Source organism: Aedes albopictus, chromosome 2, assembly GCF_035046485.1.
Source record: "Aedes albopictus strain Foshan chromosome 2, AalbF5, whole genome shotgun sequence".
Lineage (NCBI taxonomy): Eukaryota > Metazoa > Arthropoda > Insecta > Diptera > Culicidae > Aedes > Aedes albopictus.
In genome coordinates, this window is record NC_085137.1 from 183,865,523 (window position 1) to 183,937,611 (window position 72,089).

Consider the following 72,089-nt stretch of genomic DNA (forward strand, 5'->3'; position numbering starts at 1 on the left):
ATTTCCCTACCTGTCCCTATCCCCATCCAAATCCTTTTTCCTTCCTTTTCCCTCAGGTAGATGATGAAATAGGCTGTTATTTTGGCGATGGCACAAATGTCCCAAATGGAGGATAACGTGCCTCTGGAGCCGGCCTTCTGATACCTGATACCTGACTCCAGCAGTCCATTAGAGGGGCCTCATCGAGCTCGCCCTCGTCTGGCAACGCGGCCTCGAGATTCTGCGCGTATGTTGAGGCGACATCCGGTTGTTTCAGTCGCTCTAGGTTTGTATCGTGGCGATCGTCGATACACCGTACATTGATGAGTTTTGGGCGCAGTTTGATCATCACCAGATAGTGGTCGGAGTCAATGTTGGCGCCACGATAGGTCCTGACGTCGATAATGTCGGAGAAGTGCCGTCCGTCAATCAGAACGTGGTCGATTTGAGTCGATTCCGTCTGCTGTGGTGATCTCCAGATGTAACGATAAGGGAAGCTGTGTTGCAAAAAGGTGCTACGTATGGCCATATTTTTGAAGGCGGTGAAATCAATGAGTCGTGGGCAACAGTGTTATTGTTTTGTCCATTTCTTGCAACTTAAACAACACAGTTACCCAAAGTTTTGCTCAAACAGCATAAAATTAGAAACGGAGAATTCACCTTCTCACCATACAAAAATTCAGCTCATTTCATCATCAAATCTAGTACTTCACAGAACGTGTCCCATGAGGCCAAGGATTTTCTCAGGGACACCCTTGCGCCTTAAGGGGTTCCCACAGGTTTTTGTGATTGAGATGGTCAAAAGCTTTTCCGTTATCAATGAACACCAGCTAGAGAGACTCTTGGAATGCATTGGTTTGCTCCTGGAGGATACGGAAATTGGTATATAAGAATGAGACACGGATCTCCGATCCTCGGTTCGAAAGTTGGTTGGAAAGCGATATGTTATGGGTGTTAGAAAGGGCAAAAATAAAGTATTTTCTTTCAAAATAAATAATTAGTCAATAAAACTTACGTTCATCAGCTACCTGTTGAAATACAAACATTTATTACTTTACATCGCTCAGCACGCTACCGACCTACCTGTTAATCTGGTTGCGTGCGATCTCGAAGCAACGACGTCTACAAACGCGACTTACCGCCCTTTACCGTCTTATGGCTGATATGTCGCCACCAGTCGGATCTCCATTAGCTGATCTAACGTGTAGGTTGTCGTTATCAATGCGCCGCCCGGTGACGAGGGAGTGTTGAGCCTCCGAAGCTTCAATTTCATAGACGGACAGTGTTCACTATCGCCATCATCGACACGTTCCACAAACGCCAGATAAGAGAGGCGATCTTCCGCCGTCAGCCGATAAGCGATGATGTCATTTACGCTCGGGATGGTTATGGCGGGAAAATTTATCAACACTTCCTGAAGGTTGTTCCAGAAATCCTCTCCTGTGTAGTTGGAGAGGAAATTTTCCTTTGCCTCGTCTAGCTCAGAGTCCCAGGTCGGGGAGGGAGCGCGGATCGTGTTGGCTTCTATGAGTTCTTGTTTGACCGCTAGGGATTTCTTTTGTTTTCGCTTCGATTGTTTAGTATGGGAATTGACCACAGTTTGGTCCATGTTCAGATCATCCAGGTAATCAGGGATCGGAGGGGGGCAATCATCATTTAGAGGCATTGGTTCCGAAGGTTGAATAACGGCTTTTACTACACGGGCCACAGTACTCTTATTGAGATTACGATAGGGTTCATTTTTTGTTGGAATTTCATCTTCGTCGCCACTCGCAGCATCTTTACTGAACCGGATATGTTGGGAAGCAATCCCGTTTTCTTTGACAATTGCAGGAACCTTACCCTTGCCGTATGTTTTCACGACCACTTTCTGAGGGGTGACTTGTTCTTGCACCTTCTTCGATTTCCGCTTGCGAATACGCTTTCTTTTGGGCTTCGGTATTTCCTCAACGGTTTCATCTTTTTTCATGGATTCTAGTCCAACGAATATTTTGGGCAGTACATCCGTATCATCATCATCCTCATCGTCACTTTCAGATCCAGAACTTGAGGACGTTTCTCTGAGCATAGGTTTAACATTAGGGCTCGGTTCGCGTTTCCGTTTTCCATTCTGATTTACAACGGAAGCACGTGACCCATCTTTTGCCGCCACTCGTTTTGGCGCGTAAATTTCCTGAGTGGCTTTCAAACTGGTCGAAGTGTGTACCCTGTCAAAATGTAGAACAGTTATAAGGGAAATGAGTACTCAATCGTCTGGGCGGCACTCAGTGAGGCGGTAGCTCACAGTGGGCAAAAATGAAAACATTTGAAATGAGTGCCATATTGAAAATTCTCTCAGTTCAAGTCAGTCTTGTCAGAATTTTCTCGACACTGCGTACCGTTGTACAAATAGAGTTATTGCGGTAAAATAGAAAAAATCCAACGGGGTTGCGGTGGTTTCGACCGCCGCAGTCGTTCCGCAAACGTCAAAAGAGCTCGGTTCACGCTAAAAAGCTCTCACTCACTTGGTTGCCATAAAATCCAAAAATAATGAAAATTATTGTTTCATTTATGGTTTATGTAATCGCAATTGCTACCACAACATGTAACTTATTTCTAAACTATATTAGGTGTAGTTTTAGCACTTTAGTATGCAGCTGTACGCCATTAAACATAATTTAGATTTTCAACTATTTATTTTTGTTTCAAAGTTGTGTGCATACTTTTTGATGTGTGCAGCAGTTTGACGTTTGCGGAACAGGTCTTCTTTGTCTTCTTCACTCCGCCAGGTTGGAAGATTTCTCTGGATAAGCAATAATAAACTATAGAGGACGAATGTCGCTGCTGTTCCCTTTGTTCTCGCTCGCAAACATGTCGGGTATCTATCTGTCAAACTGCATACTTTTTCGCTTTGACACTTATAGCCCGGCCTATCTCCGCCAGCAAGAGATGTTTCGGCAGCGACGCCAGCGACATTCTTCCTCTATAGTTTATTACCTCTATTGCTGTACAGGAATCACACTCGTATCACATGTCTGTCCGAGGTATTTCAGGCCAAACATTTCAATAGGTCCTATCTGCATTTGAGAGGCTCTCTTTGTTCACTTTCTCTTTCAATTATTGCAATGTAATGGTACACTTGCAAATCAAAAGACGATTGTTTTGACCATCGTTCAATGCAAGGAGACAATGATAATACAAATAAACAGCTGAGATATTAACGAAAGAGAGGGAAACCAAAGAGAGCCTCTCTTCTGCAGATTGGACCTTTAGACATGTTTGGCCTGATTTATAACAAATTTTGAAAACAACGTATAATCAATGGTGTAGCACTGAGAGAGGAGACAGCTCACTGACAGCCACGATGTTTACATTTCTTCTTCTTGTTTGTACAACTTTGGGCGCCGCACAATGGTTTGAAAATATAAAATTGGTCAAAAATGATTTTCATATTGAGTTCGCTGCTACAAACCATGAACAATTAATGGATTCGTGGCGCTGGTTCGGGAAAACTGACCATCATTATTTTATCTTTTTTAATTACAAAAAAACGGAGCCGTATTTTAAAAAGAAATTTTGGAAATTTGACCACCTTACACCATCAATGTGCGATTTTCAGTTGGGTGCGCGGTGACAGTTTGTGACAGGTCCTCCCCAAGTTACACCTGAGAGAGAGGAGACAGCTGGCTTCGATTGCGTGCTACTTAATGTCAAGGACCCAAGTAACACACTTGTCACCGAAAATTCACGGCGGCGCAGGTTTATGTTGCGCAAAAGTCACTGTGACTTACTTCTAGCAAGTAAGTGTTTATTTGTTAGAAGTAAGTCACGGTGACTTCTGCGCAACAAAAACCTGCGCCGCCGTGAATTTTCGGTGACAAGTGTGTTACTTGGGTCCTTGACCTTAAGTAGCACGCAATCGAAGCCAGCTGTCTCCTCTCTCTCAGGTGTAGCATTGATTATCTGTCGATTTCAAAATTTGTTACTGATTTATTCTTTTTCGCTGTTGGAACATATTCAGGCCAAACATTTCTATAGGTCCTAAGTGCAGATGAGAGGCTCTCTTGAGGCCTCCTCTCTTTCGATTATAACGTGATTGTATTTACAAATTTTGGTTTACTTCTTGCGTCGGAAGGTAGATTAAACAATCCTTTTCCGATCTACACATCACAAATTGTCAAAATGTCCACTGTGACACCGTAATAATTTAAAGAGAATCGGAACAAAGAGCCTCTCTTTTGCAGATTGGACCTTTAGATGTTTGTCGTTTGGCAGCATCCATTTATTACGTAACGCTAAAATCGACATATTTTGACCCCCCCCCCCCCCCCTCCCCCCTCCGTAACGCTTTTTTGTATGAAAATCCTAAAATTATTGTATGGACCGTAACGCTCGGCTATACTCTCCACCGCTCCCCTTAGAGCTTTACGTAATTTGTGGACGGCGCCTTTGACAGTTCATTTATATTGTGGATTTGGAAGAAAACCGAAGAACGAGCATTGCCCAAACTTCAGTGCATTAATGGCCGAGTTAATGGCCCGTTTACATATGTGCTAATTCAGAGCGACAATACATTTTAAAGCAGTATTGGCGTTAAATTAGCGTAATGCCTGATTTACACGGAGAAATTGACTAAGTCAAGTCTTGATTTAAGTCAATGGAAAATGCCCAATTGAATGCGAATTGAACGTGTAAACACCACCGTTCATCTCAGTTGAGCAACTGACTTGACTTGAACGAAAGTTGAACATGTTTAACTTTTTTGTTGAAGTCAAACGAAATCATCTTACTTGCCCCGTCTGAACACGCGATTCATGTGAGTTGAATTCAAGTCATCTTTTAAATGAGCTGAATTCGATTCAGTTTGCTTACGCACTGCACGAGTTGAACAATGTAAACACTTGCCTCAACTGAGATGCATTCAAGAGCATGTAAGTGGACACTCAAGTCATTTGCTCAGTCTAAACACGTCACTCCATTGGATTGAACATGTTTCAGAAGTTTGCAACTCAGATGCTCGTTTCATTTGAACAGTAATGTGAACACTTTTTAGCTTAGGACTGTGTCCGATACACGATACCCCAGTCCGTGCGGGTTGTGGGGACGCAGAGTGCTCTCGGTCTCTAGTAGCAACAACCAGTACACTCTAACATTCCTTTCCCTTCCCAGCTTGGTCGGCGCCGTTATTGATCGAATATGCATGAGCTGCTAAAATTGCACTTTGAGAATAAGTGGAATGTCCAAGCCCTTTATTCAGTTGGATCTTAGTGCAATTGGTACCAGTTCAGATCAATCACGGAGGAGCAACCATTGACATGTATAGTCAGAATTGATCGTTTTGATCGTCGATCGAAAAACTGGCTTGATACTGTAGGGTTTATTGGGTGATTGATGGTTATGGTTTCCTATGGCAAAGAATCGATTCCAGGCTCCAAAGAGAATCACATCGAACCCCCAATTTAACCCTAGTCGTGCATTAATGTCATTATGACCCAGACGGACACGGTGAGCGTGCATTATGTCCGCGTGATGAGTGCCAGCAAATGCACGAAAAAGGTTAAGCCATAGTTTATTTATATCCTTAAACTCTGTGCAAACTATTGTGTGAAATTTTCACTGGAACAAGGGAAAAATGAATTTGGGTTATTGCAATGGTATTTTTTCGTTGACTTGACAGTCAAATAAACAAATTGAAATAAGACGAAGTCAAAGTTTGCTTTGACCAAAATTTCAGTTCAAGTACATTTTTATAGCATCGGAACAAAGCTATAAATTTAAATATATTTAATCGTATGCATACTCATATTAAATATTATTATTGAAGTGATCACCCCCGTGGTCCGATACGTTTCGTCTTCGACTCATCAGTACAAAGCAGTGCCACTTGCACCGCTAAGCAGACGTATTATCTAGCAGAGCCTCGTACTCACTTAGTACTCTCTTAGCTCAAGTAAACGAATATGCGGAAGATGGGTTGCCTTCCAAAATGCACTATGTCGTTCTGATGAGATTGTGAGGTGTATACCAAGCTTGTCCTTTATTATATGGTGCATACCCGCCTCATCCTTGCTGCCTGCCAGGTCAAACAGACAAGTTGATTATGTTTGCAACACAACTCAGTGGTTGGCGGCTTGGCGCCAGTTCGGTAGAAACACTCGACCAGCGCAAACATCAGTTCCAGCGGTGGAGTCGCAAGCGGGTAAGAGTATCAAGGTTCCCCGTTGGGTGATTCCTCCTATTAGTAATTGGATATTTACATTGGCGATCCTGCCAGGAGTATTTTTGACCAGCTGCTGGTCATAAACAAATCAGAAGAAATAGGAGGAATTACTCACTGTGGGAAGCCAACAAAAAGTTTTTTTTTGTGAGGTGCGTAATGAAAACCACCAGTTAGCAAGTATGTAATGAAGACTGCTTGCGGGAAGTGTGTAATGAAAACCGCTTCCCAGAGACGTGTAATGAAAACCGTCTCTGAGTAGTAAAGAAAACTACTCCATGAAGTGTGTAAAGAAGACCACTTCAGAGATGAGTAAAGAAAACCATCTCAATTGAAAATTGAGCTTTCAAAATAACTGAGCAGTAACGAAAACTGCTGGAGCCCGTTGTGAAGGCTCGGTCGGTAGAACGGAAACACAGGGAAGGTAACGAAAACCAACCTAAAATAGCAGCTGCATTTGTGCCGGTAGAGGCCGGTAATCGTAGGAGCAGTGACTGATGTTCGAAATGATGATGATCACAGTGATCGAAGTGATGATGATCACAGACAAACAGATTATGTGATGTTGATCACAGACAAACAGATGATGTGAATATGATCACAGACATGCAGATGATGTGATGGTGATCACAGACAACCAGATGATAATCACAGACAAAAAGATGATGTGATGTTTATCACAGACAAACAGATAATGTGGTGGTGATCACAGACAAACAGATAATGATCGCATACAAACAGATGATATGATGATCGATCAAACGATCACGATCACGATCAATTCTGACTATACATGTCAATGGTTGCTCCTCCGTGATTGATCTGAACTGGTACCAGTTGCACTGTGATCCAACTGAATAAGGGGCTGGGACATTCCACTTATTCTCAAAGTGCAATTTTAGCAGCTCATGCATATTTGATCAATAACGGCGCCGGCCAAGTCCTTATAGTCAGCTGGGAAGGGAAAGGAATGTTAGAGTGTACTGGTTGTTGCTACTAGAGACCGAGAGCACTCTGCGTCCCACAACCCGCACGGACTGGGGTATTTGTTAGACGGAAAGGATGGGAGATCTGGGAGTCACCGTTGGGTCAGTGATGCGATCCATGGATAGGGGTTATTTATAGTTTTCGTGATAGATTGTGTGGTGAATAAGGTGAATAAGGTCAAGCGGCACAGCACGCTTTGGTTGCATAACTTATAGGCGTTATATATACACTGTGCTGTGAGTGGAAGTTGGAAGGGAGGGAAACGACTTTTTTCAATTCGTTTCTGGTTCTAGCGATGGCTATGAACATATGAATATACATGAGTTGTATATGTAGAGAAGAGAGAGTGAGAGCAAGTGGATAGAAAGATACAAAGTAGGATGAAAAGGACGGGCCAGGGATTGAACCCATGAGCTTCTGCATACGAATCAGAAGCGGTAGCCACTAGACCACCAAGCCCGTTACAACAAACAGATGATGATGATGATCACAGACAAACAGATGAGATGGTGATGATCCAGAGAAAAAATGGATGATGCTTAAAATTGTTATTATATGTGTTTTAATGATTACTGTAGATCTGAGCTGATGGCATGACTTCTGAAGATTTATTGAATAAACGAGGGCGTCCGATGAGCATGAAACTCTTTACATACATTTGTGCATGATATTGAACTGTATTTGATTGCTTGATATGCCTATAGATGTCAAGACCTATATGTAGTATCCAGAACTGTCAGAAAATGGTTTAACAGTATATTTAACAGTTCAATTATTGTCGCGCTTATCTTAGATTCTCAACAAGCTGCGTTCGAAACGCGCAGCATCAGATCGCGCCAGACCGCGCCCGTATGATTTACACACGGTGTGCACCTTGGCTAAAACTGTTTTTGCAGCCGCCGGATGGGAGCTGTCATGGATAATCAGCCGCCGTATGGGTCCATTCAAATATTACGTAACGCGAAATTTGTTAATTCTAGACCCCTCCCTCCCCCACGTAACAACTTTTGTATGGAGAATTTTGAAATTTTGTATAAAGCGTAACACAGTGGTAGACCTCCTCCCTCCCCTCTTAGCGTTACGTAATATTTGAACGAACCCTATACAAATCAAACGGGGCGCAATCTTTCCGCGATAAACGACGGCTGGTTGAGATCGTCAACATCTGAGTGATTAAGCTGGGATGCACAATATTTATAGGATTTGATATCAGCGCCGCTTGCAGAATTGTTGGTCATGTGGTGCTCATAGTGGTGCGGTCATATTTTGTCATACTTGATGAGAAAGAAGAAGACACGCGTTTCACAGATTTATCTTGCAAGGCACAATATTCATTCAAGAAAGTTGCCCAAAGTGCAACTCGGTAGAAGTCGTACAATATTCATGCATTGTTATTGACGTCGCCCCACTAAATCGGTGTTCGCTAGTTGGACTAACGAGCGGAATTTTTAGCGAACTGAATATCATTCACTGTTAAAATATTTAAAACTTAAATAATAATTTTTAAAACTAACTCAATTGCATATTGATTTCTACAATACTCATTGAATCCGCCGTCGAGAACATAAACAAAACTCTCAAGTTCCAGCTGCAGCACCAAGCAAGACTTCCTCCTGCAAAAAAGTCAAGTTTCACCAAAAGTTTCCACGAAATCCCATTGATTTCGGGAGCGTATGTTATCTACATGATGTTGGCATTGAAAGTGCCACGCGAGTGGTGGGTTTTCCTAGAAAAGGAAATGACTTTGTAAATTTAATTGGAAAACAAATATCTCCGTACACTGAAAGGAGCCTTGCAGTAATGACAAGCACAAACATGTTTTTAAATTTACCATGGCAAAACATGATCATCGACCCACCAACGTATCTTGTGTGCGTTTTGTTTCTTCTCACATCAACTGGTTCGATAGCTGAGTGGTAGCGTGCGAGCCTGGTGATGTCAAGATTCTTGGTTCGAATCCGGTTGCCAACAGAAACTTTTTTTAATTGAAAATCGAGTCCATGGTAAAATTGAAAACATAATTCTGTTGAATTAAAACGAAACTCAGTCTGCACAAATTTAGTGGCGTTGTGCATTTAAATTGACCCTCAGAATAGTAATTTTCACCGCAAGCCGCCGTTCAGTGTAGGGCCGACCTGCCACAAAAAAAAAATACTAAAACTTTTACATTTATTTCTAACATAACCTGTTAGAAGATGCATGTTTGTTTCAAAAATGGATTGAATTTGCTCCAAATGTGACGTTCGATTTGCTCCAAACAGTTTTATTTTTGTTTTAATGCAAGTTTACCTGAAATATTTTTGATTTTACCATGTTTTTATTCTGCGTGATGCACATTAAAAGACTATTAAACGGACCATAAAATCGAAATTAACGTGGTTTATGGTATTATATGTTGCAGGCAAAATTGTCTAATTTCTACCCTTTTGTAGAAGACACGAATATAATACGATGTACTGGCAACAATCCAAGGGGAATGACATATCCTTTTCTAACCGGAATATCCGCATCTATCCGTTTCTAACCGTCGCTAACCGCGTCTAACTTCTGCTCACTTAGCAGCTCGCTTAGCAACGGTTAGCGACGGTTAGAAACGGATAAATGCGGATATTCCGGTTAGAAAAGGATATGTCATTCCCCTTGCAACAATCTATGGTTTCGTACATTTTTGCATAGAGACGGAAAGATCACAACTTGTTGCAGATGCAAGTATCAACATAGGTATGCTTCCTATGCATAAAAAAAGATAGTTGCAACCATGGTTTGAATGTGTCGGATTTGAAGTAAATTTGGGGAAATAGGATGCAACCGTTTTATTAGATGGATGAGTAGCAAGGGTTGTAGAAGAATAATCGATGCAGCAAAGAGCAAAGACGATGATATTTGAAAGAAATTGAAAAAGTATTATCTGTATTGTATTGTAATTATAATTGCAGAGTAATGGAGCAATAAAATGCGTTTTCTGAAACCAGTACAACACATTGAGATGTTTAGAACAATACTAAATAACTTAGAGCAATTCTGTGTATAGGCAAATCTGACGGAAGCTAACGATTCCTCCGCATCTGGTGGCAGGAATGAGAACCCTACGAAAAACGTGACTCCGCAAAAAAAAAAAATGCCATGGCGCAGCATAGCCAAAGTGCACTTTTTTTTCACTTTTTTCGTATCGAATTCCGCATCGTAGAGAAACAAACGAGCACTTTTTGGAAAGAAAATTTAATTCTCTTTCAGATGCGCTTAGATCTGGTAGCTACTTACGAACAATTTATGTGATTAATTTGAGGAGCTCTTGTTATGTCCCCGGCGGGTGATCTTCCGGATTTTTGTTAGCTGGCCAATCTGGTATCTGCCGGCGTGAATGATGATACAGTGAGGATTCGCTCGTTGGGTCACGACTGCGCCCCGATTAGCGAATCGTGTTCGTTCGTTGGGGCAACTGACAACTGATCAAAATGCTCTAGACACACGCAAGTGATGAGAAATACGTCACGAAACATTCACATACTTGCACAAACGTTCTTTATATAGGAGCTGCGGTGCGACGGCGGTCAGACGTCAAACTCGTTTTGACATCGATTTTGACATTGACAGTGCTTTTTAATTGGGTTTTGCCCCAACCTGGGACGGGACCCGTTAGGTGCTAGTGCAAATACGAAACCATTTGCCTGTCAAAAAAGACCACTTCTGATTGGTCGATTTGACAAAAGCAGCGTTGTGCCGCGTTACATTCGTTTACAAGAGGGCACTCTGTTGTTGAGTTAGCCGTGTTGCTAGTAGTCACGGGTTTTTTAAACCTCGTATGATTCATAATTAAAAACTAACAACATTAATCGTTTTTCTCACTTTCTGTGCTGCTATTATCCGGAACTTGACATGGTGAAATGAAGTGCAAAACGATACATTATGGGCGCAGTGATGTGTATCATTCTGGGCTTCATTTTTACTAATTTTCGAAGAATCCGAAGGTTTGCCGGCAAGGGATGGAAGTCTGTATGTGAGATCCACACGAGGAAGATCAGATTGTTTTCAAACTCATTCTTTAAAGTAGAATGCTAAATAAAACTAGTCAACAAGTTTTGATTGATTTGCATATGAAAAGTGTTGGCAACACTAGAGCAACCCTCGTATGAACAGTAACAGAAAGAATAAGAGGGCTTGTACCAATGAGCTGTCACGTCCCGTCCCAGGCCCCAACCAGTGAACATTTAACTATCGAGGCAGTCCATCTAACGAGCCGCCAACGAACGAATCGGGACTGTAATGGGAGCCATTGAAAAGGGAAAATAGCAACTTCTAGAGCAAAAAAAATGAGTAAAATTTGACGACAAAAAAAAAATTGGCCATTTTATGTAAACAAACGATTTTCTCCTTATCTCAACAAGCGCCTCTACAATTGGGGGTAATCCGAATTAGTCTATCGCAATTCGAAGAAGTCACTTCAGAAACCTCCGAAAAAATCTGATAGGTTTATAGCGTTGTTTAATTTGACAACAGCGTCAGGTATCGTTGTTTTTGATGATTTTTAAGCTGGAAAACTGAGTAAAGATTTACCGAGAAAACCACATTTTAGTGTGGAATGCTTTTTTTAGAGAAGAAGGAGAATGTGAGGTGTACACCAAGCTTGTCCTTTATTATATGGTGCATACCCGCCTCATCCTTGCTGCCTGTCAGGTCAGACAGACAAGTTGATTATGTTTGCAACACAACTCAGTGGTTGGCGGCTTGGCGCCAGTTCGGTAGAAACACTCGACCAGCGCACACATCAGTTCCAGCGGTGGAGTCGCAAGCGGGTAAGAGTATCAAGGTTCCCCGTTGGGTGATTCCTCCTATTAGTAATTGGATATTTACAGAGATCAAACGAGATCGAAACTTGAGGCGGCTTTCTGGCCTACCACAGCATTGTGGTCAACAGAAAATGGTTAAACCAACTGTGCCAAGTGCACATAATCAATTTTACTTAAGACTGTGTCCGATACAATTTTGAAAAGCCAACCATCTGTCGCACAGTTGGTTACTTGAGCTAAGAGAGTACTAAGTGAGTACGAGGCTCTGCTAGACATTACGTCTGCTTAGCGGTGCAAGTGACACTGCTCTGTACTGATGAGTCGAAGACGAAACGTATCGAACACAGTCCTAAGTAAGATTGGTTATGTGCACTTGGCACATTTGGTTTAACCAATTTCTGTTGACCACTTTTTAGCTGCTAATAAAATTGGCATGACAAATTCAGAAGCTGGATTTTTTTATGATGAGATGATCAATTTTCCATTTCTGCAATGAAATGGTGCAAACAGCGTGGATATTATGATTTCTTTAGTAAGAACAAATAGTCTCGACACTCTGTATCTGTTTTTACTCAATAAATCTTTGGAGACGAACCAGCTTCGGGCTGAAAGTCTCGGCAATAAAGACACAAAAATACTGCATACTTTTCCGCTTTGACACTTATATCCCTGCCTATCCCCGCCAGCAAGAGATGTTGCAGCGGCGCCGCCAGCGACATTCTTCCTCTATTGTTTATTACCTTTTATTATTTAAACTATTTTTTTTTATAAAATTCAACACATGTCACAAACAGACGTAATACTGTGGTAATTCCCATCGTACACTGATTTTACTATCTATATGTGGCTAAGATTGAATTCGGAAAATGATCATCGAAGTGTATGTCTGTGAAAATAGGGCTGATAGTAGCTTAAGTAGCAGAACTAGTCACCGGTCCGTCTTACCCCCACCTCCCCTAGAGCAGAGAGTAAAAAATTCGAAGATTGAAAGTGAAGATTGACATTCTCATTTTTTCATTCGTGTTTGGCCACATCCATTGTCAGCTGAATGCCTCTCTTTTTTCATTCAATTCTCTGTCACGAATATTTTTTCGCACGTCGTAAAATGCCCAATTTCTGTTAACAAACGCACAATCCGACTTAATGGACAAACAGAGAACATAATTAATATTCTAATTATCTAACTAAAATTTTAAACTCTGATTGAGAGCTTGCGTGAGTGCAAATTGAGTTCCATACGATAATATTTACAGATTTGCCCACTGTGAATGTTTTAGATCTAATCAAAATTTGAATATGTACCTTAGCAAGTCGCTTTCTCTTATAACATCCAGATTGTCGTCTTCCAGGAACAAAACACCATCGCCGTTGGTAAGATAAATTTCATTTAAATCGAACACAGAACTGACATGTTTCACCAAGCAGGAAATCGATTTCCACTTGTCTCGTTTGCCGACAAACACTTTTTGGCGCTGATCAGCGAAGAAATCACTCAAATCTATCTGGTACCGTTGCATGGTTATTTTGAAGTAAAGCACAAATCACATGGAAAGTCAAAAAACTTACAAAAAGTAGTTATAAAACTGTAAAACTTTTAAATCGCTGCTTTCGAAAGTCTTGTTTATTTTCAACATCGCGAGTGAGTGGCAGCACATGCTTGGAACTCACAAATAACTGAAGATGGATCACCCTAACCCAAGTGACGTTTCTGCAAATCAACTGTGGCATTTGGGTGCGCGGGTGGAGTGTAAACAAAAGTCCACAGTCAGTGCATGTGAGGTTGCGAAATTTTGGTCAAAATTTGTGATCTTCTCCATATCTACATCCGCCGCAGCAATGGATCATCCTCGACCGTGCGGTTGCAAAGGGCGTCGGACCTGCCTCAGCTGCGAGAAGGATTTCGAAATAGAACGAGTGGATTTTCTTAAGCTGTTTAAGGTAAACGTTCCATAATCTGGTGCGTAGAACCCATGACTAACGTTTCCGGTTTCAGCAGGATTGTGAAGCTTATTCCTTCTGTCCCCGGTGCAATAAGATCTACCCAGGATGGGACACGGCTAAAGTAATGGCTGAGCATGATCAGAGTCATGGTGGTGATCCGGGAGAAGACTACCCCGGAGTGTACATTGATCTGGACTTTCTGTCCGAGTCGGAGGAAGCGGAACTGATGAAGGGTATAGATGAGATGCCTTGGGATATGTCCCAGAGCGGCCGTCGGAAGCAAAACTTTGGTCCCAAGACCAATTTCAAGAAAACTAAGATCAGAGCGGGAAACTTTGATGGATTCCCTAAGTTTTCGGAATGTGTGCAGCGGAAGTTCGATCAAGTCCCACTGATGCGAGGATTTCAATCGATAGAGCAGTGCTCGCTGGAGTACACCCCGGAAAGGGGAGCTTCTATCGATCCGCATATTGACGATTGCTGGATCTGGGGCGAAAGGATCGTTACGGTGAACTTTTTAAGCGATTCGGTGTTGACTATGTCCAGGTATCGAAAGGAAGATGGAAAGAATCGATACAATTTAGATTTTGTCGATCGGTACAGAGATAAACTGATCAGTGATCTAGTGGACGAGGCCGCAATGGACCGGTTTGATGACCGGATAGTTAGAATTCCGATGCCGAGGTTTGTATTGTAGCATTAGTATTTAGTTTCGTTAACACTGATTTCTATTTCAATTTGCATTGCAGGCGTTCGCTTCTGATTCTTTATGGACCGCCAAGATACCAGTGGGAACACTCAGTCTTACGTGAGGATATAGTAGATCGTAGGGTTTGTTTGGCTTATCGGGAATTCACTCCCATGTATTTGGAAGATGGCAGCGAGTACAACAAGAGTGAAGAAATTTTCCGATTAGCTAAAAACTTTTGGAACCATTCGGAGGTATACAGTAGTAGTTGAATAAACCATGTTTTGTTATATCTTAACCTTATTGATACCTAGGTCAATTAGAATCTATAAGAAAGAATTACCTTTTGAAATCTGTTTACACAAATTTCAGTCTCTCATCTATCCCGTTTTTGTCTGTGATATTGAATAACGAATAAATTTGGTTTCCCATCGAGATAGTCCGTATTTCTTTATTGATCCATATGTTAACGGTTAAATATGTCCGCAGACAGAGTAAGCTAAACTTAAAACCTAAAACACTCCGATTAGTCGAACACGTAATAATACCTTACATTTGATGTCGGGTGCCACTTAACTACACAATCGGTATTCAGATCAAACAAAAACATTAAACATTAAGGAACAACGTCAGCGGGCAATGGTCACTGCCATAAACTCCCGATCGGATGACATGGTCCACAACTTTTCCGGTGAAACGTTCGGATGTGATGAAGTAATCCAGCCGCCAGCCCACGTTCTTCGACCGTGCATTTCCCATGTACGTCCAGAAGGTATACGCCCCGGTCTGGTCCGGATACAGTTGTCGGAATGTATCAACGAAGCCCAACGAAAGCAATTTGGTCATCCCAGCTCGTTCCTCCGGTGTGAAACCTGCGTTCTTCTTGTTCGACTTCGGATTGGCCAAATCGATCTCCTCGTGAGCCACGTTCATGTCTCCACACAGGACCACGGGCTTCTTGGAATCCAAATCCTTCAGATACTTGTGGAACTTTTCATCCCACCGCATTCTTTTCGGCAAGGTTACCAGCCCTCGTCCAGCATTCGGAACGTACACACAAACCAGGTAGAACTTTTCGTACTCCGCTGTCAGCAGACGCCCATCCGCATCCTGCTCTTCGTCCCCTAATCCGTAAGTAACGTTAATCGGCATTTTCTTCGAATAGATGGCCACTCCGGCATATCCGCCGGGCTTGCACAACCAGTACGGATGGTAGCCCTTGACCTGGCGTGCCTCCTCCGGTAGCTGATCTTCCATGCACTTGGTTTCCTGAACGCATAAAATGTCCGGTTTTTCATGCTCGAAAAAGTCCAGACCCCCCTTACTGACCCAACTGCGCAAGCCGGCCACGTTCCAGCTGGAAATTTTGAAATTGAACTCCTTGCCACCGGGGATGTCGAAGCTCACGGAAGCGTAGTCGGTGGCCGATTTGTTAACTTTGGGAGCGGCAGGTTTCTTTTCGGCTTTTGGCTTCTTCGCCGGTTCCGTTTTAGCCTTTTTACGTTGGGTAACTGAAAGAAAAAAAATCGAGGGAAATAATTAACATTCTTTGAATACACATCCGTTACATATTCAAACAAACTTACAGGAACGCAGTTTTTCGATAAAAGTTCGTTTACGGCTCAACATTATTGCGAAGCTTGATTAGAGAGAAAATTGTTGAAGTAAACTATCACTAGACAATCTTATAAAATGCAATGAAGGTGGAACGAAAATCTCGCATTTTATATGCTTTTGTGTAGGTACACCTTTGTTATAGGTACCGACCTGTACCGACGATGAATGAGGATGAAGATTGTGTACCTCTCTCATCGCAATGATTACCTATGGCTGCAGAATCATACCGGAAAGAAACTATCGGAATAATTTACCTGTTGGTTTGTTGTAGAAGGGTAAGATAAGGTAGTAACTACAGATAGTAGAGTAATGAATAGAGTATGTGATACTATTATACATCTAAGTAGTCTTGGGATTATCGCTAGAAACGAAGGATAATAGGGGGATTCACTAAACAGATTAATTTGCTGCGTAAGCCATGATTTTCTGGTTATTTGAAATGTTTCATGATTTTGCGAATGAAATAATCAAAGATTGCCTTGGTGATCGCGACGTTTAATCAGTTTAATCAGTTTACGCTGTTAAGTGAATCCCCCTAATAAAATATGTATCTGAAGTGTTAAGACGTGTCAAATCTTTTCTCTGGAATTCCTTCTTATCTGGTTGAAAGAATACCAACAGTGAATGAGTTATTAGAAAGCTGTAGTTAAGGAATAACTTTGGATTACCACATCTGGCGACGAGGAGTAATTGGAAAAAATCCCAGGTATTTGCAGAAAGAAAAATGGAAAAATAATACAATGGCCACCTCCAGGCCAGTTTGACCAGATTGAAACAGTAAGTACAGAACAAGTGATAAGTGCTGTGGAAAAGAGGAACAGGGAAAAAGGCACAACTAGTGCAGTAAAATCTGAATAATCGCTGCATTACGCAGGAAAAGGCGATAGCCGCTGCATTTACGCAGAAAAAAGGCGATAGCCGCTGCATTTACGCAGGAAAAAAGGCGATAGCCGCTGCATTTACGCAGAAAAAAGGCGATAGCCGCTGCATTACGCAGAAAAAAAGGCGATAGCCGCTGCATTTACGCAGGAAAAAAGGCGATAGCCGCTGCATTACGCAGAAAAAAAGGCGATAGCCGCTGCATTTACGCAGAAAAAAGGCGATAGCCGCTGCATTTACGCAGAAAAAAGGCGATAGCCGCTGCATGTACGCAGGAAAAAAGGCGATAGCCGCTGCATTTACGCAGAAAAAAGGCGATAGCCGCTGCATTTACGCAGAAAAAAAAAGACGATAGCCGTTGCATTAGGCAAAAAAGGCGATAGCCACTACTTTTGTAGAAACAATATGTAGCTCGAGGTGTACCACGGCGGATTGGCCATGCAGTGGAATCCCTACCGATGACTGAACCAGGGAATCGATCCGGGGATCTTTCAGTATTCGCGTAATCAGTGGAAAACTAACGAACGTACTATTTAGCGATGTGTATTGCACGGAATCTTCAGTGAACTGTATTAAATATGCAAAGGTATTGTCATGTGTCTCTCTCATTGCCGCCCATAGATGGGGAGACAGATGTACATATACGATTTGCAATAAAGGAATGTTCATTACGAATGCAAACAAAATTATTGTAAAATATGCAATCCTAAAAAAAAAACGCTTTGGCTGTGTGATTGGTATTATTCGACAGTTCAAATTGCTAGAATGGTATTGAAAGCAATGTATTCACACCGTCTACTCTTTTGGAGATTTATTTCTAATTTTATATTGTTCCAAGCGGGAATTGAATTTTAAAACAATATAAAAAAATACAAATACGTATACGCAAAACGAATTCGTTCAAAAAAAAAAACGTATGGAACAATTAATAGAAGAAGATTGGAGAACACGTTGGAAAATAGCAATCTCAACAATTAGATAGCACTACCAGCACTCTGTTTAACAAGAACATTTCTGCTTTTTTATGATGCTATTTACCGACAGTTGTGGCACACTATTGAAGACGTGCCTATGCTAAATTAATTAATCAACATTTGAAAAGGCCATACAAGCATTTGTAAACAATGACTTTGCTGTCGCTGCTGAGTTCCCATAAACTTATCCACACAAACTAAAACCGTTATCAATATGAGCAAATAACGATCTTTTGAATAACGGTGTTCGTTTACGTGGGCAGGGTGCTGTTCAGCCCTATGGAGCATTTTCGAAAAAAGGTCTTGAGTTTTTTTTTCAAATGTTGGTCCAATTTAATTCAGTGCTCACTCGTAGCACCTACCAAAGTGCTATGATTATGCGTGCAGAAATGTTCTATCGAACCATTGCGCACCTAAGGATGACTATTGTAATATTCATGATGAAGTGATAATGAATGAACAAGCAAGCTTTTCTACCGTTCCTACAAAGTAATTGAAATAACTCGCATCAAATATAGTAACATTTGATTTGCATCTACAACCAGATAAACTTTACTGTAGTAATGATGCTGCTCTTTAGGTCAAATGTAGATAATTACCTACGTTGTACATATACTAAATGTATTTTTACTGCTACCTGTTTTGAATTTAATAAAACAACATGAGGTACATTACATATATTATGTTATATATTATGTTCAATGAATGGGTGATCATATTTCATTGATCCACTTTTATGAGTATGTTATTGAAAAGGCTCATATACGAAACGACAAACCGCATGGGATCAGCAAAATGATGCTGATGTTGATGGGTGTGGTTCTAGGTTGGTTCACGATCATTTCGTATTAAAGATGTTATTAACTTCATCGGAATAGAGGGTTGAATATATAATGCAATTTTCCGCAATGATCTACTCAAAAGATGCCACATCTTTGTGTGCGGATCAAAACCAGAGGCCTAGAGAGCCGAAATGTAAAAGTAGAATAAACGCTAAATCACTTGTCAAATTATTGAATTTTATTTTTTTGTCATATATATTTTTCACTTTTAGTATGTACTAAAATAAAATTAAAAAAACTAACTTACTAACCGGCTCAGGGCCCATATAGCCGAGGCGGTAAACGCACGGGTATTCAGCATGATCATGCTGAGGGTGACGGGTTCGATTCCCGGTCGGTCCAGGATCTTTTCGTAAAGGAAATTTCCTTGACTTCCTTGGGCATAGAGTATCATCGTGCCTGCCACACGATATACACATGCAAAATGGTCATTGGCAGAGGAAGCTCTCAGTTAATAACTGTGGAAGTGCTCATAGAACACTAAGCTGAGAAGCAGGCTTTGTCCCAGTGAGGACGTTACGCCAAGAAGAAGAACTTACTAACTGCGGTCCTGAATCAAATGTAATAAGATTACTTCTAGTAGGAATTTTACCTCTGATTGTAGTAACTTAAAATGAAGGAAAAACATTACAAATTGACTTAATAGGCATTTAATAGCTAGGTAATGTTTCACTGCGAAATTCGCCATAGACGAGCGCATACTGGCACACTGATGGTATCTCCGTAACTGTTGTAAGACATACGAAAGCAAAATAGTCAATTGAGTAAGAGGGCCCTCAATATTTTTTTTTAAATTTTAATAGGAAATAGGTGATGAAAAGCAACTTCTGTCTAGTAGAGAATTAACAAAAAAAAAGAGTATACTATAACAATAGATCACTAAAATTACTGGAGAGCAAGTCTTTTACAGTTTTCTTTTAAAAAAAAAAAAAACATTGAGAGAGTATACTATAACAATAGATCAAAACGCTTATATTTATGATTTGGCAAATGTATCTCATCTGATCAACAACGTAACTGTAATAAGTTGAATCTCGAACTATGAAAAACGTGTTGCATAGTAAACTGTTCAAATAATGTAAAACAGGAAATATTCTGTATAAACTATTTAAGATTCATAGTGATTCATGCATCTACATTATATTTACTACATAACCTTCAACTTACTCTCGCTAAAGATTTCTGATCACGTTTCTGATTCTTATTGTACAGTTCTTCAATTTAGAACTTAAACGTACAATATTACAATGTGTACATATAACTTCCAGAATTTGATAAATACGATTCAATAGTTTTAAAGATAAGATTGTAAACTCATAAAATCCAATGTACTCACCAATTGCTTCAATAGTGAAACAGTTGATGCAAAATTGAAAAAATCTTATGTTTGATAATTAAAGTTTTGTTTTTTTTTGATAAATTTCAATAATCTGCATCAGCTTCGTCATTCTGAGTCAAGAAAATCTTTTACAGTTTTCTTTAAAGCAGATGTTTCAACCTTAACAGGTATGATTTTATACAACATAAAAAAGGGGTAACTATTTACGTCAAATTGGTATAACTTGCATAACTTGGTATAATATTGGTATAACTTGCAATTAACGCAATATCGGAACATGTGTAAGAAATTAGTCTTTTGTCATTATTCTTAACAGTAGGAATGAAGTCTTATTTCAGAAATCAGCAAACAAGATACCTCAATACTACATGTATCTGTTAAGTCCTTCATGGATCTGGAGAATTCAGAGAATAACAGTGAAGCAGCAGCAAGAATACAGATTGAACACTCGATTCCTATTTGTCAAAACAAAACCAAACATCTAAAAACTAAAATCAGTTGTGAAACATTTGTGGAGTTAGATTAATTAAAAAAATGATAGAAAAGGAGATGTGATACTATTATACATCTAAGTAGTCTTGGGATTATCGCTAGAAACGAAGGATAATAAAATATGTATCTGAAGTGTTAAGACGTGTCAAATCTTTTCTCTGGAATTCCTTCTTATCTGGTTGAAAGAATACCAACAGTGAATGAGTTATTAGAAAGCTGTAGTTAAGGAATAACTTTGGATTACCACAGAGTAAAACAGGGTAATTTGGCCACCCTAATCAAAAATCGATTGAAGATGCAGAAAACAACGTTGAATGTCTCGCACGTCGTATTTATGACCATGATTCAAGCAATCACAGTAACAGTGCTGTTACAAAAGTGTCGATATAGAAACCGCAAAATCCGCGCCAAGCCATTTGAAATCCGCGCCGAGGTCATCAAATCCGCGCCATTCAAAACATATGGTATTGATATGTAGAAAAGTATTAATTCATTGGAAAATGCATGATAAGAGTTTTTGGCCATGCAACACCCTCGGAAATTCGGTGAGGATTTCAGTAAGAATGTCCTCAGTCTTAGGATTTCGAAAGCTTCAATGGTTTCGATGTATTCTACAAAAAAATCCAAAAATTCTACCAAGAAACCCTTTACTCTTTAATAACTATGCCCATAACGCCCCTCTCAACGAGTGCTCAGATTGGAAATCATAGTTTTTAACAAAAAAAAAAATAATTCGAATAATCGATTCAGGAATTTCGTCAATTCCGTCATTCTGAAAGTCATCCATAATGAAACAAAAAAATTTTGCGTATTTAAAAAAATCTTATGATTAATATTCTACCCAGAGTTTTTCAAAAGCTTTTTTTCCATTGAATTCTCTAAAAATAGAATCGTAAAAATCTCCAGAACGTCTTATCTGATCTATCTGTTTTGATTTCTCACGACATACATCAATGATTTTCTTTGCGAGATTCTGTTGAATTTGATTAGAAAATTCAACCAAATGTTTCTCCGAAACATCCGGCAGACGTCTTTTTGCAAATTCCAAAAATTAGCTTGCCATGATTTAGTGTTCTTTCGAACCTCAGGCATTACTCCGTCAGTTCCGTCCAAAATTTAAATTCTATCCAAAAGTTTAGCCAAAAATTGACTTCGGGGTTAAGACAGAAATTCCTTCAAGAGTTTGACTAAGAAATTCAGAAGAGGATCTTCTGATTCGTTTGGAAGTTGACCATCAATGTTAACTTCTTTTCCCAATCAGCCTAGATAGCTGTGTAGTGTCGGTAGCGGTTGTCTCAATTGGCTAAGAATAACACTACGGACCGCCTGATCCAGTGGTAAGAGTCCACTAAACAGGTGACCCCTAATTCATGGTGTTATGCGGCTTTATGCTTACCGTGCCAAAGAATGAATGGTTAGGGGGGTCTAATAAAAACCTAACCACAAACGGAGCCTGTGGAGAATTAGGGCGTCCTCCACAGTATTACGCCCTTACTGCGCTAACCGGAGCAATAGTGCAGCGGACCTTGCGTTTCTCCGAGATAATCAGTTGTCCTTCTTAAGTCTCAAATTTGAGGCTTAATAAGGGCGGGATTATTCAAATGTTGTAAATTTGCTTACATTACTGCCTATATGGGTTCGCTTAATGCGTTTTCGCCATTGGCGTTTTTCAATTGACCACAATTTGGTTCGTCGTTGATGTTTCCTTTTTGTGCTGTGATTGTGAAGTGCGTTATCCTGTCTAGTCTGGGTAGTGGCTACGGCAAGGAAACCTCAGATCAATTTTCAGCGTAAAAAGCGTATGTAGCCCAAGTGGATCTACTTCAAAAAGTTCATTTTCGTAGGGTAAAACTTCTGTTTAGGTTACCTTGTGAACCCAGCTTTGCTTTTTTCATTATAGATGAACTGTCGTGCCTCGAGCATGCTCTATTTTAGAATAACGTTAACAGTATGTTTCAACCTTTCCTTATGGATGCCTTCAAGCAAGCTCTTGTTTTCAGCATCTTTTTGCTGATATTTGGCATCTGAAGTAGCTCAAACATTGATTTGAGATGCTTCAGTTTGATGGAATACTTAGGTAGTACAGTTCATGGTTAACTTAACATAGAATTACACCTAACCCAACTCTGCATGAGCAGAATTTGTCATGAGTTGACTAATTGGCATGTGTCAGATGAGGACTCTCCATTTGACCTTTTTGCACTTTGGAGTGTTCCTTCGCAAACTTTGCGTATTCAGGCGTCCCTGCTCAACAAGCTAGGGAACCTGTAATAATTGATTGCGATCACATTTTATGGATAACTCACTTCCATTGCTACTCCAAGAGAGTTTCATTATGGTTTTGTTATTACAACGCCCTTCATTATGGTATACCATAGCTACTGCTTTGAAAGAAGCTTGTCCTCTGCGGTCTGTGCAGACCGCAAGAGGTATTCCTGAATGGAACTCGGACCTGTTCAAGTTCTAAATATCTTCGGATAAACCAGTCTTTTGTATAGCTACGAATCTTTAGCTTCTACCCCGAGGATTGTAGCTATAGAATCGATTTAGTGAGCACTAAAAAGCTCTGCTTACTTCAAATCTCCTGGAGCAAATGGGGCTTTATCCTGTTTTTCTCCAGAGGGATTTGAGTTTTTCAAACATGTTTTGAACTCTTGTAGTTTTCTATTTGGTATTTTCATGGCTTGAAATTACTCTGTAGTTTTATCCCGAAAGGGTGCGTGCGTTGTAAAAAGAAGGAATAAGTTCTAGATTTATCTGGTTACGTCGTTCTTTCTGAAATGCTCGAAACGCATTGTCGATTATCACATCTGTGATGTTCGTCTGGCTAACATGCCTGTTCATGTGAACTCACATGTCTCCCAATTTGGGATGTCCACAGTGACTCTTTTACATAAAGTTGTATACGTTTTCAAGAAAGCACTCGCTCAAACGTAGTTTTTGCTTGGGTGATTTCTTGAATATTGAGGATGCTTTTGATGACGTGCCTTTCTATGTCATATTGAAAGTCGCATGACGTCGCAAGCTACCTCCAATGAGCTATAGGCTCTTTGTACGCTTATGCGTTTTACAGTGTCCTTTTCAGGGCACTGAATAACCCCGTTGTGGTATGAGCTATGAGCTCTCGTTGCGCTTATGCGTTCATTCCCTCTTCTAGGGCACCCCTTCCTATTTCATCACCTTTCGCTTACCCAATTCCCATCCCTTGTCCCATTCTCCCTCAGGTAAATGATGAAATAGGCTCATATGTATGGCGATGGCACAAATGTCCCAAATGGAGGATAACGTGCCTCTGGAGCCGGCCTTCTGATACCTGATACCTGATTGCCATGATTTAGTGTTCTTTCGAACCTCAGGCATTACTCCGTCAGTTCCGTCCAAAATTTAAATTCTATCCAAAAGTTTAGCCAAAAATTGACTTCGGGGTTAAGACAGAAATTCCTTCAAGAGTTTGACTAAGAAATTCAGAAGAGGATCTTCTCAGTTTTAACGTACGTTTAGTGCAGTGGAGCTTATCTAGGGACTGTTAACATTGTTTTACGCAAGTATAAAATCCCATAACTCTAATTAGAACATGTTATTTTTTCTGATTGCGTTGAGTTCCTAGTCTAAATATTTGATGTAAGTGCCAGAGTTGCGCTCTGTCACTGTCAATGGTAAGCAAATCGCTGATTTTGATAGACCGACTGCGATCCAAGTCAGCGTGCGCTCTATTGAGTTACCGTCACTTTCCTTGTTCCGTCAGAACTGGACTGACTGTGATGGTGTGTGGACATCAGTAATAGGCCATCTTTAAAATTCGTTTGAAAATTCAAATGAAGATTTACCAAGATGATATTTTAATATGTGGTACAAAATAACAAGTTTTGCATGTTGGTCACAAAAAAGTTTGGGTTTTGGCGAAACCCACTAAAATATGATTGTTGATATGATTGTGATCTAGAGTGCGGGTCAATATCAGGCCGTACTCTTTCATTGTCGTTTTGATATTGAACGGCCTGGAGTGATAGTGACGATTGTGCAATATCAGTAGGCACCTGATACACAGTAAAACCGCTCAGCACTAAAATGTGTAAGCCCTACTCTGCCCATATTCGCATAGTCGATGTAACCACCATTTGCAATGCCACCGTACAAAAGCTAATATCTAACGCGTGTGCATATTTGTGACCAGTTTTATTAAAAAGATCACTAGATCTAAACCTTAGTTGGATGTCAACGCGGAAAAAATCTTGAACTTTATATTTATTCATTGGTAAAATTCCAAAAGTATGTTGAAAAGTACAGTGGCGCTTACATCGACTATGCGAATATGGGCAGTAACTCATAAGTGCATAATTTCCAGACCACACAAAAATGTGTTACAGTTACACATTCTCAAAAACAGCTCGTACACTCGTCTAGATGCGAAATGTCGATATTTTTTTGTTTTCCAAGGTCACTAGAAAACCTAGCTAGATTGCTGTATAACAATTTTTGCGAATTTAACGATTTTGCGGATACAGGAGCTGATTTTGTGAATGAGCTAGGATTACACATTTTTGGTGTAGTCTGGAAATTATGCACTTTAGTGCTGAGCGGCGTTAGCGTGTAAGACTGATATTGTGCAACTCTGGTAAGTGCATTTGAAAACCATTTCCGCAAAATCCGCGCGAAACGCAAAAACCGCGAAAAAAGCAAAATCCGCGCCACCTGTAACAGCCCTGAAATTTAAACCATGATGATGGTCAAACGTACTATACTACTTGTCACACACATAGTAAAACGAACTATGGAATCATATTTGAGGGGGTTAGAAGCAAAGGGGTGTAAGTGACAAAAACCCACTTTCGAGTAAATAAGGTTTAAAGTTTTTGACCAATTTTGCATCCCATACAAAATGTATGGAGTTTCAAAATCAACTCAATTTTCTCTGATTTATTGTATTTTTTCTAATCATCGTAGCAACAATCTTAAAAAAGTTCCTGAAAGCTTCAAATCTGAAGAATTGTATGATATGCTCAGCTCAAAATCTACAAAATGATCACTTACACCCCTTTGATTCTGGGCCCCTCATTTGTCATTACCATGAAATATAAATAACGAACGGCATGATAAATTAAACCCTTCACATGGTACAGTCGGAACCCGCTCGTTGAGCCACAACCTCCACCCAACCAACGAATTATTCGATTCGCTACACTGAAAAAAAATTTGTTGTTGTTTCCACCGAATCCATGGTAAAATTAAGAACTGTACCAACAATTTTCAACCGAATGCAAAATTCTGTTAATTGTACTGAAACATTGTCAATATTACCATGCGTAAAGTACCATTGACTAAAAACATTCTTGATGTTACTATTTTGACATTGTATTTTTGACCATGTTTATCTAAGACGCGCAACATTCAAGTCTACATGGACGAAATTACAATGCCCAAATAGTAGAACCAAGAATGTTTTTAGTCAACAGTAATACACGCATGGCAATATTGACAATATTTCAGTACAATTAACAGAATTTTGCATTCGGTTGAAAATTGTTGGTACAGTTCTTAATTCTACCATGGATTCGGTGGAAACGACAACAAAATTTATCTCAGTGTAGTTGGGTGAAGTGACAGCAGCACAAGGGCGTGCGCATTGTTTTTTTTTTTCAAATCATGTTTAGATTGGAAGTAAAAAGTAAAATTTTTCAATTTGTTTTACATTTAGAGCGAAACTGATACGTTTTGCAAGATATGGCCAATGCGAGAAATAATTATTTTCACCCATTTTTAAGTCGGTGAAGTGAAAATATAGATGTTTTTGAAACCACCTGGACCAAAATGCAAGCACAAAACGCTTTCAATGATCGACAAAATAAAGATTGCCGATGTTTTGCATTTGTTTCGAAGTATTTGTACATATTTTTTTTCAAGAAATATGGAATAGAAATTCTTCTCGATTATCAGTAAAGCTTAAGAAACCAAAAACTCATTAGCTCGCCCCTCGGAATTACAAATTGGTTGTCATTTTCAGTTTGACATTGAATTATGACATCCAGGTGCTTTTTAGTTGGCTGACAGCTCAACTAACGGAGACCCAACTAAAAAGCCACCCAACTATTAAGCCCCCAACCAGCAGGTCATGACTTTTGGTCTACGAAAATCTAGTAGTAAATATGTTTTAATTTCGCCCTCGATTTGGTCACCGTTACCATGTCCTTTTTTTCAGTGTATGTATACTAGTGATGTACCGAATATTCGGGCCGAATATCAGTCTTTTTCGATTTTGCCGAATATTCGTTTAGCCGAATATTAAATGTATTATTCGGCCGAATATGCCGAATAGGCCGAATTATGACTAAACATAGCAACAACACGCTGAATCAAGAATTCAATTACCAAGAATCAAGTTACCTTTTCTGTGATGTAAAAACGTTTCTGAAGATCATGGCTGTCAAATTGTACTTCCTTGTAAACGATCTTGCCATCCATAATAATTTCATGAGATTTTTAACAAGAAAATCGGCCGAATATCTGACCAACTATTCGGCCGAATATTCGTTTCGCCGAATATTGCGGAGATTCCACCTGTTTAGACTCCTGCGCGAAAATTAGTTGCGTGGATTTTTCTTGCGTGGGCCCACAGATATAAAACCAGACCGCGTCTTGGTGAAAATTTTACGCTGTGTTGTTAGGTACACATTTGATGATAGTTTTGCATTGTAAACAAACATTTATAACGCACCTACGCTGAAAATGAGCCTAATCATTGATTTGCGTCGGAATCTATAAATCTTCACAACGGGCAATAATAAAATTTGAAATATTCGGTATTCGGCCGAAGGCCGAATAGTACTATTCGGTACATCACTAACAAAACTTACCTCCATCCAATGGTTTTTCGACTTCATCGGTTGTCGCCGTTTCCACTGCCGTAGCAGCCGTCCGCTTTTTCGGTTCTTTTGCCGGTTTCTTCGCAGCGGCCGCAGCTGGAGCTTCCCCGTTGGCTGTATGCGTAGAATACAAATCAACCGTAAATAAAGGTAATCTGAACAAATTGCATGCATGGAAGAAACAACACAAAACTATCTGAGGAGGCAAAGGAACATGCAGTGATTTGTGAGTGAAAGGGAGGTTACAGAGGAATTGCACTAGAACAGTTTGTGAAAAATGCGAAACAGTCTTAACGTATTTCCAATTATTTGTGCAAACTTTACCTTACAAACAGGCTGACTTCTGTTATTGATAAAAGTTTACGTAAACTAACAGAAATACGCATTAGCTGAGGGACACGGCCCTTTTCACAAATTGGTCTAACGAAAGTGGGAAAAGGCAGATTAGTGAAATTTCAAACAAAAGACATTTAAATAAACCTTTCGGTGGGAATAGGGAAAAGTTCAGCTGGGGTAATACATTGGAAACTACATCAAAATACAAACTACGGAGAAGTGGACGCGGACACACATATATTACAAATGGTCAAAATTTCACTAACCTGCACTTGTTTAGTCCATGTTCTGTAATTTCTGAAGACCTGATAATTTTTCGATTTGTTTGTATGTTTGTTAAAAAAATACCGATCAAACCAACTATATTTTTTCTATCAGCGTTCTATGTATTTTGTCAAAAAAAGGGATTACAAAATTCTTCGGAATCTTTTATTTTACAGATGAAAATATTCTTAACGCAGCATGTGGGATGTTAGAAAGGCATGGTTGATGTACAGTACCGACGCTCGCTTTGGTATGAACGGATGTGGGGAACTGCGAGCAGGAAACAATTGTTCCATAGGGATTAGTAAACGTTGGAAATGAATAAATGCATTTTTTTTACAGAATTAAGACTATCTTTATTGAATAAAACTGTTTCAGTTGTGTTAAACCTATCAGAGTTAAAATTTCCAAATGCGCCGTCGTTTGTTTTCGAGTGTATGTTAGTAAGTAACCAATGTGAATTAATGTGATTTTGCTTGTTGGTTCTCTGACTTTGAATAAAAGAATACGTCCAAAAAACTGGTATTCGATCTCTCCTGATTGGATGTGTTCCCTTTTATTTTGGGGCTCTTGTAATGATGCGATAATCATACTGTGTCGTTTGGCACTTGGAAGCGGTACAAAGTTTCTTAAGAATACTGATTAAATAAAACAAACGATACAGAAAAACAAACGCGAAGGGTAACCGTGCTGACTGTCGTGTTACTGAAATTGCTTTGGACAACCTGTTGGCAACTTGACAGAGTAGGTTCATTAGTACAGTAGTAAGAAGGTCCCTAAATAACGTAATTATTTTTAGGTTTGCGATGTCCTAATAGCTAAATTGAGTAAATTCTCATGAAAATGAAAACCTGCGTCGAACTTTCTACTAACTCTGATATTACGTCGGCATAGCAATTCAAATTGTCTGTCACATATTGTCTGACTCTTCTTACACAAATTCAAGTCCAGTCAAGTTGCCATCCGGCTAGATCTTAGGAACAAAAATGAGGGTACGATCGTCTGTCCCAAACGTGTACGATTGATATTATAGGGGAGTTAGAGGCGGCGGTGGACGCCGCTAGACAGAGGAAGAGGGCTTGTTTTTGTTTTCTGTGTAGAAACAAGTGATTCGTCTAGAATTCAATTACCCTCTTGCTCGGTGGCAGCAGCCTTTTTTCCGCGTCCTCGTTTGGCGGCAGGTGCCTTGGGGGATTTAGTTGGCGATGCAGATGGTTCTACAAATTAGCAAATGATATGGATCAAAATCTACTGGTTAGAAGCTAGTATCGCAAAACAGGGCACCCGATAGTTTTTTTTAACTTTCTAGCTATATTTACATTTCAGGTCACAGATATAAAAATGAATGTTAACTCGCAGCTTTCAACGTCTCAGTTGATAACGTTTTTCATATAATAGAATATTGGTGTCATTTTTCAATCCTTTATCCATGCTGCTAGTTATGACATTTTCTTTACAAAATATTTACAAAATATTAGTTAAAATTCACTATTTCATACACTATCGAAGGTACCCCATTTTACGGTACATATCCCAGAAAAAAAATCAAGTTTACTTACTTTCTTCGGCGGCTTTTTTGCGACCACGTCCTCCTGCTTTAGCCGGGGCAAGATCTCCGTTCGCTTCTTCACTCACTGCTTCCACTACGGCAGCTTTTTTGGGGCTTGCCTTTTTCGGCGATGGTTCTTTGGCTGCCTGCTTCGACTTCTTCGCTGGTGATGCTGCTGGTTCTTCATCTGGTTTTAAAACGTAGAAAGAGCATACATTGGAAACTTGTGAAATACTCGAGGGTTGGTGTTTTAAATCCAGGAAAACGTTAGTTAAATGATTAAAATCTTTGAAAAAAAAAAGCATAGGAATTTTAAGCATCCGGGAAAGCTGGAGGAGCATCGCCCAAAACTAACAAAGATGAAACTCTAATAAAGACTCAGCACTTGAGAGAAAACAATACGAAGTTTACAATTAGTTATGCTTTTTAGCTCTCACCTTTGGTATCCGCTTTCGCCTTGCCTCGCCCTCGCTTGGCCGGGGCTGCTGGTTCTGGTTCGACTACTTCTTCCTCCTTTGCTGCTTTGGCAGCCTTACCCTTTCCTTTGGATGCCGCTACTTTGGCGGGAGAACTGCCATTCGATACCGGAGCTTCTGCTTCGGCGGTCTTCTTGCCTCTTCCTTTTTTCGCCGGTAGTTCATCAACTACGACTGGCGCCTCCTCCTTGGCCGCGGCAGGTTTACGACCCTTACGACCCTTGACGGGTTCTTCCGCTGCCACCGGTTCTGGTTCAACTGCAGCCGCCGCCTTACCCTTTCGGCCCTTCTTTTTCTCCTCTGGAACCTGCTCTACTTCGGGCTCGGCAACTGCTTTTGCTTTACCGGCAGCTTTTGCTCCCTTCGCGGTTGGCTTCTTTTTGGCATCACCGTTCTTGACTACCACCTCTTGTTCCACAGATTCCGCTTCCGGTTCCGTCACATTTTTCGCTGTACGCCCTCGTTTAGCTTTTGTTGCCATTTGAATGATTCTGTAACGAAAGAGGTCAGGTAAAAATAACTGTACAGGAGCAATTCTTAAGCAACATTTGAAAAGGGCGATTTGTTGCGCTAATCTGCATTCACCCATCAGGTGTCTTTATATTTATTTGAATCTGAAAAATTAATGTAAACATTTGCATGGATGATGATTTACGGTAGGGTAGGGCGGGGCAAGATGAGCACCCTAAGGATCACGTTGAGTTTATTGAAATCTGTTGTGGCTTTCTCAGTCTAAGAGCATTGAAACGGCTAGTTTGGCATAGCCCGACGTTTCGGTCCCGTGTATTGGACCTTTTTCAAGGGATAAGCAGTCAACCGTCTCTTGTTATGCGGTTTTTGAATGCAGTTTAACTATTCAATGTGCCAATCAACATTATCAGAAATGCTTTTCCATTGAGATGGCAATGCTGTCAGTGTTGATTTGAGAACCAAAACAAACCCACCGGAAAAATCTACTGAAAATCACTAATTAAGCCACTTAGGGCCGATTTCTTCACCTCGGCTTAACCGGTAAGCCAGGTTTACCCATACAGTTAAACCTGGTTTAACGCTTAAACCAGGGTGAAGAAATCGCCCCTTAACGTATTATGTAGTATAAATGTGAAGTAAATATTTCGGAAGTGGCTTTGCTAAGAAAGTTCATGTCACTCCACCGATGCTCTTCTTAATGGGAAGGGACCAGGAATCAATAGGTCGGCTCCAGAGGCACGTCCTCCTGAGACTGCTCATCTTGCCCCACTATAGGGAAATAACTAAAGCTGAATAAATGTTAACGTTTGTTTTAAGAAAATATTTCCTAATGCAAGTTAAAATGCTTTGCAGTAAGCTAGTAATGTTCGCTGATAATCAAAATTATGGTAAGAATTTGATTCTAACATGAAAACCTTATTTTATTCGGATGATTTCTTATAAGAAAATGCTAAAAATCCATGTTATTGATCAATTTGAAGATATTTTTCAATGGACTACCCGCTTTGCGCGCAGCCACAGTTGATCAGCAGGAGTAAATCAATTTAATTTTGTATGGCGAAATGCATCTAAACTTGAATTACTTGAAATACAAAGCTTTTACCGAAAAAATATTTGGTAGGTTTAATAGTGGTCACCACCATTGTGCACAACCACTACCAAATATTTTTTCGAATAATGTGTTCCACTTTGAAGAATTTGCCTTTAGATGGTATTCGCCACACAATATTTTTGCGATTTTTCGCGCATAGAAGCTAGCGCCACATTGGTCGATGCGGAGAGTAGGAAAACAGCCGATGTAGTTAATTCATTCGTTCGTTTTGAGGTACCTTTTATTAGGTTTACAAACAGGATGAACTTTATTCTAACGGATTATTTGGACAAAATTCATCATAAAAAAAGTAAAACAAAGGGGTGCCCATCTTACCCCGTCCTACCTTCTTCTTCTTCTTTATGGCTCGACGTCCCCAATGGGACTTGGTCTGCCTCACTTCAACTTAGTGTTCTTTGAGCACTTCCACAGTTATTAATTGAAGGGCTTTCTTTGCCTGCCATTGCATGAATTTGTATATTGTGAGGCAAGTACAATGATACACTATGCCCAGGGAGTCGAGAAAATTTTCCCGGCCGGAACGGAAATCGAACCCGCCGTCTCCGGATTGGCGATCCATAGCCTTAACCACTAGGCTTACTGGAGATCCCGTCCTACCCTACTAGCTGCTAATGATTGGAAAATCAAAAAAAAAACCTAGAGCGTTCAAGAACATCCAGTTGCCATTGCAATATGATGCTTCCAAGAATGCCTGGATGACTCGAAATATTTTCCAATCCTGGTTCCACGAAATATTCAAAAAATGCTGGAATCGAACCCAAAGCCTTGCACCTGCTGGATAATTGCACGGCGCATCATTATGGCATTTTGGCAGATGAACTCTGCTCTGACGGTGGACACATCAATGTGATTTTTCTTCCACCGAATGCCACTCCGATCCTGCAGCCGATGGATCAGCACATATTTCAAACCATCAAGCTCAAATACCGTGAAAAATTGCATTAAGATATATCATTTTCATCAATTGACAGTGTAGTTCATTTGAAAAGCATAAATTTGAAGGATGTTGCATTCTGGCTTAACGAAGCGTTTCTCAGTCAGTGTTACAACAGGCTTGGAGGAACATAGGCATATGCGTGGGCTCACTGTTGCACGAAGATGATGTACCCTTGTCGGTGTTATTCCAGCAAACCTCACGGTAAGAAACTTAATTGAATGTAGAACTATTCATGAAAAAAATGTGTATATTATTTCTACGGTCAGCTTTAGAGCCGAAAAACTAGTTCACACATTTTAGCTCAGTTTCAGACATTCATTCAGGGCCGGATCTAAGGGGGGGGGTCCAGGGCCCCGGGCCTCCACATTTTAGGGGCCCCACAAAACCCGTTTATGCTTGCTAAACATTAACTTCATTGTTCAAAAATGAAGAAAAACTTTGTTGCTCATCACATTCGTACCTCCGAGGGGCCTCCATATTCGCTCCGGCCCCGGGCCCCCACAATCCTTAAGCCGGGCCTGCATTCATTTCTATGTGTGTTTGTTTTAACGCGCAGGGTTCAAACAGTGGAATCATCCGGATTACCTGATGAAGACAGGTGCATCGACGATTATTCTGACACGGACATATTGGCAATCGTCAACAACAAAGAAAGTCATGGAACCGATTTTCACGACGAAGACGATGATGATTCTGTTGAACCCTTGGTTGAGCCGCACAACATTGAGTGTGATGAAGCAAGTTCAGCGGAAACGCTTGAACAAAGCCAACATTACCGTGCCGTAAAATGCCTAAGTTTTGCACTTGAGTGGGCCGAAGAAAATGGACTTGATATGAATGATATTCTACAACATCTCCGTAAGATTAGAAGCATTGGATTAGAAAAATGTGTAAACAGTTAAAAATAGAAATCCTCTACATAGAGATGAGCGGAAGTTACATATACGTCGATTAGGCAACGCTGTTTGTTTTGTTTACAACAGCTGCCAACACTTGCTACAAAGCTAGATGTTCAAACTTTGTGCGTGACTTTGTTGTGGTTCAAGTTGTTTTGTTTACATTTTCTAATTATGGTAGAATTTTTTCTTCAAAATTTTGTTGAAATAGCGAAGCAATCGAAGAAATCTGATTTTTTTTTTTTTTTTTGGAAAGGTTCCTAGCGGCACGCCGACGGACGTAGAAACCTCTCCCATCACTGTGCGCACAAGCGTCTCGCGTTTGCGCGGACAACGACAGTTCACTAGGCCTTTGGATAGGATAGAGAACGTAATCCTTCAGAAGCAGTACACCAGCCGTGCACGGAACATGTCGTCCAGTAAGACACTGTTGCGTACTGACTCAGAAGGTTACGGTAGAAGGTGTGAAAGTTTCGGTTTTGTCATATGGTCGATTTTGTATTTGTTTTTTTGTCATGTCAAGGTTTAAAGAATGTTATTGTTCATATTTATGCTGTGCCCTATAATTCAGTAATCTTTGGTGTGCCTATGATCTGTTAGATTGTCGATGTGTTTGTTATGTCCACTTTCGTTGATCCTCATTTTAGTATTGTTTTTATTATCTTTGAAAGTTGTCTTTCGTCCACATCCCTAGCACTATCAGCAACGGTCCAAATAAGTCCATATTAAAGAAAACCTTTCATACACTCAGTCGAAAAATGTAAAAATATCTAATTTGTCATAAATAGTCTACGTTAGTCAAAGTCGAAGTAGTCAGTTTTTGTCGATTTCGTCTTGATCACACGTTAGCTTCGAATCTATAAGCAAGCACTGGTCAATGCTGCACTTCCCACTATTAGTTTCTTAGTTATTTTAAATTGATATTGAAAATTATACAGAAAATTGAATCACGAAAGCTCATCAAATGTTCAGAACTATCTATTAGCAAATTGAATACGCTAGATACTACTAATTATTTCATATTTGAATTAAATTTGTATTTGTATAGTGTATTTGTTAAAATTAACCGAATAGTGGGAAGCCCAGGAAACAGTTCAAAGTCTGCTGACCCAAAAAAGATTCCGAGACTCGTCACAAAACACAAAAATTTGCATTATGATTCACAACGACTCTCGAAACCTTTCCAGGCTCAATCGACCGGAACTGTTTTCTGGGTATAGAAACTACTAGGCCCCAGCAGGTCCCTCCTGTTTATCGAGCATTTCTGATAAATCAGCCATACTCCATCTGTAGCAGCCGGTTCGCAATGAACCGTTGGAGGCGCATTAAAGTGTTAAAGGTGATATTTTCATTACAAGAATTACAATTAACATCCTTCACTTTAATACCGTCGAACCCTGTGATCTTGGCCAGGGCAATCGAAGAAATCTGAAATTCATTGCAAAAGTGTTACGCTAATCATATCGGCAGAAGTGAAGCAAGAAGCAGCAACGGAAGTTTTTTCGACAAGTTTGTAGGAAGTAATATAAATAAATTAAATTGTTTGTTCTTAGATTAGAAATTCATTTGTCATGTATTTTAAATTGTTTAAATAAAAGAAAATAAAATTACACGAGAGCGGAGTCGGGCACATGACTTCAACCCTGGCTTTCTTAGAAGCCGAAGACAGGAAGGCACGAGCTTCGAGCGTGGGGCTCTATACGTGATGGTGTGTGTGATGTTCGAGCGCATGAACGAACGGGATGAAGGAGACGGAGAGTTGAATGAGTGAGTTTTGTGAGTGATGTTGTGAAGAATAGTTGTGTTGTAGTTGTCTGAATAAAAAAAAGGAAATCAAAATGGAACAAGAAAAAAAAGTGTGTGATTTAATTTAAACGAAGAAATCCTACAATGGCACAGCCGGTGGGAACGTCTTTTGAGCGTGTAGTGTTCGAGGAATGTGATTTTAGTGCACTAACTACAAGCAAGCAAAAGCATCTGATTCAGATTGCGACACGGGCAGCAGCTGAAGATGGCTGAATGTGAACGGGTTGGTTGTGGTAACAATGTGCTGCTAGGACGAGGTAAGGTGTTTTTTCAATGGAAAGGCGATTTCTGTCACTACCCACACATTTGCGAGGGTACAGGGCAGGTAAAAGGCAGCAGAATTTTGACTTTGTTTAGCTCCCTAATGTTGCCTCACGGGTTTTGCTCGTTTGGCTTTGCTGCAGGTTCAACAAATGTTGGCGGGCCTGTACGGAACTACAAATCGATTCGAATATGGATGATTTTGACGCAATCCAGGTGTTTCGTTGCATCAAGTAGCGTTAATGGCGAGTTTTTGCTTGATCGTGACTAAAAGAAAAATTACCCATGGGTTGTTTTTTTACTCAACGGAGTCTGTGTACTAAAAAACACGGGATGGCATTCTAAACTACCCATATTGAATTCTTCTTGGAATTATTGATGTTCTCGATTATGATGGGATTGTGCAGTGGAATGATAACAGTTTGGAATTGAGTCGCTAAGTCTAATTTGGAATCATGAAAAATTGGATATGAAACAAACACTAAATCGGTCATGGTAAATGTATTTATTTGTGAGATTTTTTTTCTTTTTTCATTTACTGATAGCACAACGGTAATTCAAACAAATTCATGTTTCAATATTTTTTATATTAACGGCCACGACATTTTTGTACGAAAGTAAGTAAGGAGTTGTAGCAGTATTGAGACAAGATAATTAGTAATGATGTTTATCAAGATGAAACTGAAAATTTAATTTTCTCTGGCTTACATGTGACGTTTGAATGAACAAATTTCAAAAAAGGATGTATTGGTAAGAGATTATGATGGAAATAGAAATCTTAAGACAGGAATTTTAAATGCCAGATATGAAAATGTTCTGGCTTTGATGCTTAATTGCATTAATTGATCCTGTTGTGTTTTCACAGAAGGTAGAATATGTAAAGAGAAACTAGAATAGTAATGAAATTGGAAATTTCTGATTTTGTGCTTGATGGATTCTTCTGGAGCCTGGTAAGCTCCCTCCAAGAAAGCAATATGAAAATCAGCAGTTGTGTTTTCACAGAAGGTAGAATATGTAAAGAGAAACTAGAATAGTAATGATGTTGGAAATTTCTGATTTTGTGCTTGATGGATTCTTCTGAAGCCTGGTAAGCTCCCTCCAAGAAGCAATATGAAAATCAGCAGTTGTGTTTTCATAGAAGGTAGAATATGTAAAGAGAAACTAGAATAGCAATGAAGTTGGAAATTTCTCATTTTGTGCTTGATGGATTCTTCTGGAGCCTGGTAAGCTCCCTCCAAGAAAGCAATATGAAAATCAGCAGTTGTGTTTTCACAGAAGGTAGAATATGTAAAGAGAAACTAGAATAGTAATGAAGTTGGAAATTTCTGATTTTGTGCTTGATGGATTCTTCTGGAGCCTGGTAAGCTCCCTCCAAGAAAGCAATATGAAAATCAGCAGAAGTGTTTTCATGGCAGGCAGAATATGTAAAGAGAAACAAGAATTGTAATGAAGTTGGAAATTTCTGATTTAATGCTTGATGGATTCTTCTGGAGCCTGGTAAGCTCCCTCCAAGAAAGCAATATGAAAATCAGCAGTTGTGTTTTCATAGAAGGTAGAATATGTAAAGAGAAACTAGAAAAGCAATGAAGTTGGAAATTTCTGATTTAATGCTTGATGGATTCTTCTGGAGCCTGGTAAGCTCCCTCCAAGAAAGCAATATGAAAATCAGCAGTTGTGTTTTCACAGAAGGTAGAATATGTAAAGAGAAACTAGAATAGTAATGAAGTTGGAAATTTCTGATTTTGTGCTTGATGGATTCTTCTGGAGCCTGGTAAGCTCCCTCCAAGAAAGCAATATGAAAATCAGCAGTTGTGTTTTCACAGAAGGTAGAATATGTAAAGAGAAACTAGAATAGTAATGAAGTTGGAAATTTCTGATTTTGTGCTTGATGGATTCTTCTGGAGCCTGGTAAGCTCCCTCCAAGAGAGCAATATGAAAATCAGCAGAAGTATTTTCATGGCAGGCAGAATATGTAAAGAGAAACAAGAATTGTAATGAAGTTGGAAATTTCTGATTTAATGCTTGATGGATTCTTCTGGAGCCTGGTAAGCTCCCTCCAAGAAAGCAATATGAAAATCAGCAGAAGTGTTTTCATGGCAGGTAGAATATGTAAAGAGAAACTAGAATAACAATGAAGATGGAAATCTCTGATTTTGTGCTTGATGGATTCTTGTGGAGCCTGGTAAGCTCCCTCCAAGAAAGCAATATGAAAATCAGCAGTTGTGTTTTCACAGAAGGTAGAATATGTAAAGAGAAACTAGAATAGTAATGATGTTGGAAATTTCTGATTTTGTGCTTGATGGATTCTTCTGAAGCCTGGTAAGCTCCCTCCAAGAAGCAATATGAAAATCAGCAGTTGTGTTTTCATAGAAGGTAGAATATGTAAAGAGAAACTAGAATTGTAATGAAGATGGAAATTTCTGATTTTGTGCTTGATGGATTCTTCTGGAGCCTGGTAAGCTCCCTCCAAGAGAGCAATATGAAAATCAGCAGAAGTGTTTATATGGCAGGTAGAATATGTAAAGAGAAACAATAATTGTAATGAAGTTGGAAATTTCTGATTTTGTGCTTGATGGATTCTTCTGGAGCCTGGTAAGCTCCCTCCAAGAGAGCAATATGAAAATCAGCAGTTGTGTTTTCATAGAAGGTAGAATATGTAAAGAGAAACTAGAATTGTAATGAAGATGGAAATTTCTGATTTTGTGCTTGATGGATTCTTCTGGAGCCTGGTAAGCTCCCTCCAAGAGAGCAATATGAAAATCAGCAGAAGTGTTTATATGGCAGGTAGAATATGTAAAGAGAAACAAGAATTGTAATGAAGTTGGAAATTTCTGATTTTGTGCTTGATGGATTCTTCTGGAGCCTGGTAAGCTCCCTCCAAGAGAGCAATATGAAAATCAGCAGAAGTGTTTATATGGCAGGTAGAATATGTAAAGAGAAACAATAATTGTAATGAAGTTGGAAATTTCTGATTTTGTGCTTGATGGATTCTTCTGGAGCCTGGTAAGCATAGGCGAAACTACTGGGGGTGCCGGGGGTGCCAGGCACCCCCTGGAATTGGAATGCATTGCTGTGAGATATAAGACGATGAATGATGAATGGATGAACTAATGATTTTTTTTTTGTAGTGCACCCCCTGACAAAAAACCGTAGTTTCGCCCATGCTGGTAAGCTCCCTCCAAGAGAGCAATATGAAAATCAGCAGTTGTGTTTTCATAGAAGGTAGAATATGTAAAGAGAAACTAGAATTGTAATGAAGATGGAAATTTCTGATTTTGTGCTTGATGGATTCTTCTGGAGCCTGGTAAGCTCCCTCCAAGAGAGCAATATGAAAATCAGCAGTTGTGTTTTCATAGAAGGTAGAATATGTAAAGAGAAACTAGAATATCAATGAAGTTGGAAATTTCTGATTTTGTGCTTGATGGATTCTTCTGGAGCCTGGTAAGCTCTCTCCAAGAAAGCAATATGAAAATCAGCAGTTGTGTTTTCACAGAAGGTAGAATATGTAAAGAGAAACTAGAATAGTAATGAAGTTGGAAATTTCTGATTTTGTGCTTGATGGATTCTTCTGGAGCCTGGTGAGCTCCCTCCAAGAGAGCAATATGAAAATCAGCAGTTGTGTTTTCATAGAAGGTAGAATATGTAAAGAGAAACTAGAATAGTAATAAAGTTGGAAATTTCTGATTTTGTGCTTGATGGATTCTTCTGGAGCCTGGTGAGCTCCCTCCAAGAGAGCAATATGAAAATCAGCAGTTGTGTTTTCATAGAAGGTAGAATATGTAAAGAGAAACTAGAATATCAATGAAGTTGGAAATTTCTGATTTTGTGCTTGATGGATTCTTCTGGAGCCTGGTAAGCTCCCTCCAAGAGAGCAATATGAAAATCAGCAGTTGTGTTTTCATAGAAGGTAGAATATGTAAAGAGAAACTAGAATATCAATGAAGTTGGAAATTTCTGATTTTGTGCTTGATGGATTCTTCTGGAGCCTGGTAAGCTCTCTCCAAGAAAGCAATATGAAAATCAGCAGTTGTGTTTTCACAGAAGGTAGAATATGTAAAGAGAAACTAGAATAGTAATGAAGTTGGAAATTTCTGATTTTGTGCTTGATGGATTCTTCTAGAGCCTGGTAAGCTCCCTCCTAGAGAGCAATATGAAAATCAGTAGTTGTGTTTTCATAGAAGGTAGAATATGTAAAGAGAAACTAGAATAGCAATGAAGTTGGAAATTTCTGATTTTGTGCTTGATGGATTCTTCTGGAGCCTGGTGAGCTCCCTCCAAGAAAGCAATATGAAAATCAGCAGTTGTGTTTTCACAGAAGGTAGAATATGTAAAGAGAAACTAGAATAGTAATGAAGTTGGAAATTTCTGATTTTGTGCTTGATGGATTCTTCTGGAGCCTGGTGAGCTCCCTCCAAGAGAGCAATATGAAAATCAGCAGTTGTGTTTTCATAGAAGGTAGAATATGTAAAGAGAAACTAGAATAGTAATGAAGTTGGAAATTTCTGATTTTGTGCTTGATGGATTCTTCTGGAGCCTGGTGAGCTCCCTCCAAGAGAGCAATATGAAAATCAGCAGTTGTGTTTTCACAGAAGGTAGAACATGTAAAGATAAACTAGAATAACAATGAAGTTGGAAATTTCTGATTTGGTGCTTGATGGATTCTTCTGGAGCCTGGTGAGCTCCCTCCAAGAGAGCAATATGAAAATCAGCAGTTGTGTTTTAATAGAAGGTAGAATATGTAAAGAGATCCGGTTGGATCTAATGGAGAAAATCCACACCCTCGAGCGGGTTGGTGCGTCTCTAAGGAGGCGTGAGATCCGGTTGGATCTAATGATAAAATCCACACCCTCGAGCGGGTTGGTGCGTCTCTACGGAGGCGTGAGATCCGGTTGGATCTAAAGAAGAAAATCCACACCCTCGAGCGGGTTGGTGCGTCTCTAAGGAGGCGTGAGATCCGGTTGGATCTAATGATAAAATCCACACCCTCGAGCGGGTTGGTGCGTCTTCTAAGGAGGCGTGAGATCCGGTTGGATCTAATGATAAAATCCACACCCTCGAGCGGGTTGGTGCGTCTCTACGGAGGCGTGAGATCCGGTTGGATCTAATGATAAAATCCACACCCTCGAGCGGGTTGGTGCGTCTCTACGGAGGCGTGAGATCCGGTTGGATCTAATGAAGAAAATCCACACCCTCGAGCGGGTTGGTGCGTCTTCTAAGGAGGCGTGAGATCCGGTTGGATCTAATGAAGAAAATCCACACCCTCGAGCGGGTTGGTGCGTCTCTACGGAGGCGTGAGATCCGGTTGGATCTAATGAAGAAAATCCACACCCTCGAGCGGGTTGGTGCGTCTCTACGGAGGCGTGAGATCCGGTTGGATCTAATGAAGAAAATCCACACCCTCGAGCGGGTTGGTGCGTCTCTACGGAGGCGTGAGATCCGGTTGGATCTAATGAAGAAAATCCACACCCTCGAGCGGGTTGGTGCGTCTTCTAAGGAGGCGTGAGATCCGGTTGGATCTAATGATAAAATCCACACCCTCGAGCGGGTTGGTGCGTCTCTACGGAGGCGTGAGATCCGGTTGGATCTAATGGAGAAAATCCACACCCTCGAGCGGGTTGGTGCGTCTCTAAGGTGGCGTGAGATCCGGTTGGATCTAATGAAGAAAATCCACACCCTCGAGCGGGTTGGTGCGTCTTCTAAGGAGGCGTGAGATCCGGTTGGATCTAATGAAGAAAATCCACACCCTCGAGCGGGTTGGTGCGTCTCTACGGAGGCGTGAGATCCGGTTGGATCTAATGAAGAAAATCCACACCCTCGAGCGGGTTGGTGCGTCTTCTAAGGAGGCGTGAGATCCGGTTGGATCTAATGAAGAAAATCCACACCCTCGAGCGGGTTGGTGCGTCTCTACGGAGGCGTGAGATCCGGTTGGATCTAATGAAGAAAATCCACACCCTCGAGCGGGTTGGTGCGTCTCTACGGAGGCGTGAGATCCGGTTGGATCTAATGAAGAAAATCCACACCCTCGAGCGGGTTGGTGCGTCTCTACGGAGGCGTGAGATCCGGTTGGATCTAATGAAGAAAATCCACACCCTCGAGCGGGTTGGTGCGTCTTCTAAGGAGGCGTGAGATCCGGTTGGATCTAATGATAAAATCCACACCCTCGAGCGGGTTGGTGCGTCTCTACGGAGGCGTGAGATCCGGTTGGATCTAATGGAGAAAATCCACACCCTCGAGCGGGTTGGTGCGTCTCTAAGGTGGCGTGAGATCCGGTTGGATCTAATGAAGAAAATCCACACCCTCGAGCGGGTTGGTGCGTCTTCTAAGGAGGCGTGAGATCCGGTTGGATCTAATGAAGAAAATCCACACCCTCGAGCGGGTTGGTGCGTCTCTACGGAGGCGTGAGATCCGGTTGGATCTAATGAAGAAAATCCACACCCTCGAGCGGGTTGGTGCGTCTCTACGGAGGCGTGAGATCCGGTTGGATCTAATGAAGAAAATCCACACCCTCGAGCGGGTTGGTGCGTCTTCTAAGGAGGCGTGAGATCCGGTTGGGTCTAATGATAAAATCCACACCCTCGAGCGGGTTGGTGCGTCTCTACGGAGGCGTGAGATCCGGTTGGATCTAATGAAGAAAATCCACACCCTCGAGCGGGTTGGTGCGTCTCTAAGGTGGCGTGAGATCCGGTTGGATCTAATGAAGAAAATCCACACCCTCGAGCGGGTTGGTGCGTCTTCTAAGGAGGCGTGAGATCCGGTTGGATCTAATGAAGAAAATCCACACCCTCGAGCGGGTTGGTGCGTCTCTACGGAGGCGTGAGATCCGGTTGGATCTAATGAAGAAAATCCACACCCTCGAGCGGGTTGGTGCGTCTCTACGGAGGCGTGAGATCCGGTTGGATCTAATGAAGAAAATCCACACCCTCGAGCGGGTTGGTGCGTCTTCTAAGGAGGCGTGAGATCCGGTTGGGTCTAATGATAAAATCCACACCCTCGAGCGGGTTGGTGCGTCTCTACGGAGGCGTGAGATCCGGTTGGATCTAATGAAGAAAATCCACACCCTCGAGCGGGTTGGTGCGTCTTCTAAGGAGGCGTGAGATCCGGTTGGATCTAATGAAGAAAATCCACACCCTCGAGCGGGTTGGTGCGTCTTCAAAGCAGGCGTGAGATCCGGTTGGATCTAATGAAGAAAATCCACACCCTCGAGCGGGTTGGTGCGTCTCTACGGAGGCGTGAGATCCGGTTGGATCTAATGATAAAATCCACATCCTCGAGCGGGTTGGTGCGTCTCTACGGAGGCGTGAGATCCGGTTGGATCTAATGAAGAAAATCCACACCCTCGAGCGGGTTGGTGCGTCTCTACGGAGGCGTGAGATCCGGTTGGATCTAATGATAAAATCCACACCCTCGAGCGGGTTGGTGCGTCTTCTAAGGAGGCGTGAGATCCGGTTGGATCTAATGATAAAATCCACACCCTCGAGCGGGTTGGTGCGTCTCTACGGAGGCGTGAGATCCGGTTGGATCTAATGAAGAAAATCCACACCCTCAAGCGGGTTGGTGCGTCTCTACGGAGGCGTGAGATCCGGTTGGATCTAATGATAAAATCCACACCCTCGAGCGGGTTGGTGCGTCTCTACGGAGGCGTGAGATCCGGTTGGATCTAATGAAGAAAATCCACACCCTCGAGCGGGTTGGTGCGTCTTCTAAGGAGGCGTGAGATCCGGTTGGATCTAATGAAGAAAATCCACACCCTCGAGCGGGTTGGTGCGTCTCTACGGAGGCGTGAGATCCGGTTGGATCTAATGAAGAAAATCCACACCCTCGAGCGGGTTGGTGCGTCTCTACGGAGGCGTGAGATCCGGTTGGATCTAATGAAGAAAATCCACACCCTCGAGCGGGTTGGTGCGTCTCTACGGAGGCGTGAGATCCGGTTGGATCTAATGAAGAAAATCCACACCCTCGAGCGGGTTGGTGCGTCTTCTAAGGAGGCGTGAGATCCGGTTGGATCTAATGATAAAATCCACACCCTCGAGCGGGTTGGTGCGTCTCTACGGAGGCGTGAGATCCGGTTGGATCTAATGGAGAAAATCCACACCCTCGAGCGGGTTGGTGCGTCTCTAAGGTGGCGTGAGATCCGGTTGGATCTAATGAAGAAAATCCACACCCTCGAGCGGGTTGGTGCGTCTTCTAAGGAGGCGTGAGATCCGGTTGGATCTAATGAAGAAAATCCACACCCTCGAGCGGGTTGGTGCGTCTCTACGGAGGCGTGAGATCCGGTTGGATCTAATGAAGAAAATCCACACCCTCGAGCGGGTTGGTGCGTCTCTACGGAGGCGTGAGATCCGGTTGGGTCTAATGATAAAATCCACACCCTCGAGCGGGTTGGTGCGTCTCTACGGAGGCGTGAGATCCGGTTGGATCTAATGATAAAATCCACACCCTCGAGCGGGTTGGTGCGTCTCTACGGAGGCGTGAGATCCGGTTGGATCTAATGATAAAATCCACACCCTCGAGCGGGTTGGTGCGTCTCTACGGAGGCGTGAGATCCGGTTGGATCTAAGGAAGAAAATCCACACCCTCGAGCGGGTTGGTGCGTCTCTACGGAGGCGTGAGATCCGGTTGGATCTAATGATAAAATCCACACCCTCGAGCGGGTTGGTGCGTCTTCTAAGGAGGCGTGAGATCCGGTTGGATCTAATGATAAAATCCACACCCTCGAGCGGGTTGGTGCGTCTCTACGGAGGCGTGAGATCCGGTTGGATCTAATGAAGAAAATCCACACCCTCAAGCGGGTTGGTGCGTCTCTACGGAGGCGTGAGATCCGGTTGGATCTAATGATAAAATCCACACCCTCGAGCGGGTTGGTGCGTCTCTACGGAGGCGTGAGATCCGGTTGGATCTAATGAAGAAAATCCACACCCTCGAGCGGGTTGGTGCGTCTTCTAAGGAGGCGTGAGATCCGGTTGGATCTAATGAAGAAAATCCACACCCTCGAGCGGGTTGGTGCGTCTCTACGGAGGCGTGAGATCCGGTTGGATCTAATGAAGAAAATCCACACCCTCGAGCGGGTTGGTGCGTCTCTACGGAGGCGTGAGATCCGGTTGGATCTAATGAAGAAAATCCACACCCTCGAGCGGGTTGGTGCGTCTCTACGGAGGCGTGAGATCCGGTTGGATCTAATGAAGAAAATCCACACCCTCGAGCGGGTTGGTGCGTCTTCTAAGGAGGCGTGAGATCCGGTTGGATCTAATGATAAAATCCACACCCTCGAGCGGGTTGGTGCGTCTCTACGGAGGCGTGAGATCCGGTTGGATCTAATGGAGAAAATCCACACCCTCGAGCGGGTTGGTGCGTCTCTAAGGTGGCGTGAGATCCGGTTGGATCTAATGAAGAAAATCCACACCCTCGAGCGGGTTGGTGCGTCTTCTAAGGAGGCGTGAGATCCGGTTGGATCTAATGAAGAAAATCCACACCCTCGAGCGGGTTGGTGCGTCTCTACGGAGGCGTGAGATCCGGTTGGATCTAATGAAGAAAATCCACACCCTCGAGCGGGTTGGTGCGTCTCTACGGAGGCGTGAGATCCGGTTGGATCTAATGAAGAAAATCCACACCCTCGAGCGGGTTGGTGCGTCTTCTAAGGAGGCGTGAGATCCGGTTGGGTCTAATGATAAAATCCACACCCTCGAGCGGGTTGGTGCGTCTCTACGGAGGCGTGAGATCCGGTTGGATCTAATGAAGAAAATCCACACCCTCGAGCGGGTTGGTGCGTCTTCTAAGGAGGCGTGAGATCCGGTTGGATCTAATGAAGAAAATCCACACCCTCGAGCGGGTTGGTGCGTCTTCAAAGCAGGCGTGAGATCCGGTTGGATCTAATGATAAAATCCACACCCTCGAGCGGGTTGGTGCGTCTCTACGGAGGCGTGAGATCCGGTTGGATCTAAGGAAGAAAATCCACACCCTCGAGTGGGTTGGTGCGTCTTTACGGAGGCGTGAGATCCGGTTGGATCTAATGATAAAATCCTCACCCTCGAGCGGGTTGGTGCGTCTCTACGGAGGCGTGAGATCCGGTTGGATCTAATGAAGAAAATCCACACCCTCGAGCGGGTTGGCGCGTCTCTACGGAGGCGTGAGATCCGGTTGGATCTAATGATAAAATCCACACCCTCGAGCGGGTTGGTGCGTCTCTACGGAGGCGTGAGATCCGGTTGGATCTAATGATAAAATCCACACCCTCGAGCGGGTTGGTGCGTCTCTACGGAGGCGTGAGATCCGGTTGGATCTAATGATAAAATCCACACCCTCGAGCGGGTTGGTGCGTCTCTACGGAGGCGTGAGATCCGGTTGGATCTAATGAAGAAAATCCACACCCTCGAGCGGGTTGGTGCGTCTTCTAAGGAGGCGTGAGATCCGGTTGGATCTAATGAAGAAAATCCACACCCTCGAGCGGGTTGGCGCGTCTCTACGGAGGCGTGAGATCCGTTGGATCTAATGATAAAATCCACACCCTCGAGCGGGTTGGTGCGTCTCTACGGAGGCGTGAGATCCGGTTGGATCTAATGATAAAATCCACACCCTCGAGCGGGTTGGTGCGTCTCTACGGAGGCGTGAGATCCGGTTGGATCTAATGGAGAAAATCCACACCCTCGAGCGGGTTGGTGCGTCTCTAAGGTGGCGTGAGATCCGGTTGGATCTAATGAAGAAAATCCACACCCTCGAGTGGGTTGGTGCGTCTTCTAAGGAGGCGTGAGATCCGGTTGGATCTAATGAAGAAAATCCACACCCTCGAGCGGGTTGGTGCGTCTCTAAGCAGGCATGAGATCCGGTTGGATCTAATGATAAAATCCACACCCTCGAGCGGGTTGGTGCGTCTCTACGGAGGCGTGAGAACCGGTTGCATCTAATGAAGAAAATCTACAATTAATCCTTGACCGAACTGATAAACTTAAAAGATTACTATTGATTTGATTTTGTCTGATTGAGATAAGCTATAGTCCATGTGGCACTGCAAGTATGAATAAATAAAAATAATGTTTCATGTTTGTCCGATAGGATTACAAATAATCCAATTTCATCTGATAGTGAGAATCCATGAGCTCAACCGCGAGTTGATATCCTGAAGAATTATTTATGGTCCGGGGAGATCATATTGCATAACCTGAATGGATCAAGATTGTTGGAAATTTGTATCTTTGTTTGAATTTATGATGTAGGAATAGGGCGATGGTTTTCATAGGTCTATTCAGTAATATCCATCCTTGCAGCGGCCTGGAAGGTGACGGTCGATCCGTATGGTCTGATTGATTGATTGCATGGATTGATGAGTCCTTGAGCTACATAATAACCGAATGAATCAAATTGATGCAATTACATATTTGAGCAGCTTGACGGTGAGTAATTGAGATCGATTCGAATAAAGCTTTATACTTTGACAATGCTTCAATTCTTTGGTTGTGATTGTTTTTTTAAACAATCGTTTTATTTTGATCGCAATGCTTAAAATCCGAATTTTGGCATAGCGTAATTGTGGCCATTCAATAATCAATTTAGTATATAGCTACGGTTATTACTGGTTGCATTTGATCTATACTTTACATTTTTTAAATTTATTTACAGGTTTTCTTTATTTTTATTTTTTTCACAGGTGTTTTCTTGTTTGTTTCTTTCGCAGCTTTTTTTTCGTTTAGTAATTCTATCCCAATATTTCTCAAACCTTAGAAAAAGTGTTGTTAGAGTAGGGGAGAAGGAGGATGTAGGAAGTAATATAAATAAATTAAATTGTTTGTTCTTAGATTAGAAATTCATTTGTCATGTATTTTAAATTGTTTAAATAAAAGAAAATAAAATTACACGAGAGCGGAGTCGGGCACATGACTTCAACCCTGGCTTTCTTAGAAGCCGAAGACAGGAAGGCACGAGCTTCGAGCGTGGGGCTCTATACGTGATGGTGTGTGTGATGTTCGAGCGCATGAACGAACGGGATGAAGGAGACGGAGAGTTGAATGAGTGAGTTTTGTGAGTGATGTTGTGAAGAATAGTTGTGTTGTAGTTGTCTGAATAAAAAAAAGGAAATCAAAATGGAACAAGAAAAAAAAGTGTGTGATTTAATTTAAACGAAGAAATCCTACAAAGTTCAGCAACAAAAGTGTCGTCATTTGCATGAGCTTTCGAAAGCAGAATTAATAAATTTTTATCTTTTTACTAAACATACATCTGAGATGAACCAGCCTCGGGCTGAAAATCTCATAAATAAAGACATAAAAAAAAACATATACCGTCAATATCTCGATATTAAAAATAAATAATTTTAAATAATTTAGTTTCGATTGCAATACCGTTCAAACGACGCCTTCCTACGAACGATTAGCATGTTCATTTGGCTCACACTTTGACAGTTCTCTCTGCACGATTGGCTCACAATGGCCGCCTCCGCAGATCTCTATAATGTAGGATTAAATACTAATATCCACCTAAATTTCACGTAATCCGTTTTAATGCGTTTGTGTTAGTGTATTTCGACTTGGAAGTTTCCGCGAAACGAAAGTTACGTGACTTTCAGGTGTGAAAAAAACAATCCAATATGGCGTCGATAAGTAGGTTAGTGCGAGAACTGCTTGCTAGAGTTTTCGTGGAAGTTGCTGTAATGTAAGTATTGAACGAAAATGTGATTGTTTAAAGAACATGATAGTGATTAATTTAACACGGTTGTGACTTTTTCAGAGGTGAAATAGGCGTTATTAGTCTCGCGACGGTAGCGGAGGTCCAAAGGAGGAAATCAGCAAGTGTTGGAAACGGTTGGAGTTCGAAGATTTTGCTTCAACATCCTTGGATTTATTTGCGAATATGGAACTCTTTACTCCTATAGAGGATGCCAAATGTATGAAGATGTAATAATTATATATGTAAGTGTAAATTTATTAAGTACTCTTCAATAAAAGGCCGATAAAGATGTTTCTTTAATTGTTACATATTAGTGCCAGCTTGTAGCGTATTTGAGGAAGCAAAAAATTTCAAATCCCTATGAAATGCAATGATATAATTATTTCACGGTAGGGTGCAAACAATGTTTTTCATTGCATTCTGTAAGGATTCAATCTCTCTTGCCTCTTCAAATACGTTGCAAGCTGGTGCAAGCTGCTTTATTTTCATTCAAAAATCATGTATAAATTACGTGAAATTCATGTAGAGCTAATCATGTTTTCACGTAAAAGTTACCTGAAGTTCCAGTGGCACTCACTCACATTTCACGTAAACGATACGTAAAACGCGAGTCAAATCTACCTGACTCATCACGTCGATTCGCGAAGCTCAAATTTGTCCAGCTACCTGACAATCCGGTGAAGGTGACGTGAAAAATATGGTGGACGAAAACTACCCATCTTTTCACGTAAATCGGACGTGAAAATTCTTCAGAGTGAATGTTGGTGCTTGTTCAGTAGGGCGTCCCTTATTTTGCAAAAAATGGAAATGTTATAAGTTCTGTTCCATCGGTCACTGTTCATCGACGCGTTGGAGCGCCCCTTGAAGATGCAGCCACCTTAACTATAGCATTAGTTCATTCATTATTCATAATCAGATTACACGAAGGTGTACACAAGTAATAAATAAAAGTTCTGTTTTAGAAGTGTATCTTTGTCAGCCAAAGGGTGTCCGGCCTAGTTCCTACGGAACCCCAGCGAGTTTACAGTGGACTCAGCTCCGAACCTCCACTGCAAGCCAGCTTAGACCCAAGGAAAAGCGAGCAAATTCCTCCGGTCTTCGCCCTCCAAGAAATGTTCCCTTCAGGGTCCTAAAACCATCGGTTTGAGTAGAACATCGTATTTTTTTTTTGTCGAAAAAAATTTCATGTTTTTTTAGTCCCATACATTTTTTGACAACTTTTGACCCCTTGAGGGACCACTTAGCCTTGAGATACGGACTTCAAATTTTGACACGATCATTTCTTAGCTAAAACGATTGTTTTCCACTAACGAACTTATAACATTTCCATTTTTTGCAAAATAAGGGACGGCGTATTGTTCAGTCTGTACAAACTCTCTGGTTGAAAACGGTGTGTAGTATCTTTTTATAAGAGCCGGATGGCTTTACGGTCTTTGAGAAAGTTTATCGGTACATCATTAGGCTATTCTTTAACGATATTGGTTAATATGTATAGGAACAATTTTAGACCAAAATACAAGAAATATACAAAACAGTATGTTTTGCCATACAAAATTTTATAGCCCAAATTTTGCACAGTTGTTTGGGACCTCAGATGGCGAAAAACTTCGATCTGATTGTATCTAATCAATTTTCCCATACAACATTGACCCTACTATGCAGCGTATTTTCCGAGATATTACCTAATTCTAATTACTATTTTTCAATTCCTAAAATATCGTTCACAACACCATGCAAAGCATATGGAGCTTATTAGGAACCGAAAAAACTGTTTGGAATTAGGTGATGTCACGGTAGGGACCAACCCACATAATCTAATAGAAAAAAAATGAAAAAATGTGTTTGTGTAATTCCAGATATTTTACACAATTACAATTCATAATAACGTTATTGATAATATAGACGAACGGCCCGAAAATAGTGACTTGTTATCATGCCTGTATAAAACGATTATTACTGGATTATTTGAAGTCGTAGATAGCTCAACAAATTTGCAAATTTATTGAAAATGACTTGGTACATACCTACATTTTATAATATTATCAATGAATGCTGAGTTAATCCCGGATTTTCCGATTGTAAAGTACTTCAATAGGGTAAAAGCTCCCTTAGTGGAGGTAGTACCAATAGTGGTGGTAGTAGCATTTTAGCACTATTTCGACCAAAAAGCTTGCAAATGACATTTTTAATAGATGCATCAGACCTACTTAATAACATTTAGTCAGTTTTGTGTTCAGGATTTGCCGAAAAACTATTTTAAACAATTATTTTCCTTAATTGTTTTGATCCTTTGCGCCTATAGTGGTGGTAGTGTTCCTATAGTGGTGGGTCCCATAAGTATTCAATGGGATGCGCCACTATAGGAACCAATGTTAAATAATACCTCCATAATAGGAACCGTGTACCTATAGTTGGTGCAAGAAATTAATTAGCAAAAACTGAAATAAACAATGGTTTTTACATTTTTCCTAGCAAATTTAAGTGAAAAACTACCAATTACCGTTTCCAGACTTTTAATTTTTTGATATAATAAATTTTATTCAAATATTTTACTACAAGGAGCTACTAATAGCACCATTATTGGTACATTTACCCTATACAAAACCGGTGTTCCGACACTCTAAAGAATTTTCACGTCCGATTTACGTGAAATATCACGTAGCTCATCCTTATTCTCAAAACCTCAGAAGTTACGTGAAGTTAGTAACCTTCACTCGATAACCACGTCGTATGCACCACCCTGTTTGGTGCAATCCACCTTATTTTCACGTAAATCGTTTCAATGCGTTTGTGTTAGTGTACTTTCGACGTGGAAGTTTCCGCGAAAGGAAAGTTACGTGACTTTCAGGTATGAAAAAAAATGCAGTATGGCGTCGAGAAGTAAGAATGCTTGCGGATTCAGAGCTTCCGAGCAAGTTGCTCCAAGTACTGAAAAGTAATTTTATTGTTTAAGGCAATTGATAGTGAATAGTTATAAGTACATGTGACTTTTTATATTCTCAACAGTTTAAGAAGCTGGACTGTCTTCTGACGGTAACGGAGGACCAGTTCAGCGAAGGCTTGGAACAACTGGACGACTAATATTTTGCGTCAAAATCCTTAGATTTGGAATTATCCAATCTTGAAGGACCCGAAAGGTATATATACACACCATGATTGTCCCAGATGTTTTCTAATACATTTGTGTTTCCTTTTTCCTCAGAAAACAACAGTGCGATCACTGCATTTCATCGGCCAAGCGGATATCCCGAAGCTACTTTGTTGCACACAAAAACCAGCAGTCTGTCAAAGGAACAGTTACCGCTGATCTTACCAGTTTCCCTGATGAAGGCCTTTCCGATACGAGGTGAAGGTGCAGTAGTGATTCAGCATCCAACAACGCTTGCATCGGCAGCATATAATTTGAAGGCGTATCTTCTAGTTTAAATTACAAACGGAAATGGCGCCAACGGTTCGAATCGCCCACCAGCGGGCACAAGTTAACTGTGTAACAGTAATCGAGCACCCTTCAGAGTCGACATCGGTAACAACGGTGTGACGACACATGTTCCGGACAGCGTACGATATCGACTTGACCCGGTTGCGTCGGAAACGGGAACATCTCCAAAATCAGGAAACGGCGCAGCAGAAATCGATTATTTATTTATTACTTAACTTTAAAATAAAATGCTGATAAAGGTTTTTCTTTAATTGATACATATTTGTACCTGCTTGTAGCGCATTTGAGGAGGCAAGAATTTTCAAATCCTTATAAAATGCATCCCGATAAGGTAAAATCTATGCTTTCTTCATTGGATTTTGTAAGGATTTAGAATCTCTTGCCTCCTCGAATACGCTGCAGGCTGTTGCGGCTGCTTTAGTTTTTATTCCAAAATCATGTATAAATTACGTGAAATTCATGTAGAACTAATAATGTTTTCACGTAAAAGTTACCGGAAATTCCAGTGGCACTCACCCACATTTCACGTAAACGATACGTAAAATGCATGTCAAATTTACCTGACTCATCACGTCGATTATCGAAACACAATTTTTCCAGCTACCTGAAATTCCGGTGAAGGCTACGTGAAAATTATGGTGGATGAAAACTACCTATCTTTTCACGTAAATCGGACGTGAAAATTCTTCAGAGTGGATAGATTATTATTAGTTGATTCGTAATTTATTTAATACGGTATAATGCCAGCACGGCTAGCACACTTAAGGTATATGCAAATCCTGACTGTTATTATGGCTTTAAAAATAAAAATTGGTACTAACTTTAATAAAACACAACAAACACGTAAACTCCTTCCTTCCCGTAAATCATCTGGGACTCCGCCACAGGGCAACATCATCGGCCCAAGCCACCGCGAGCGTATCCATTTTTGTTTTCGCCAAAACACAACACACCATTTCCCCGAAAATAACACCGATTTCCGTTCAGAAAAACTTACCCCTTGGATTTTCGACAGCAGGAAATTGTAATTCCACAATCAAACTTCACCGCACTTCACTTTTCAACTTCAAAATTCGTCAAAAAACACACGCGAGTTTTGCGATTCGGCTGCTGTGATTTTCGGCGGCGGCTTGATGATGATGAGGGGATTCTTTTTCCTTCCTTGTCGTCGTCGTCGTCGTCCGTCGCCTGGCCTGCCAGATGCCGGTTGAGAGAAAAAGGCGCGTTCAAAACGAAAAAGCAAAAAATGCGAGAGCCGACCGCTGGTGACAGTTCGTTTGCATGCGGGGAGCCATCTTGTATAACAGTTTGGAAATGAGTGCTTTGTGAGTGGATCACTGAGTGTATGCACTCCAGTGCTGTGTCAAGCGAAAATAATGGGCAATCGACCCCTGCATCACGGGTACGAAGATAAATTACCACAGTTGATAAAAATTAAAACTAAAGTTGCTTTTAAATGCAATTTCATTGCACATTCACATTGCACTGAAAAGATTAGCCAGCATGAAATGTCCTTGTCGTGACTAGAAGAACTGTAGAGCAAATTCCGTGAAGTTTTTGTGCGGAATCTGGAATCTTGTCCAGAACTTGATCCACCCGACCCACCTAGTTCACTACGCGTCGGAAGGTATAGGGCAGTGCATGAAATTATCTCCTTCTCTTTCACTCTTACAGACATTTTGTAAACAACAAGGCCACGAAACGTCAAAATCCCATACAAAATCAAAACAGTGCGGTGCCCTATAAAAAGAAAGCCTTTGCTTCATCAGATTACTACAATGGCGTAGTTGGTAGTAGATAAAAAAAAACGTATAAAATTTAACGTAAAAAAGGCTTCTGACGGACAAGGGCAGATAGCCGTAGAAAATTCAAATAGAAGTAGTCTCCGACGGACATGGGCGGAGATGCCCTGATAAAAAATATCATAAAAATACGATAAATTTTATTGTTACAACGCCATTTTTTCGAAAAATATTCACCATTAAACGTATTGTAATTTACACGGCACACTCACCATCACCCCTATTGTTCTATACCATTCGGCGAATGGTAAATGGCACTTTTACAATAAAAAATGGTGGTCGTTATGTATCTTAACCATAAAATTTTGAGAAAATTTTCATACACTTTTTCGCGAAAAACAATAGAATATATTGTGTTTTTATGAGACATTTTTAGGGCAATTTTCAATAGAAAACAATATATCTTAATGTTTTTTCATTGTTTTTACAATACAAATCAATTAATTGAATGGCGTCAAATGAATCGCTGTTACAATAAAAATACAATAATATTTGTTGTTATTTGTAAGCAGTTTTCGATTTTGAAAATCCATAGAATTTATATTTTCCGCTAACATTTATATCCAGCATTTACGAGCACTAACGACCGCCAGAATGATATGCACATTTCATGATAAGAGTCAAACACTCTGAAGTCTGTCTGGTATGTATTGCTTGGCAGCTGTTGATAAGATCTATCATCAATCTTTTCAAATAACTGCCAAATATCACAAGTCAGACCTCAGATCGTATGATCCATACCATAAATCGTTAACAATTCATGTAGCCATTAGTATCTGTAAATGCTGAAAAAAAATGTTACCGATAAATATGAATTCTTCATAACAACAAATATTTATTATTGCATGTTTATTTTAACATCGGTTCAATTGACCCCATTAAACAAAATGTATTTGTATTGTTATCAATGGCAGTTTACTCTTTACTAGTTTCCTTTAATTTATTGGAAAACATTAGAAAAAATCATTGTTCATCTTTTTCTTATCGTAACGTTCTTGTAGTATAAGATGGCGATGCAATGAATAAACGTAATAAAACTTAAAAACATCTGTGTTAAAATTCATTTGGAAAAGAATGCATTCCAATACTAGTCAATTTTTATACCACTAAGCATGTTTCCACTCGGAACCAAAAAGGGAGGAGCTAACTTTTCTAAATCGCTTCTCCTTCCTTGCTTCCCCTTGCTCGTTTGTGATTGGTGATTGATTGTCTTCCCAAGCTATAAAATGCGATGTCATTTCTGGGCAAGCTCATGTGGAGCGGACCTGGTGTGGTGGTTAGAACACTTGACTATCGCGCCGAGGACCTGGGATCGAATCCCACTCCCGACATACTCACAAAATGTGGGTTCTTCCTTCGGAAGGTGTTATGCCACCAGCGTGTGCATGACGAAATATAGATCGTAGTCGCCCATGCCCATTGCCATGGGTGAAGATCAACAAAATGAAAATTATTTGTCACTTCTTAACAAGCCACCAAACTAATCAGTCGTAATAAATTAGCTCTCTAACAAGAAGCACAGTTTTTCATTTTCTTCAAGAAAGAAGGAACGTAACAAAAGTTGGCGACGAGGAAAAGTTCCTGCTATCCCGGAAGCGAATTCAAGCCCTGTTCCTGCCAAGCATCAAGACAAATTCCGTTCCACCACTGAAGCCCTCAACCCACTCAAGAATCAAGAATGGCCGACGCAGATCTGAAGCAAGCGATTCTCCGGCTGACGGATCTCATCGCAACCCAGCAGCAGCAGATTGCAGCTCTCCAGCAGGGTAACGCCAATCAAGCTGGAAGCGAGAAGATCATCGAGTCACTCTCCACCGGAATCGACGAGTTCCAATACGATCCGGACGGCGGTATCTTTTTCGATTTGTGGTACGCTCGGTACGAGGACGTGTTCAAGGAGGACGGTAAGCATTTGGACGACAAGGCGAAGGTCAGGCTGCTTCTGCGGAAAATTGGCACGCAGTTCCACGAACGCTACGTGAACAGTGTTTTGCCGAACCATCCGCGGGATTTTGGATTCGAAGACACCGTGAAGAAGCTGAAGAAGCTGTTCGGACGCCAAAAGTCCCTCTTCAACGCTCGGTACCAGTGTCTTCAATACGTGAAGAACGACGCCGATGATTTTTCGTCATACGCCGCGTCGGTCAACAAGCACTGTGAAGCGTTCCAGATGGAAAAACTGTCCAGCGACCAATTCAAGACTCTCAGGTTCGTATGCGGTCTCCAGTCACCGCGCGATTCGGACATCCGGACCAGACTGATCGGAAAGTTGGAAGCTGAAGAAAACGCGCCGCCCGCCGACGGTGCCACTCTCAAGCTTGAAAACCTGGTTGAGGAGTGCAACCGCATCATCAACCTCAAGCAAGACACCCAGATGATCGAGAAAGGCTGCGGGGACAAGTCCAACGTTCACGCAATTTCTCGCCATCATCGTACTTCAAGTCGGAAGGAGAAGAAGTCGCAGTCACCGAAAACACCTTGCTGGTTCTGTGGGGATCTACACTACGTCAAGAAGTGTCCCTACCAGTCGCATACCTGTACGAAGTGCAAGCGGAAGGGTCACAAGGAAGGCTACTGCTCCTCATCCGAAAAGAAGTCATCAAAGCAGGTCGACAAATCGAAACCGAAAGACGTCGTCAAGTCCAAAGGTATCTCGGTTAAGCGAGTTGACCTCACGAAGAAACGGAAGTACGTCAAGATCGAAATCAACGGTTCGCCCGCAACGTTGCAGCTCGATTGTGCCTCCGACATCACCATTATTTCCAAGCGCACTTGGACATCCGTGGGCAAGCCTGTCATCAATCCATCGGAAGTCGACGCCGTGAGTGCCTCTGGTGACAGCATCGGGATCCTAGGTGAGTTCAACGCCGAAATCACCGTTCAAGATGTGACAAAATCTGGCCGCATTTTCGTCACAAGCAATCCGGATCTCAACGTACTCGGAATCGAAACAATCGATCAGTTCGATCTCTGGTCGGTTCCATTCAGCTCGTTGGTCAACAACATCCAGCAAAACTCGAACGCAACGATGCAGAAGCTTCAAGCCAAGTTTCCTGAAGTGTTCCAGTCCACGCTCGGATGCTGCTCAAAAGCGAAGGTAACACTCTATCCGAAGCCAGACGCACGCCCTGTGTACTGCCCCAAGAGACCGGTTGCCTACGCTGCCCTCCCGAAGGTTGATGCTGAGCTGCAGAGACTAAATTGCCCCGCAAGACTACCCTATCATCATGGCCGATACCAACGAAACCATGGGAAAGGATTCATATCGACTATGCAGGACCGGTCGATGGTTACTTCTACCTTGTCGTGGTAGATGCCTACTCAAAATGGCCGGAAATTTTCAGGACCCGTAGCACCACTACCACAGCGACGCTGGAGCTGCTACAAGAAACTTTCGCAAGATATGGCAACCCACATACTCTTGTGTCCGACAATGGTACCCAGTTCGTCAGCGCCAGTTTCAAGCTTTTCTGTGACGAAAATGGTATCCAGCATCTAACGACAGCCCCGTATCACCCGCAATCGAACGGACAAGCAGAACGTTTCGTCGACACCTTGAAGAGAGGATTGAAGAAACTTGCCGTAGGGGAAAAGACGGTGACGTTCCAGCACCTTCAGACGTTCCTATCCGTTTACCGGTCAACACCGAATCGAAACGCTCCGGATGGTAAATCTCCTGTGCACCTGTTCCTAGGACGAGAAATGCGGACATCCCTGGATCTCTTGAAGCCGAATTCTCCGCGTCCAACCCTGGTCAACGAGAAGCAGAACGACCAGTTCAACCGAAGACACGGAGCGGTCAAAAGAGCCTTCAATCCGGACGACCTAGTGTACGCGCAAGTACATCACCGAAACAAAACCGAATGGATTCCTGGACAGGTCATCGAACGCAAGGGATCAGTGGACTATACTGTGTTACTCGAAAACGGACGCCTCATCCGAGCACATACGAACCAACTACGCCACCGGTTCTCGGATGCAAGTGAAGCCGTTTCTACACTCAACAACCAACTCCCTTTTTCACTTCTCCTCGATGAATTCCAAATCCAAGTTCCAACACCAGTGGTTCTGGAAGATCCGCTAGAAGAACTGGTTCCCGACGCAGCAAATGTTCCAGCTGACGATGACGATGGAAATCAGGACGTGATGACGGATGATGAGCCCGAGGTTCCCACCAGTATTGGTTCGCCGGAACTAGCTCGACAAGGAAGATTTCGCAGGCTACCAGCTTGGCTTGCGCCCTACGATCTCTTTTAAGGTGTCTTACTGCATCACTGAGTTTTCAAACGAATCATTGACTTTTTGCTTTTCAATGATTGTTTGCCTCGCGTTTTTGAAGTGATAAAAAACAGTCAATTCTGCAGCAACGCAGCAGAAAAAGTATCATCGCAATCACTGCGAGTGAGCATATAGGATGATACTTTTTCATACGAATATTCACTTTGGTGGCAGAGAATTATCACTTTGAAATTTTGAGGCTCATATCCAACATGGCTGCCGATGCTGATGATGCCGTAAAAAGCCTTAAAAGGGGGAGATGTTATGCCACCAGCGTGTGCATGACGAAATATAGATCGTAGTCGCCCATGCCCATTGCCATGGGTGAAGATCAACAAAATGAAAATTATTTGTCACTTCTTAACAAGCCACCAAACTAATCAGTCGTAATAAATTAGCTCTCTAACAAGAAGCACAGTTTTTCATTTTCTTCAAGAAAGAAGGAACGTAACAGAAGGGAAGTAAAATGTGGGTCCCGAGATGAACTAGCCAAGGGCTAAAAATCTCGTTAATACAGATAAAAAAAAAATGGGCAAGCTCATTCTTTGGTCGAACGTTGAAAGCGAAGCAGTTGCAGCAGTAGCAGTGAACAGCAGAGGAGTAGAAAATCTCTTTCCGAGCAGCAGCGTCGGCAGTTCAGCAAACGCCGGCACAGCCACGAGCGGGAAGCGTGTAGTGTAGCAGCAGCGAAGTGAAGTGTGCAAAAGCAAAATTAAATATCTCTCCGACCGTCGAGAACGACGGCAGGGCCACGCGCGGTGGTAAACAAAGTGTGTAGTGAAGTAGCGAAAGGGAAAAACAGAATCGACGAAAACCAGCTCACCCGTCGGTCGTCGACGACGTTGGCAGTAACCAACTACGGAAGAGCCACAAGCGGGTGGCGTGATAAGCGCTGTTTGCAGATCAGAAGGAATTTCTCAGTCTATCTTGATGCATGGGAAATTCCTTGCCTGAATCACTCAAGAAACCGGGGTTTCTTTGATCGCAGTACGCAGTTGCGAAGAAATGACAGTTCAAATGGCAGTCACCGTAGAAAGTTTCTGTCAGGAATCACTCAAGAAGTTTCTTGAGCGATTCCTTTCGAACTCGAAACTGCGCTATAGTGTGAAGTGAGCTGTACCGGCGCAACACAGCGGCGGAGTGAAGATTGACCTGTGCATCGATTCCGAAAAAGTAAGCGTAAATCCACAAATCAAAAGCCCTTTTTAGGGCTGCGAGTTATTTGGAGAAATTTATCCACCACGTTACCAGAAATAATTTTCCTAAACGGCCCTTTATCAGGGCCACTAGTTATTCTAAATTAATTTCCTCGACTGTTAACAGCGGTGACTGCAGTTATTGAGGAAGCAGGAGTGTATTCATCATGTCCGATTACGACAGTTCTCACTTGGCTAAAACCTGCTTTTCAGCTAGTTTTCTATAAGTATTTTCTCAGTTATTAATTGAGAGCTTCCTCTGCCAACACGGCTTGACGTCTGTCAGTCATTGAAGTTTTAGCGAATAACATTCGATAACCGAAACATCTACTGTACTCAAATTTAAAACGAAAACCTAAAAAAAATATGTCAAGTGATTTTGTATTTGATTATACAAACATGACCCAAGCAACAATAATATTTATTGTTATTTATTTGTTACGAATTGTTTTTAAGTGTAATTGAGAAATAAACTCTTTTTCAATAAAAAGTCCATGAGAACTTTGCAGGCACTTTTGCAACTATATAAAAACAACTTAAATTAATTTTTACTGATAGTAACTTTAAATTATTATAGAACTATTGAAAAACAATCGAATCAATTAGTCACTAATAAAGATAATGTTCACTTACTGTACGAACTATATGGGCTTGATTTCTATTGTAAAAAGTAACAATATATCTACTATGTCTTTTATTGTGAACAATAAAATCAGTCATATGTTAATAATATTTACCATGTAATGAATGGCAATTTTTTATCCGGGTGAAAATACAAGGTTTCTGATGGAAATAGGCAGTAAACCAAAACAAGACGTTTCTCTGATAGGCAAAGGCAGAGAAAGGAAAAGATTTCTTGCACAAAAAAGGATAAAAAAAATTGAGTAAAACAACAGCAGATTGAATCGATGTTAAGGCATTCCAAAGAATCTATAAATCAAAGAAAAGCGTTGAAAGCTGTTGAGCTATATATATATAAAACAAGTTGAGAGTTTCCACGGACGGTTTCCAATACCATCATTCAAATGTATTTACTACTCACAAACTTTAACAAGTTGACATTCAATGTGCTGTGTAAAACATGAGATTGCTTTGATTGGTTTGCAAGTTGCTTTCAGCTCATCAGCCATATAGGTGCAATATCTAAGAAACACGTTCTTTACGAATACTTCTGGTAGCCTAGGATGACCGATAAGTAGCACAAAAGCTTAAATATCATAAAATGTGAAATAGTGTTTAGGCACGAGATGCAAACAGTAATGGAAATGTTCAATTTTCAAGGAATGAACAGGGTGTTGAACGCAAGCCAGAAGCGTTCAAAGAACTTATAAAACTTGTAGAACGGGCAACGCAACGCCAGGGCAAAGAAGAAAACATGAGAAGAGATGATCAAGCAATTTGTATTTGATTTCCACTGATGGACTGGAACAATTCAAAATGAACATAGAACAAAAAAAATCTTTGATTAGCTTACTATTCTCAGTGTACATGTTGAGAGTCTTAAGCTTTCAAAAGTCAATAATAGCATCGGCCTTGTTCATACAGTTGTCATGGAAGAAAAGAATTGTTAGTGCGACATCTGTTGTTACTAGAAACTTTGTATATCCTAGCATCTACACAGTTGTTTTAATAAGTTGTTTCTGTTAGTGAAATAGAAAACACTTGATTTATCTTTGTAGGCGATGCGAATAATACCAGTGGTTTCCAAATAATGTGACATTCTGACGCAAAATTGAATATTGAGTTTTATATCATATAATTTATATAACTTAAATGATTTATACATTATATTACGGAATACCTGTTTGATATCGGAGCTATATGTTCTGTGCAGGATGATGAAATGAAGAGTTCAAAACACGAATAAAAAAAACTTTAAAGTCGAGGACACGCTTCCTATACAAAATAAAAAAAAGGAAAACATCACGTTTGCAGGATTCTAATATTACATAGCAATAAAACAAATGAAAAAAAAATGCTTAATGAGACTTCAAGCATTTTTTAAGGGTAGACATAACGGATAATGTAAGGAGCGTAATTAGGGACTATACACACTTATTTTAGAATTAGCAGTTCGGTACTTCTTTTAACTGGACTTGATTTGTAAATCTCCAAATTAGCGCCAATTCGATAGTTTTTGCCGAAAATTGCTGTTCTCCGGTAAAATATTTCACTTTTTTACTGATTACTGTAAATTCAACAACTGAATTTCCAGTAATTTGAATGTTTTACTGAACTTAGCAAAAGTCAGTAAACACGAGTACCGAGTTTCAGTAATGTTGATCATTTTACTGACTTTTTTGTAGAAATCAAATAAAAACAGCAGGAGCAGGAGCTGTCAAATTTCAACAATTGAACCACATTCAAGCAGCAGCAGCGGCGGCGGCCACAAAGCATTGGAATTGCAACTTATTTCAATATGGATTAATTTTGCCTGCAGTGCCAGCATAGAATCCGGCCTTCTGGATGCGTCTTTGCCAAGTAAGTAGCAAAAAATCTGCGACAAATATGTGCTCACCTCGCAATTGTTTGAACTTCGAGGCTTCCGCCAATGGAAGTCCGAAACATCGTAATGAGAAACGTGCGGGAGGAATCTTGAAAAACGCAACATCGCTCGAAGAACCCTCCTGATTTTGCAATCTAAGCAAATGTTAAAATAAACCATTTTCACTGCCGTCGCAGATTTTTTAAATTTACGAGGTTAAAGATTCACAAGAAAGGCTAAACGATCCATAATAATGATCAAAAACTCCGAAGGAATCAAATGTAAAATGTAGAAACGGGCTGCTGGTGCTTTTCTTTGGAACTGGGAATCTCGGTAAACTAGAGTAAACAATTATTTAACTGAAGAACCCAGTAAAAGATGTTACTGAAAAATACTGACTTATTCGGTAACTTTTGACAGATCAGCATTTTTTTCATTTACTTGCTTTTCGGTAACGGCAAAACTTACTGGGTGGTCAGCAGTTCAAAAACCCAGTAAAAAATTACCGAAGTCGGTAATCAAAACTAGCTGTGTACACGAAATCTTCAACAGCCTCGATTTCATCACCGTCGATATGAATTTGGGGTGGCGGGCGCTGTGATTCCTCCCTGGAGCCCTGTGCTATCATGTACTTTGTCTTCGACACATTAATGATGTTGTGAACGGGATCTAACGTGAGACGACTGCCCCCTATACAAGCATCATCGGCTCGGCTCGTCTCTATCACGACGACATCGGCCCGGTTCGATTCGGAATACTCATTCCCTACATCATCATCCAGCATGCACCATAGCAAGGAGTCCGATGCCATCTACACACGGCATCCTCCTTTGGTGATGTATCGTCGATCTTCAAGTTGGCCGTTTTCGCATCGACATAATCACCAACATCTTTTGGACTTGGCAATCGCAGCTCGCTAGGAGACGTACTCATCCACGCAGTTTCCTCCTACAGCACCAAGATTCGGTCCAATAGACAGCCGCTCGTTTCCACCTTTCCACTCGTTCAACACCGTTCGGATCACGCAACCCAGCAGAAGCCAGACGTACTTGGCCACGTCCTTCTGCGTAAGTCCGGTTTCGATCCCGGCGTCATCGGATGCATCCTGTCTGGCCACACAGCAGCAGCAGACAGTCGGCATTCTGCGCATCATTCTTTTTCAACGATTAGCGCAATGGTGGCACAACAACGAGGTTCACTCCACATCTCACGATCAAGGATTTCTTCGTAGCGTCGAAGAAAAGCACCTTGGTCCAATATCGTTCGTCATCTAAAAAGGGGGAGATGTTGTGAACGAGCATCCAACGTGAGGCGAATGCCCCCTATGGAAGCGTCATCGGCAAGGCTTGTCTCATCACGACGACGGATGGACGACGACCGCCGCCGCCGACGACGACGACGACGAACAGGAGCAACAACAACAGAACGCCATCATCTGCAACAGCAGCAAGATGCTGCCCGCGCGATCTCCGCAAGATTTCTTTTAATCTGTTTGTAATATTGTGTACATAATGTAAATAGTAGTCTTGTGTCAATAAATGTGCATGTTTTTATTATGTAATGTCCGCGTGTGGAAGTGTTTCTCTCGGCCGTATATCCCGTTCCCCCGGACATGAAAAATGACTAATTCGCCTGGCTTCACACTTTAGTCGGATGTACGTTTCCGCCATCGTCTCAAATTTACGAGCTATAATATCAATATCATCAGCGAAACCTACTAGCTGAACGGACTTCGTGAAAATCGTTCCACTCGTGTTTATCCCCGCTCTCCTTAGGCTGACACAAATTTCGATTTTCTCTAATGTCACCCCCCCCCCCTCGGAAAATTTTGGTCGGAATTCCACATTTCAGGGGGGACACAAATAAATTATTCAAAAATTTAAAAATTTTGAACTGAAATAGAGTTCACTCATTTTTTTTGGGTTTCGTGCTAACGTAAGAACACACACAAGACGCGGCGCGACACGGACACAACACTTATCGTTCTTACAAACATAAAAAGTAATTAAACATTTACCTTTTCGTCGACCGGTTTCGGGCTCGATGTTGCCCATCTACAGGACGATGTCCAACTGATTACAAAAATAAAAACAGCTTCGTACGTGCTACCGTACACGTCAGAGGGAGATGGGTCTATTTGATGTTTTGTTTGGTCAAGCGGAAGAGTGGCGAAACTATCGGGGCATCGTCGTCATTCATCAGCGGTTGTTCAGCGGTGGTGATGAACATCGATTCCCATGCATTTAGTTGGGAAACTTTTCGGATGCATTTCTTTAATTTCGCTTGGTCCCAATCTATGGTGTGGTTGAGTTCCGCAGAATGTACTGCCACACTCGATTCGTGAACTTTCCCGTTGTCTGCGGCGGCTCTATGCTCTCTCAAGCGCGTTTTAAGTTTCCGTCGGGTTTGTCCGATATAAACTGCTGGACAACTTTTGCAGGGAATATGTAGATGTAATGTAGATGGGCAACATCGAGCCCGAAACCGGTCGACGAAAAGGTAAATGTTTAATTACTTTTTATGTTTGTAAGAACGATAAGTGTTGTGTCCGTGTCGCGCCGCGTCCTGAAATAGAGTTGTTAAGAAAATTTCTTAACAAATCCGATGAGTTTTACGATTTTGCCTAATTGTTTGGGTAATTTTTCATCAAATACATTTATTTTTTATTATCCTCCCCCCCCTTGACGAGTCAACGAACAAAGTGACAAAAGAAGAAAATGAGATTTGTTCCGGCCTTATTACACCCTCTAAAGCAATGTTTAACAGCAAGCACGAATCACCTTGCCGTATCCTCTGCGAGATTCGAAGGGACTCGAGAGTGTCCCTGATACTCGAACTACGCACATCACTCGATCCATCGTCGCCTTGATCAACCGTATCAGTTTATCCGGGAATCCGTATTCGTGCATAATCTGCCATAGCTGTTCTCGTTCGATTGTATCATACGCCGATTTGAAATCGATGAACAAGTGATGTGTGGGCACGTTGTATTCGCGGCATTTCTGCAACACCTGGCGGATGGCGAACATCTGGTCCGTTGTAGCGCGTTCGCCCATAAATCCAGCCTGATATTGCCCCACGAACTCTCTTGCAATCGGTGATAGACGGCGGCATAAAATTTGAGAGAGTAGGTATCTTGTAGGCAGCGCTCAGTAGTGTGATCGCGCGATAGTTCCCGCAATCCAACTTGTCGCCCTTTTTGTAGATGGGACACACGATACCTTCCATCCATTCCTCCGGTAATACTTCCTCCTTCCAAATCTAGGTAATGACCCAGTGTAGTGCTCTCACCAGTGCTTCTCCACCGTATTTTAGAAGCTCGCTTGGTAGTTGATCCCTCGGTTGATCCGTTGATCTGCTCCAGCGGCTTTGTTGTTTTTCAACCGGCCAACTTCCTCTTCAATCTCTTGGAGGTCAGGGGCCAGAAGTCTTTCGTCCTGTGCACATACTCCTAGATCTGTTACCGCGCCACCTTCGGTACTTGCAACGTCGCCATTGAGGTGCTCATCGTACTGCTGCCGCCACCTCTCGACCACCTCACGCTCGCTCGTGAGAATATTCCCGTGATTACCTCGGCACATGTCAGCTTGTGGCACAAAGCCTCTGCACGAGCGGTTCAGCTTCTCGTAGAACTTTCGTGTGTCCTTAGCGTGGTACAGCTCTTCCATCGCTTCGCGATCTCGTTCTTCCTGCTGGCGCTTCTTTATCCAGAAGACTGAGTTCTACCTGTTCCGCGCCTGTTTGTAACGTGCCTCATTCGCTCTCGTACGGTGTTGCAGCATTCTCGCCCATGTTGCATTCTTCTCGTTTTTCAACTGTTCACATTCGCCGTCGTACCAGTCGTTTCTGTGATTCGGAATCGCGAAGCCTAGTGCTGTAGCCGAGGTACTACCTATGGTGGATCGGATGTCCCACCAGCCATCTTCAAGTGTAGCTGCGCCAAGTTGCTCTTCCGTTGGTAGGGTCACTGCTAACTGCTGCGCGTAGTCTTGAGCAACTTCTACGTTACGCAGCTGCTCGATGTTGAGCCGCGGAGTTCGACTTCGACGCGTGGTGATAACTGTCGAATGAGCGCATGCATACAGCAACTAAGTAGTGATCCGAATCTATATTCGCACTGCGGTATGTGCGGACATTGGTTATATCCGAGAAGAATTGGTGGAAAAATTTGGTTTTCTGTTTGATGGTCGGTTGATCTCCAGGTGGCTTTGTGGATATCTTTGCGGGAAAGAAGGTGCTGCGGACTACCATCACCGACGAACCGACGTGACAGTGGTGATTCAAAAGTGTACCCCCCCCCCCCCCCCCCAAATTTAACGGTCAACCACCGAAGCGAGCGCTCGCTTCTGTCAAATCAGCGCAGATGCGAACCGTTTCCTATATGAACACACGGGGGTTCGGTGTCAAGCTATCAAATCATCGCGAGCCGTTATAGAGGTGGCGATAGTGTTCGGCTATTTTTCATCATGGCGTCGCGGACAACAAATTTGAATTTATTTGTTCTAGCTGTCACGTCGGTTCGTCGGTGCTACCATACCACGGGAGGCTGCAAAGTTTACGCATCGTTGGCCGTTATCATTCGATACGGCGTGCAGGCTGTTTCGCCCGATTACCGGCCTGTACATTTCCTCCAATTAGTCTAATGGTTAAGGCTATGGATCGCCCAGAAGTAATCCCGGAAGCAATTTCAAGAGGAATTCCTAAGGAAATCCCTAAACATTTCCTGGAGGAAGTACTGGAAGAATTCTGGAGAAGTTCCTTAAAGAATACAAGGAAGAATTCCTGAAGGAATCCAAAGAAGAGTTACTGGGGGAATTTTTAAAATAAGTTGTTCCAGAATGACTCACAGAAGGAATTTCCGAGTGAAGCCTTGGAGAAATTCCTGGAGGAGTTTCTGGAGGATATCCTAGAGGAAAGCGTGTAGGGATTCCCTGAGAAATCTCTGGAGAAACTTCTGGAGGAATCACTAGAAGAATTCCCGGAAGAATTCCTGGAAGAATTTCTGGAGGGATTCCTAGAGGAATATCTAGAGATATTTGTGAAGGATTTGCAGGAGGAATTTTTAGAGGAATCCCTGCAACAATCTCCAGAGAAATCACTGGAAGAATTCCTAGAGAATCACTGAATAAATTCGTAGAGGATTCCCAGGATGAGTTCCTGAATAAATCGCAGCTGGAATTCTTGAAGAAATGCAGAAGTAATTCTAGAAAGAGTGGTTTAACTCCTGGAGGAATGCCTGTAGCAGTTCCTGAAGATATCCCAGGAGGTATCCCGGAAGCAATTCCAAGAGGCATTCCTATGAAAATCCATAAAAAGTTCCTGGAGAAAGTACTGGAGGAGTTCCTGAAAGAATCTATAGAGGAACTCCTGAAGAAATTCCTGGGGAATTCTTGGAGGAATTTTTAAAATAATCCCTGGAGTTGTTCCTGAAATAATCACAGATGAAATAATCCCATGATGAATTCCTGCAGAAATCCAATGAGGAATTCCGGAAACAATCCCATGAGGAATTCCTTAGGAAATCCCAGGAAAGTTTTCTTAACAAAGTCCTGGAAGAATTTCTGTGGGAATGCCATGAAAACAAATATGAAGGATTCCATGTCTGCAATAATTTATAGACGAAATCTTAGAATCTTTGGATGGACTCCCAGAAGAATGTTTTGCACAATGTTTAAGGCAATTCCTGGATTAACTTTTAGATAATCTCTAGTAAAATTTTCTGAAAGGGTTTTTGAAAGATATTCTGAAAGGGTTTCTGGAAGATATTCCATATCTGCAGACATGCTGTTTAAGTACTAGTTTTATTTAAGTAGTCATACGAAATGGAACATCATTGCAAACGGCCTAAAGGAGTTGTCGTGATTAAAGTTAAGTTCAAAACAAACAAAAATCTGACTTATACGTAGTTTTGTGAAGATTTTGTGGTATCTATGATTCTTACTTCTCACAATCGCTTGGATGAAGTTTTTTCATGTACAGGTCATTGTTTTCAAGCAATAAAACACAAAGGTTGTCGAGATAAACGTGAAGTTGAAACCGAAAATACAAATTTCTTGAATTATACGTAATTTTGTGAAAATGTTGTAATTTCTTAGACACACACTTTTCACAATCGTTTTTTCATTCTCATGTACATGTGCTTCTTTTCAAGCAATGACACACAGATGTTGTCACGTTAAATGTGAAATTCAAACCGAATGTAAAATTTTCTGTATTATACGTAATTTTGTGAAGATTTTGTAGTTGTTATGATTCTTACTTGTTCCCAGTGATCTGTAAATTTATTCTTATGTACACGTGATTGCTTTGAAACAATAAAACGCAAGGATTGTCACGATGGATGTAAAGTTCGAATCAAATATTCAAAATTTCTGTATTATGCGTAATGTTGTGAAGATTTTGTAGTTTTTATGGTTCAGACTTCTCACAATCGCTCTGAAAAATTTTCCTATGTGCACGTGATTGTTTTCAAATGATAAAACACAGGGATTGCCGCGATGAACGTAAAGTTCGAACTGAAAATACTACTTTCCTGTATTATAAGTGATTTTGTGAAAATTTTGTAGTTTCCAATATTTACACTATCACAATCGTTTGGAAAAAGTTTTCTTATGTACACGTTATTTTTTTTTCAAGCGATAAAACACAGAGGTTGTCCGAATATACTAATTTTCTGTATTATATGTAATTTTGTGAAGATTTTGTTGTTTTTATTATTCATACTTGTCTCCATTGATCTGTAAATATATTATTATGTACACGTGGTTGTTTCAAGCAATAAAACACAGGGATTGTTGCGATAAATATAAAGTTCAAACTGAATTTACAAATTTTCTGTATTATACGTAATTTTGTGAAGATTTTATAGTCTTAAATATTGAGTATCTTCATATATTTCTATGCAATAATTTTGCTTTATTATTATGGGCAATTCAACATCAAAATATGTGTGGAAACTACTCTACATTCGGAATTTCTCCAGAAAAACAGCATTTTTTAAGGTACTTGCTGCGAGTTTTTCAGTACTCAAAAATAGAACATTGGTCCAATTCATAGTTGGAAAATTTTATATTCATCTAGAAGGCTGGGACAATCCATAGCTTCAAAAATTTTGCAAATCGAATGAAAACGGCTGAGATATTAGCAGTTGAAAAAATACCGTTCCCACTGTTTTGAGGCATGGCAGTTGGTGTAAGTGATTTATAGCATGGCAGTGGGAGTGTTAGTAACTGTGGAAGTGCTCAAAGAACACTAAGTTGAAGCGAGGCAGGCCAAGTCCCAGTTGGGACGTAGAGCCATAAAGCAGAAGAAGAAGAAGAAGAAGACATTTCCTCCCTTCCTACCTGCGCGTTCATGTCGCCCATTGGCGTATCTAGGATTTTTTCCTAGGGGGTGCCTAGGGGGTGCCAGTTTCAGTGGCTTCCAGGTTGTTTTGTTTTTTTTTTGTAAAGGGAAATACCGATCCACCCTCAATTTCTTAGTATAACGGTATACTGCGTCGCGGGAAAAATTAGCCCGTAAATTTAAACGCGCTGTATTATAAAGAACAGTTTTTTGCTTGATAGTCCAAACCGTTGTACTGATTTAACACTTTCTCCGCCATGTGAGGTTCGAAAACTTGTTTGCATATAATACATGGAATTTGCATTTTCAGTTTGAACTTAACAATTATCGCGACAACCTCTTTGTTTTGAGGAGAGAAAACAACCAGGTCCGTAAATAGTTATTTATGCAAGAAGTTGCAAAATGATGATTTTTTCAGCACGAGTCGTACATTTATCCAACGAGGCTTGCCGAGTTGGATAAATACGACGTGTGCTGAAAAAAATCGAGTTTTGCAACGAGTTGCATACAATTTTTTTTTGCAATTGCGAAAAATACCCATTTAGGATAATCTTTCTAGCTTCTCAAACATGAAATCAGGCAGAACCACGTGGAAGCTCTCATGCACGACAGCGCGGCTGTTATGTTTGATCAGGTAGGCTATGGCGTAGTAGGTGTCACAGATTTTCATTCTTCCGTCGTCATCGAGCAGCAGTATGGACAAGAGAAGGGAGTTTCAGCTAGTGTTTCTATGCCTGATCTGCACTGAACTAAATCTTCCTGATTCGGACGAGTGCTCAGTGGATGTAGACGCAACAGCTGTACCAACGGAAAATGTGCCAGTTAGTAAAAAGTGTGCATAAGCAAAGGTGCCGAAAAGTACTACTTTTCAGTTCTCAAAAGAGTGCCGAAAAGTAGTACTTTTCGGCACTTTTGCTTTAGTGAAGAAAAGTAGGCCGTTATATGATTGCTACCGCAAGTGAAAAGTAAGGAAATAAGCAACGCAATTGCAAAAAATATATTTTCAGAGCAATTATTAGAAGAGTAAATCTTGGAAACTATTGTGGAGATTCCACCTGTTTAGACTCTTGCGCGAAAATTAGTTGCGTGGATTTTTCTTGTGTGGGCCCACAGATATAAAACCAGACTGCGTCCTGGTGAATATTTTATGCTGTGTTGTTAGGTGTACATGTGGTGATAGTTTTGCATTGTAAACAAACATTTATAACGCACGTACGCTGAAAATGAGCCTAATTATTTATTTGCGTCGGAATCTATAAATCTTCAAAACGGGCAATATTATAAAATATCCAAAAAAATTCGTGTAACTTGTATTATAGTTCCGTTCTGAAGCTTAACGAACATATTATCAATCCAGTTGAAACCTGGAATTTGATGCGAGCGAACTTCGATTTTTCTCTCCGGGATTCTGATGCTCGCACCAAATTCCAATTTCGACTTTTCGACTGGATTGATATTATTTCTGGTGGTGTATAAAGCTGAATTTTTGACTTACGTAAAACCAACATTGTAGTAATCAGTCAAAATTTCAGCTCCGTACATTTCGGATAATCGATTCTGGTTTATACATATAACACAAGAAATTTGTGTTCTCGGCAGAACATTCTTTTGGTAATTCCTCAGGAAATATTTCCATCATTTTATTTGGAAATTGTTTAGCAATTTATATGAATTGTGACTTCCTTTGGTAATCTCTCAGTAATTTCTTTGGGTTTAATAAATTCCTTCGGTTATTTCTTCGGATCCTCTTCGGAAATTTCTTTTATTTGGTAATATGTTTGGAATTTGGTACTGAGCACCTTTCACGCCTCCTATGAAAATTTCATTGGCAATTATTTAGGTAATTTCTTTGGCAATTCTGTTAGGAGGTTTTTTTTTTACTTTTTTATTTCATTCGAAATGTTTTCTCGGGAGTTCCTTTGTCAATTTTTAGTAGTGTTTCAAGCATTGTTCTGTTAATGTCAGCAATTTTATTGATATTTAAAATTTTTTAAAATTCTCCAATTACTCTTCAGGCAATTCCTTTGGGAATTCTCTTAGTGAAGCCTTTGGTAATTCATTCGACAATGACTCTGGGAACTGCCTCAAAGTTTTTTGGAAATGTCTACAGCAAGTTAATCCAATTTTTTTTTGGGATTTTCGCCGATTTTCTGGACTTTCATTATGTATGGCTATTCAGTATTCCTTTGCCAATTCCTTCGAGAACTCCTTCGGAAATTCTTTTACAAATCGCTTCTATAACTTTAATGATAATTGTTTAGACAATTTCTACAAAGGAATTCCTGCATCAGATGGCAATTCCGATGATACTTGCATTGATAAATTTATTTGGGAATTTCATCAGCAATTCTATTGGAAATTTTGAAAACTTCGATTATTACTTTGGGAACTTCTCCGGTAATTCCTTTGGAAATCCATTCGCCAAATTCCTTAGAGATTTCCTCGGGAATTTATTTGAAAAAAAAAACTTTGGCAGTTATTTAAAAATTCTGTCACGGTGATTCTACGGCGATTACTTTTGGAATTCTTCTAAAGTTTCTTCAGAAATTTCTTTGATGATGCCGGAAAATTCTTTGAGAATATCTTTGATATTTTTTTTGTGAATGTTTGTTTCGGCAATTTATTTTGAGATTGGATTTGGCCAATTTTATTAAAAAGCCTTAATATTTTCTTCTGAAATTCCTCTTGTTATACTTTTATAAATGCTTTTGGCAACTACTTTGAAAGTTTTAAGGTAATTCTGATGTAATTTTTTCCGGCAATTGCTTTGGGAATTTGTCAGGAAGGTTTTCGTGAATTTCATAGGATTTCTTTGAGCAAGTCCAGTTGAGAATTTCTGAATTTTCAGTTCAGCAATTTACGGAAGCAATATATATATGAATACAATTAAATCAATTAATAGCAAAAGTAATCACGTTGAAATTGCCTGAGAAAATTGCAAAATAACTGAAAAAAAAAATTGCCGAAATGATTTCAGAGGAATAGCCATTGAAATTAAAGAAATAAAAATCCAAAGAAATTGCTGATTAAAGACTACCACAGAAATTTTCAAAAAACAAAAACAACCATGCCGAAGGAACCTTCAAATAAATGGCTATACTGTGGTCTAGCGAATATGGAGTCGTGGCTTTGAATCCCACCAGAACGCGATTTTTTTTTTCACAAATTCATCTCCCAATTTGTCAATTTGCAACATTCGGAGC

At 41.1% G+C, this 72,089-nt stretch overlaps 3 protein-coding genes across 5 annotated transcripts; 1 reads left to right on the forward strand and 2 right to left on the reverse strand.

Moving 5' to 3' along the window:
• Nucleotides 1–990: 990 nt before the first annotated feature.
• Nucleotides 991–13,466, reverse strand: LOC109409291 (uncharacterized). Its single transcript, XM_019682731.3, has 2 exons — nt 13,252–13,466; nt 991–2,186 (listed from the first exon to the last, which is right to left on the reverse strand). The coding sequence occupies exons 1-2, from the start codon at nt 13,464–13,466 to the stop codon at nt 1,133–1,135; spliced, it is 1,269 nt and encodes a 422-aa protein (XP_019538276.2). The 3' UTR covers nt 991–1,132.
• A 163-nt stretch (nt 13,467–13,629) lies between these two features.
• On the forward strand, nt 13,630–14,881 carry LOC109419533 (alpha-ketoglutarate-dependent dioxygenase alkB homolog 4). 2 transcript variants are annotated; one of them, XM_019693752.3, is made up of 3 exons: nt 13,630–13,887; nt 13,943–14,574; nt 14,640–14,881. In XM_019693752.3, exons 1-3 carry the CDS (start codon nt 13,630–13,632, stop codon nt 14,848–14,850), a joined length of 1,101 nt encoding a protein of 366 aa, XP_019549297.3. In that variant the 3' UTR covers nt 14,851–14,881. The 2 variants fall into 2 exon arrangements, with proteins under 2 accessions (XP_019549297.3, XP_019549298.3); XM_019693753.3 differs by having other exon boundaries at nt 13,946–14,574.
• Nucleotides 14,882–15,011: 130 nt separating this feature from the next.
• On the reverse strand, nt 15,012–53,040 carry LOC109409290 (DNA-(apurinic or apyrimidinic site) endonuclease). 2 transcript variants are annotated; one of them, XM_029859213.2, is made up of 6 exons: nt 52,779–53,029; nt 30,168–30,697; nt 29,741–29,917; nt 29,312–29,398; nt 27,573–27,695; nt 15,012–16,089 (listed from the first exon to the last, which is right to left on the reverse strand). In XM_029859213.2, the coding sequence occupies exons 2-6, from the start codon at nt 30,685–30,687 to the stop codon at nt 15,188–15,190; spliced, it is 1,809 nt and encodes a 602-aa protein (XP_029715073.1). In that variant the 5' UTR covers nt 30,688–30,697; nt 52,779–53,029; the 3' UTR covers nt 15,012–15,187. The 2 variants fall into 2 exon arrangements, with proteins under 2 accessions (XP_029715073.1, XP_029715074.1); XM_029859214.2 differs by lacking the exon at nt 29,312–29,398 and having other exon boundaries at nt 52,779–53,040.
• Nucleotides 53,041–72,089: the final 19,049 nt, after the last annotated feature.

Bases quoted from the DNA above. Each gene is read 5' to 3' on its own strand.
- LOC109409291 (XM_019682731.3), bottom strand. From the start codon at position 13,466: ATGCAACGGTACCAGATAGATTTGAGTGATTTCTTCGCTGATCAGCGC. The intron at 2,187-13,251 runs GTACATATTCAA...ACATTTTGACAG, and splicing joins AGAGAAAGCGACTTGCTAAG to GGTACACACTTCGACCAGTT.
- LOC109419533 (XM_019693752.3), top strand. From the start codon at position 13,630: ATGGATCACCCTAACCCAAGTGACGTTTCTGCAAATCAACTGTGGCAT. The intron at 13,888-13,942 runs GTAAACGTTCCA...TTCCGGTTTCAG, and splicing joins ATTTTCTTAAGCTGTTTAAG to CAGGATTGTGAAGCTTATTC. The intron at 14,575-14,639 runs GTTTGTATTGTA...TTTGCATTGCAG, and splicing joins GTTAGAATTCCGATGCCGAG to GCGTTCGCTTCTGATTCTTT.
- LOC109409290 (XM_029859213.2), bottom strand. From the start codon at position 30,687: ATGGCAACAAAAGCTAAACGAGGGCGTACAGCGAAAAATGTGACGGAA. The intron at 29,399-29,740 runs GTAAGTAAACTT...GCTAATTTGTAG, and splicing joins CAAAAAAGCCGCCGAAGAAA to AACCATCTGCATCGCCAACT. The intron at 27,696-29,311 runs GTAATTGAATTC...CTACGCATACAG, and splicing joins TGCTGCCACCGAGCAAGAGG to CCAACGGGGAAGCTCCAGCT.